General features: G+C 38.1%; 3 protein-coding genes across 3 annotated transcripts; 1 reads left to right on the forward strand and 2 right to left on the reverse strand.

The window, feature by feature from the left end:
• The first annotated feature begins 24,404 nt into the window (after positions 1-24,404).
• On the forward strand, positions 24,405-28,999 carry LOC132635894 (calcineurin B-like protein 10). The gene is made up of 9 exons (XM_060352490.1): positions 24,405-24,569; positions 24,664-24,838; positions 24,950-25,032; positions 25,874-25,933; positions 26,241-26,349; positions 26,438-26,490; positions 27,499-27,579; positions 27,661-27,773; positions 28,237-28,999. The coding sequence occupies exons 1-9, from the start codon at positions 24,408-24,410 to the stop codon at positions 28,310-28,312; spliced, it is 912 nt and encodes a 303-aa protein (XP_060208473.1). The 5' UTR covers positions 24,405-24,407; the 3' UTR covers positions 28,313-28,999.
• Positions 29,000-31,419: 2,420 nt separating this feature from the next.
• On the reverse strand, positions 31,420-38,480 carry LOC132635895 (protein REVERSION-TO-ETHYLENE SENSITIVITY1). Its single transcript, XM_060352491.1, has 3 exons — positions 38,284-38,480; positions 32,768-33,114; positions 31,420-31,997 (listed from the first exon to the last, which is right to left on the reverse strand). The coding sequence occupies exons 2-3, from the start codon at positions 33,074-33,076 to the stop codon at positions 31,575-31,577; spliced, it is 732 nt and encodes a 243-aa protein (XP_060208474.1). The 5' UTR covers positions 33,077-33,114; positions 38,284-38,480; the 3' UTR covers positions 31,420-31,574.
• Positions 38,481-42,389: 3,909 nt separating this feature from the next.
• LOC132635896 (uncharacterized protein ycf36) lies at positions 42,390-47,631 on the reverse strand. Its single transcript, XM_060352492.1, has 4 exons — positions 46,981-47,631; positions 46,720-46,748; positions 43,467-43,523; positions 42,390-42,757 (listed from the first exon to the last, which is right to left on the reverse strand). Exons 1-4 carry the CDS (start codon positions 47,462-47,464, stop codon positions 42,536-42,538), a joined length of 792 nt encoding a protein of 263 aa, XP_060208475.1. The 5' UTR covers positions 47,465-47,631; the 3' UTR covers positions 42,390-42,535.
• Between the last annotated feature and the right edge of the window lie 24,458 nt (positions 47,632-72,089).

A 72,089-nucleotide genomic window follows, 5' to 3' on the forward strand; every position in this document is an offset into this window, starting at 1 on the left:
GGATAGTTTCATCATCTGCATGTTGCCACAATTTGGTCAAGACTTATCCATATTCTTCATTCCTCCCCTTTATGCTTTTTAAAATTTTCTCAACTTTTTCTTTTTGAGAATTGGAGATTCTTCTTCAAGATTTTGCTCTTCTTCAAGTTGAGCCACTTCTTCACTTTCACAACTTTCGTTGTGGTCACAAGAATTGTCGGGCTCATCTTTCAAATTTGAAATCTCTTCTTGAACCAATTCATTTTGAGGAGTAGACACTTCCATGAAAATTGAGGGATTGGCATCCTCAAATGAATCATTCATTCTTTTCATAGCTTCTCTATTTTCTAAAATGGATTGTCGGATGAGTTTTCGCTCTTCCTCCATTTTAGCTTTCCGATCTAAGTATGTTTGGAGCATTGTCATGATGCCTTCATATCCGGCACTTTGCCCTTCACTTGCCATGTCATTGTTCTTATCAAACTCAAAAGCACAACTAACATTTTCGTTAGAACAACTTGGGGGGGGGGGGGGGCGGGGGGGGGGGGGGGGAAATAATTGGGAAAATCACCCCAATGTCCACCTTGACCACCACATATATTACAAATATTTCCATCATAGGATTGAGACGGTGCACACATCTCTCTCCCCGGAGCATTTTTCACAATATTGCCAAAAGCGGAGTCCTTCACAATATAGACATGGGTCATCAAAATATGAGTTGCAGCCATCAAACCCATTTTCATTCCAAGATGCCATAGTGACACAAGTAACAAAAATAAAAATACAAAGAAACACGAAAAATCACAAACACATATTCACAAGTTTGGACCAAAGCAAGAAAGCTTAAATCTCAAACTAACCCAAATACGCCAAATTGTTCCCCGACAATGGCGCCAAAATTGAAAACGTCCAAATCCACTCCTCAAAGAGAAAGTGTACGGTCGTCGTAATATAATTTATCAACTATGAGTCGGGGTCGAATCCACAGGGAACAATTTAAAGGTGATTAAGAACGTTAAGGATTTATCACCAACTAAGCTAAGCCAAACACTTTTTCAATATTTAGTTTTTTGATTTAAAAACTAACAAAGACAAAACTAACCTAGAAAGCAAGTAAAATGATCAACGGACACAAGCATGGATACAAGGGAAATTACTATCATGTAACGATCCAATGTATTTTATGATTTTACAACTAAGAGCGAGTTTTTGTTAATAGGCAATGATTTCTAAAATCTCATTGAAAGTCTTCCAACCAAATCAATGAATTTCACTCTAAGCTTTTCCAAGCCTTGGAGTGTGATATTAGGCACAATCAATTTAACCACAAGTTAAATATCCTATTCCTAGCTCAAGTTATTAGATTGAGCTTTAAAGCCTCAGATCCTTGCTATTTACTCTTTTCCTAACCCTTAACCCTATTTTCCAAGCAAAGTAAAGGTAAATAGGTACACTTAATGTTTGCAACCATTAAGAGACATGAAATCTTGAAGAATAAATCGAGAAACATTAACCCACTTCATTAGAAATAAAAATCATTCAATACATAAGCATAACAAGAGATATAATCCAACTTTGCAAATGAAGATGTCCAAAATCAAGATCAAAATGATAATGCTACACACTTAGATATACATTACAAAGCAAGAGTTGAAGAAATGGGCAAAGAATTTCTCATTGTATGCCTCCAAATCTTCAAACCCTAGTGTAGTTTCTCGCTCCAAGCTTGGAAGATGACCAAAGATGAAAAATGATGTCTTCAAGTCTTGCCTTTTATAGTTCCCCAGCTTGTTCACTCAAAATAAGACCAAAACAACCCCATATTTTCAGATTTTGCAAATCTGTCCCATTTTTGCATTTTTAGCCACTTTTTCAGTTTTCTTCAATTTGGTCTCTTTTTGACTTATTTTTCACTTGGTTTCTTCCAAGGCTCTTCTCAATCATATGAACCTATAAAAAGGAAGTAAACGACATTAAATGCACTATTTTCTCAATCAAAACATAGTAACAATCTAAGATTAAATAAGAAATAAATCGGTAAAATACCAACTTATCACGTACGCTACTATTTTGGATGGGTTGCCGACCTTTTGCAGGGCAGGGCAGGCTGTGTGGAGGTCGCGGTGTCCATTGATACACCTAGACATTGTTGAGGAGCACATACCCGAGTGCGTCTTACGACAGTTTGGGCATACACAGAGTATACCCCCTGACATTTGTCATCAGTTCCGACACTACCAGCGGGACGATCAAGCCATCGTTGATGATGCATTTCTGGCTTTCATGGGTGTCCAGCTCCAGCGTTGGCAAGACAGGTTGGGCACTTTAGCGGTGGTCGGCCATGTGACTACCATCATGGATTACATGTGCCGGTATCATGGCAGCACACGTCGATTGATCAACAACCCAGCTTTGTGTCCCGCAAGGGATGTAGGATATGTGTTATACCCCGTGTTTTGCATATTTGGAAAATTTGAAATAATTGTGACGAGTAGAGACAAGGCAATATTTTGATCCTATTCAATACATATGTTGTTCATGAAAAATATTGATGCGGAAATAGTGAGGAAGGCTAAGGGAAAAATTGGAAACTTGAAAAAAATTAGTGTCACGAACTATAAAAATTAGTCATGAACTAATTGGGCTTGGAATAAAAAGGAGAAAAAAAATATGTGGGCTTGGACCAAGGGCCAAGAGTGGCCGGCCCCTTAATGGGCCAAGGCCCATGTGGGGGGGTTTAAGTGATAAATTTAAAAAGATGACTAAGTCATCTTTGACCCATAAGAACCATCAAGAAGATTGGAGAAGAACCAAAAAGGAAAAGACCACCCCAATTTCGGCCATAACCATGGAAATTTAGCTCTTTGAAATCTTGCCCCAAAAATTATTTTCTTGTGGTATTCCTACTAATTCAAGGGTCCTCTACAACGTGGTGTAGTTGTTTCGGAAGATAGGTCGCTCGTTTCATCGATTTCGCACCTTAGTCAAGTGAAGAACTTAGGAAGAAAAGGTAAGATTTAAACCCTTTTTGTATGTTATGAAGGCTTTGTCTATGTTGTAGTGTGTGGAAAAGAATAAAAATCACGATAATAGGGGTATATGTGTGTGGCCAAATGGATATGTGTGTGTAGAAGGATGAACCAATTTTATTTATGATGTTAATTGTGTTGTTGTGGCCTTGTGGTGTAAATGGAAGAATACTAGCCAAAATTGGCATTGAAAGTTGGTTGTTAAGTTGTTGTAGGAAGTTTTGTGATTTTATTGTAAATTTATATAATTATGGAAATGGAATTGGAGGGTGCAAATTATGATTGTTGTTAATGAAATTGGGAGATAAAAATTAGTTGTGAATATTTATGTCGAAGGTTGGAGGTTTCGAGTGAATTATGGTTTTGGTGGAATTTTTGTATATTTTGTAGAATGATATGAAATGCTTCCGAATTGTATTTTAATGATCTTGAATTAGTAAATGAATATGAAAACGTAGATATTGGTTTGAAAGTGTGAAGTTGGAGTAGAAGTTGTTGTATTATGTAGAGAAGAAGATTACATATGTTAGAATGCGCTTTAAATTGATTGTTGATGTTGTTGGTATTGTTGTTGGTATGGTTGTTGTTGTTTTGGCCGAGTTAAATTCTCGGGGACGTTGAATTTACAGGGGAGATGCTGCCGAAATTTCTGTAGACAAGTGTCACTTTAAGATTCAACTTCTAAGGGCTTATAGTTAATGTTTGGTATTTATGACCAATTGTAGATTTTGTGAAGCGCGGAACTTGAGTATGGATTGGCGTAAGGAGCAAGTAAGGTATGTAAAGCTTTACCTTTCCTTCTTTTGGCATGTCCTAGACATAATAGGTCATGATACGAGCCTCGGGGGAAACTCTATTCTTAGAAATCCGAGCCTAATTTTGACCTTTATTCATTTAATGTAATTGAATTAGGTACTTTATGCTTTGATAGAAAAATAGTTTAAACATTCGTAACTTTCTCAAATAGAACCGGATTGCCCTAAGATTTTTTGTAGATGACTCCATAAAGTCTAATGTTCATAATTTATGCATACCACCTCAACTTGACCCGAGGTGGGCCCACAATTTCTGAGACCCTTTTGTATTGCTCTATTTGACATATTTCCATACGGTATTAAATGAAACTTTTGGCTATTGTCCCGGCTACTAAACGATAGATGTTTTAACTATTCCATTGAGTCCCATGATGAGTTTTGATATGTACAAACGATCTCAGAAGTTTTGTTTTAACATAATCCATCGTAACATCCGAAAGGTACGTATTATAACTATCGTCTGATTCTTTTCTAAATGACTTATCGATCGGACTATTCTATCGAGTCTTTGTAAATGTTTTGTGATGCATATAGTTTCTCACTACTCTACTCGTGGATGCCTCAATGCTTCCTTCACTGAGCCCGAGCCAGGATATGTTATCATGCGTATTCCACTGCATTGTTCTGTTACACCTCGGAAGTTTTCCCGTACTGGTATGATGAGTGTATGGTGTTTCACTAAGTCGGGAATGGCTAATTATGAAATCTCGGAAAAATAATAAAGTTGCAGAGAAATTCACTGCCAGTGGTCGTATATGGCACTATACGGACCGTATAGTGGTTTACGGACCGTATAGTGCCCTCGTCCTTCAACCTGCCAAAAATCTCAACTTTCTGGAAATTGTTGAATAGGGTTAAATACGACCCAGTTTACGGCCCGTAAACTGGTTTACGAACCGTAAACCAGGTCGTAAACTGCCCTGTCGACCAGCCAAACTCTCTGCTTTTGAGAGAATGCTTAAATACGTTCACTGGGACGGACCGTAAATCAAAATACGGTCAGTAAACTGCACTTTACGGTCACTGTTCATCCCGACAGAAATTCATTAAACATATCATTTGAGTTATTAAAAGGAACGTTTGGCCTTATTTCATTTCATTCTTCATTCATACAACTCAGGAAACCTCTAGAACTTTCCAAACACTCCATCCACAAGAACCCAAGAGAATCAAAGGGGATATCAAGTCCAACAACACAAAATCTATGAAACCAAGTGCAAGAACACATCAAGGCATCATCTAAGTCAAGAAATTCCTAAGAAGGTGGAACTAGGGTTTTGGCTAAGTGAAGAATTTCAACTCAAGGGTTGTTCAACCACTATCCAAGGTAAGTTTCATGATTATTCCGTGTTGTTTGAGGTATTGGAAAGCATAGACACTTGAAATGTAGAAGGACATAGAAATGGGTCATTGTTGAGTGAATAGTGACATAAATGAATGATAGTAGAATTGAACTATGAACATTGAAGTGTCATGAATACAAATACGTTATAAATGATTTTATATCATGAAACAAGCAATTAATGTATGAAAACGCAAGGATAAGCTAGAAGTAGAAATAAGGGGAAAATTTGAGGAAAATGGTGAATTTTGCCAATTGTATGTAAATGACGAATGTTGAGTACGATTTTGACGGTAGAATTATAAATGTTGGGAGTGATATGAAACATGAGAAAAATGGTACGAACGATGGAAGCGTTGTACGACTTTTCCTAGAATTTGCGATACGTTCTTGTAGTTAGTTTATTAATGGTGATACGGATTCTCTTATGAAGGTAACGACGTGATATCGACGAAGCATAAGTGAGCGACATCTTAGCTAAGCGACCAAGGTATGTGAGGCTAGTCTTTCTTTCTAATGGCATGAATCTTTGATGTAACTTCCTATTCCCTTCATGAGCTCTCACTTTCTAAGAAGTTAAAAGCCTACACTTATGAATGTCCATATGAGATAAGTTATACGATATGATGATGCTAGTATAATGATGATGTTAATTATCGCTTACACACACCTTATGTACTAGTTCCTTCAAGGTGAGGCATAGTATAAATAGTTGTTCCATAATGGAATCGGGGGATCACGACCTTACGTCACCCCGATAGAGTAAAGTTGATCTTGAGCTTTATGCATGTATTACAATGAGATAAGTATTTTATGATGAGTATATTATTATTATGAGCATTTTATGATAAGCATGACATGAGCATTTCACACCGTGCCTAGTTGGCCGAGCAGTCACCGCCAAGGCGGGCAGCTATACGGATACACCATGACCTTCGGGCATGGGCAGACACCACTAGTGGGCGGCATGAGATGGTACCCCGGACGCGGGAGGCCTGGACGCGGGATAATATTATTGATTATCACACCGTTCCGACATGGACGGGCAGCTTGCATATGATGCATATATGTTACGAGGATGAGTATGAGTAAGATGGCACGCATGATTTCCTTTATGATTATCAGACAGATGCAGATATTTCATGTTGATGTGCTTACTATATTGTTGATGTTTTCTTTCATTGTTTATGCTTCTCATACTCAGTACAACATTCGTACTGACGTCCTTTCTTCGGACGTTGTGTTCATGCCCACAGGTAGACAGAGAGGAGAGCTTGGCCCAGATCCTCAGTAGCAGTCAGCTGGTTGAAAGCACTCCATTGTCCGGAGGTGCTTAGGATTATCCTTTTGGTATATATATATATATATATATATATATATATATATATATATATATATATATATATGAAAGTGTCCGAGGCCATCCATTTATTGACACAATTGGTTGCCGCTCAGGCACAACGACAGGATGCGGGTCCAAGGGATCGTTCAGCTAGCACGAGAGCCCGTGACTTTATGGCCTTAAATCCTCCAAAATTCTTTGGGTCGAAGCCAGATGAAGATCCGCAAAATTTTATCGATGATATGTTGAGGACTTTAGAGATTATCCATGCTTCCGAGACCGAATCCGTGGAGTTGGCTTCCTATAGACTCCGCGATGTGGCGGTGTTATGGTATAAGAATTGGGTGATAACAAGAGGAGAAAATGTTCCACCTCCCGTGTGGCAAGAGTTTGTAGATGCCTTTATTCGTCACTACTTGCCACCCGAAGTCCGCCGAGTTAGAGCGGACAAGTTCCTGAATTTAAAGCAAAGGGGTATGAGTGCCCGAGAGTATAGCATGCAATTCAACTCATTGGCTCGATATGCTCCGACTATGGTGGCCGACATGGGAGACAGAATCTATAGATTTGTGAGTGGTCTGGGGCCACATTTGTACAGAGATTGTTTGACGGCCTCCTTGCAAGACGGGATGGATATTTCCCGGATACAGGCCCATGCTCAGAATCTCGAGGAACGACAACAACAGCAAAGAAGTGATCGTGATGGTGACAGAAGACAAGGTAAAAGGGCTAGGTCTATGGGCGATAACAGTGAGTATAGAGAGGGATCGAGACAGACACATCCCAGGCACTCAGGTCAGTCCGCGACTAGTGCGCCTCCCAGATTCTCAGACGGAAGGCTCGATCGCTCTTTCCAGTCAGGGTAGGGTCAGAGTTCGAGGGCCCCAAGTTCTCAGTATCAGGGAGATGTTAGTCAGAGGAGACCTCCGGTACCGCGGTGTAGCCAGTGTGGCAAATTACATTCCGGACGGTGCCGCCAGGGTTCGGATGCTTGTTATGCTTGCGGGCAAGTTGGTCACATGATGAGAAATTGCCCCTCAGCGAGGGATAGAGCTGGGACTCAGCCTACAGGTTCAGCAGCGGGTTCTTCTTCAGCACGCCCGACAGCACAGACTCCCCAGACTACAGCAGGTAGAGGCAGAGGTAGAGGGGGAGCATCTACTTCAGGTGTTGTTCAGCCCCGTGTGTATGCTTTAGCTGGGCGACAGGATCTCGAGTCTTCCCCAGATGTTGTCACAGGTACCCTGACTATATTTTCCCGTGACGTATATGCTCTGATTGATCCAGGTTCTACCTACTCATATATTACTCCGTATATTGCTGATTGTGTTGCGGTGAGACCCGAGCCAATTAAACCTTTCGAAGTATTCACTCCGGTTGGTGATCATGTAATAGCGAGGCAAGTATATAAGAACTGTGTAGTCATTATACGTGATCGTCAGACAAAGGCTGATTTGATTGAACTTGAGATGATAGATTTTGACGTAATTATGGGTATGGACTGGTTGGCGTCCTGCTATGCTAATGTTTGTTGCCGGACAAAGGTAGTTCGATTCAAATTTCCGGGAGAGCCCATACTCGAGTGGAAGGGTAATACAGTTTCCCCAAAGGGTAGGTTTATTTCCTACCTTAAGGCGAGAAAGATGATAGCCAAGGGTTATGTTTGTCATCTAGTTCGGGTTCATGACACGGAAGTGGAAGTGCCAGCTTTCCAGTCGGTTCCGGTAGTGAATGAATTCCTAGATGTGTTTCCCGACGAGTTACCAGGTCTTTCTCCAGAAAGGGAAATTGATTTTGCCATCGATGTATTGCCGGACACCGAGCTTATTTCTATTCTTCCCTATTGAATGGCTCCGGCAGAGTTGAAAGAGCTAAAGGCACAGTTGAAGGACTTACTCGAGAAGGGTTTTATTAGACCCAGTTCATCACCGTGGGGAGCACCGGTCTTGTTCGTGCGAAAGAAAGATGGGTCGCTACGAATGTGTATCGATTATAGACAGTTGAACAGGGTGACTGTGAAGAACAGATATCCCCTTCCTAGAATCGACGACTTGTTCGATCAATTACAAGGTGCTAAGTGGTTTTCTAAGATAGACCTAAGATCGGGTTATCATCAAGTGAGGATCAGAGAAGAAGACATTCCCAAGACAACCTTCAGAACGAGGTACGACCATTACGAGTTCCGAGTAATGTCGTTTGGGTTGACGAACGCCCCGGCGGTGTTCATGAATTTAATGAATAATGTGTTCAGGCCGTTCTTGGATCTTTTTGCGATAGTGTTTATCGACGATATCCTGGTATATTCTCGCACAGAGTCAGAACATGCAGATCATCTAAGAATTGTTCTTGGCGTTCTTCGAGATCGGGAATTGTATGCAAAGTTTTCGAAGTGCGAGTTTCGGCTAAAATCCGTGGGATTTCTAGGTCATGTTATTTCAGATGATGGTATCCGAGTCGACACTCAGAAAATAGAAGCTGTGAAGACTTGGCGAAGGCCTACGACACCTACAGAAGTTCGTAGTTTTCTTGGGTTAGCAGGGTATTACAGGAGATTTGTAGAGGGCTTCTCATCTATTTCAGCCCCATTGACGAAGTTAACTCAGAAGTTGGCTAAATTCCAGTGGAATGATGCCTGTGAGCGTAGTTTCCAAGAGTTGAAAAACAGGTTGACCTCAGCGCCAGTGCTAACACTTCTAGAAGGATCCGATGGCTATGTCGTATATTGTGATGCCTCAGGTGTGGGAATAGGATGTGTATTAATGCAGCATGGTAGAGTCATTGCATATGCCTCAAGACAGTTGCGAAAGCATGAACAGAATTATCCCACTCATGATCTTGAATTAGCCGCGGTCATTCATGCATTGAAAATATGGAGACACTACTTATACGGTGTGCACGTGGACATCTATACGGATCACAAAAGGCTTCAATATATTTTCAAACAGAAGGAGTTGAACCTGCGGCAAAGGCGATGGTTAGAATTACTGAAGGATTACGATGTGAACATTCTATATCACCCAGGAAAGGCGAATGTAGTGGCAGATGCACTTAGCCGCCGATCGATGGGTAGTTTATGTGGAGTTCCTTCGGAAATGCGAGAAATGGTTCGTGAGGTCCATCGGTTATCAAGTCTTGGCGTACGACCAATTGATTCAGGAGATGCAGGTATTAGCGTTAATAACCCCACAGTTTCATCATTGAATCTAGAAGTGAAGGAACGACAATATGAGGATTCCCAACTAAGTCATTATTGAGATCTAGCTCACGAAAAAGAAAAGTCTCCATTCGAAGTTTCCATAGAAGGGGTCCTTAGATATCAGGACAGGTTATGTGTACCGGATGTGGCAAACTTGCGCCAACGGATTTTAGAGGAAGCACATTATTCCCGGTATTCTATTCATCCAGGTGCAACCAAGATGTACCACGACCTTAAGTTGCTATATTGGTGGGATGGCATGAAGCGAGACATAGCAGGGTTTGTAGCCCAATGTCCAAATTGTCAGCAAGTGAAAGCCGAACATCAAAAACCAGGAGGTTTATTGCAAGCAATGGAAATTCCTACGTGGAAATGGGAAGAAATTAATATGGATTTTATGGTAGGATTACCCCGTGCGCGAGGGAAGTATGATTCTATATGGGTGATCGTGGATAGACTCACGAAATCAGCTCATTTTCTCCCCGTTAGAACCACATACTCAGCGGAAGATTATGCTAAACTGTATCTCAAGGAGATTGTACGGCTTCACGGTATTCCTTTGGCCATTATCATAGATAGAGGGGCACAGTTCACAGCCAAGTTCTGGAAGTCCTTTCAAAAAGGTCTAGGTACTCGGGTTAAGCTCAGCACGGCGTTCCACCCACAGACCGACGGGCAAGCCGAGCGCACTATTCAGACCTTAGAAGATATGCTACGAGCATGTGTGCTGGACTTTGGTGGTAGTTGGGACGAGCATTTGCCTCTTATTGAATTTGCCTATAATAACAGCTATCATTCCAGCATTCAAATGGCCCCGTATGAAGCCTTATATGGAAGAAAATGCAGATCTCCAATCGGATGGTTTGAAACCGGAGAAGTACAATTGATAGGCCCCGACTTAATCCAACAAGCGGTTGAAAAGGTTAAAGTGATTCGAGACCGACTATTAACAGCTCAAAGTCGCCAAAAGTCTTATGCGGACAACCGCTGACGGGATTTAGAATTTCAAGCTAATGATTGGGTATTCTTGAAAGTCTCGCCAATGAAGGGAGTAATGAGGTTCGGCAGAAAGGGGAAATTGAGTCCAAGATACATTGGACCTTATCGAATCATCCGTAAGGTGGGTAGAGCAGCCTACGAATTGGACTTGCCTTCAGAGCTCGAATCTGTACACCCAGTATTCCATGTTTCGATGCTCCGCAAGTGTATTGGAGACCCCACGAGGATTGTTCCGATTGATGATGTACAAGTGACAGAGAAGTTGACATACGAAGAAGTGCCCATTGCCATTTTGGATAGACAAGTGCGGAGGCTTCGGAATAAAAAGGTTGCTTCAGTCAAAGTTCTGTGGCGGAACGATAATCGGGAATAAATGACTTGGGAAGCGGAGGAGAAGATGAAATCTATGTACCCCCATTTGTTCCAATCCCCAGAAGAGATTCAAGATGAGACGTCGACGATATGAGGTATGAATGTTTTAATTTTATGTTTTGGTCGTGTGTGGCCGTAAATGTGTTGAGATTGTGATATAGCCCTGTGAGGCGATGATATTATGGGTCGTTGTGGTAAATTGGTAGTGCCAAATTACAAAGGAAACTCTGGCAAAAATTTTCTAGAATCCCCGAGTGTCGAACGTTCGAGGACGAATGTTCCAAAAGGGGGGAAGAATGTTACACCTCGGAAGTTTTTCCGTACTGGTATGATGAGTGTATGGTGTTTCACTAAGTCGGGAATGGCTAATTATGAAATCTCGGAAAAATAATAAAGTTGCAGAGAAATTCACTGCCAGTGGTCGTATATGGCACTATACGGACCGTATAGTGGTTTACGGACCGTATAGTGCACTCGTCCTTCAACCTGCCAAAAATCTCAACTTTCTGAAAATTGTTGAATAGGGTTAAATACGACCCAGTTTACGGCCCGTAAACTGGTTTACGGACCGTAAACCAGGTCGTAAACTGCCCTGTCCACCAGCCAAACTCTCTGCTTTTGATAGAATGCTTAAATACGTTCACTGGGACGGACCGTAAATCAAAATACGGTCCGTAAACTGCACTTTACGGTCACTGTTCATCCCGACAGAAATTCATTAAACATATCTTTTGAGTTATTAAAAGGAACGTTTGGCCTTATTTCATTTCATTCTTCATTCATACAACTCAGGAAACCTCTAGAAGTTTCCAAACACTCCATCCACAAGAACCCAAGAGAATCAAAGGGGATATCAAGTCCAACAACACAAAATCTATGAAACCAAGTGCAAGAACACATCAAGGCATCATCTAAGTCAAGAAATTCCTAAGAAGGTGGAACTAGGGTTTTGGCTAAGTGAAGAATTTCAACTCAAGGGTTGTTCAACCACTATCCAAGGTAAGTTTCATGATTATTCCGTGTTGTTTGAGGTATTGGACAGCATAGACACTTGAAATGTAGAAGGACATAGAAATGGGTCATTGTTGAGTTAATAGTGACATAAATGAATGATAGTAGAATTGAACTATGAACATTAAAGTGTCATGAATACAAATACGTTATAAATGATTTTATATCATGAAACAAGCAATTAATGTATGAAAACGCAAGGATAAGCTAGAAGTAGAAATAAGGGGAAAATTTGAGGAAAATGGTGATTTTTGCCAATTGTATGTAAATGACGAATGTTGAGTACGATTTTGACGGTAGAATTATAAATGTTGGGAGTGATATGAAACATGAGAAAAATGGTACGAACGATGGAAGCGTTGTACGACTTTTCCTAGAATTTGCGATACGTTCTTGTAGTTAGTTTATTAATGGTGATACGGATTCTCTTATGAAGGTAACGACGTGATATCGACGAAGCATAAGTGAGCGACATCTTAGCTAAGCGACCAAGGTATGTGAGGCTAGTCTTTCTTTCTAATGGCATGAATCTTTGATGTAACTTCCTATTCCCTTCATGAGCTCTCACTTTCTAAGAAGTTAAAAGCCTACACTTATGAATGTCCATATGAGATAAGTTATACGATATGATGATGCTAGTATAATGATGATGTTAATTATCGCTTACACTCACCTTATGTACTAGTTCCTTCAAGGTGAGGCAGAGTATAAATAGTTGTTCCATAATGGAATCGGGGGATCACGACCTTACGTCACCCCGATAGAGTAAAGTTGATCTTGAGCTTTATGCATGTATTACAATGAGATAAGTATTTTATGATGAGTATATTATTATTATGAGCATTTTATGATAAGCATGACATGAGCATTTCACACCGTGCCTAGTTGGCCGGGCAGTCACCGCCAAGGCGGGCAGCTATACGGATACACCATGACCTTCGGGCATGGGCAGACACCACTAGTGGGCGGCATGAGATGGTACCCCGGACGCGGGAGGCCTGGACGCGGGATAATATTATTGATTATCACACCGTTCCGACATGGACGGGCAGCTTGCATATGATGCATATATGTTACGAGGATGAGTATGAGTAAGATGGCACGCATGATTTCCCTTATGATTATCAGACAGATGCAGATATTTCATGTTGATGTGCTTACTATATTGTTGATGTTTTCTTTCATTGTTTATGCTTCTCATACTCAGTACAACATTCGTACTGACGTCCTTTCTTCGGACGTTGTGTTCATGCCCACAGGTAGACAGAGAGGAGAGCTTGGCCCAGATCCTCAGTAGCAGTCAGCTGGTTGAAAGCACTCCATTGTCCGGAGGTGCTTAGGATTATCCTTTTGGTATATATATATATATATATATGCATATTTTGGGCACGACGGAGTCTTGTTCCGTCCATGTATATACAGTATGTTAGTAGAGGCTCGTAGATACGCAGTGTGGGTTAGATGGTCTCACAAGACGTTTTCATATGCATGTATAGTATTTTGATGGCCGAAAGGCAATTGTATATAAAGTATTTATGTTTGTTTAATTATGATTTTCCTACAACTGGCATGTAAATTGACAAAAGAATATTAGATGGGCAAGATAAGTAGTAGAGTGAGCGGTGCTCGGTAACTAGCTCCGGGTACCCGTCGCGGCCCCTAGTTGGGTCGTGACAGAAGTGGTATCAGAGCAGTTCGTCCTAGGAAGTGTCTGCGAGCCGTGTCTAGTAGAGTCTTGTTTATGGTGTGTTGCGCGCCACGCTAATAAACAAGAGGCTACAGGGCATTTAGGAAAATGACCATCCTTCTTCTCATGAAATCGTGCGATAGAGCCATGCTTAGGATTATGTTATTCCTAAAAGTGCGTTATGATTTCAGAAAATGCCGCCAAAGGGAAAAGCTACAGCTTCCCAGAAGGGCAAAGCTACGACAAAGAGGCAGGCGGAAAGAGAGCCTCCGGCAAATGTAGAGGAAAGCGAATCGCAAAGTGAGGCCGCGCCCAATGTAGGAGAGCAGGGAGGAGCCTCAGCTCCGATTCCTCCACCGGGTGTTTCGGGTCAACAAGTGTCCGAGGCCATCCATTTATTGACACAATTGGTTACCGCTCAGGCACAACGACAGGATGCGGGTCCAAGGGATCGTTCAGCTAGCACGAGAGCCCGTGACTTTATGGCCATAAATCCTCCAAAATTCTTTGGGTCGAAGCCAGATGAAGATCCGCAAAATTTTATCGATGATATGTTGAGGACTTTAGAGATTATCCATGCTTCCGAGACCGAATCCGTGGAGTTGGCTTCCTATAGACTCCGCGATGTGGCGGTGTTATGGTATAAGAATTGGGTGATAACAAGAGGAGAAAATGTTCCACCTCCCGTGTGGCAAGAGTTTGTAGATGCCTTTATTCGTCACTACTTGCCACCCGAAGTCCGCCGAGCTAGAGCGGACAAGTTCCTGAATTTAAAGCAAAGGGGTATGAGTGCCCGAGAGTATAGCATGCAATTCAACTCATTGGCTCGATATGCTCCGACTATGGTGGCCGACATGGGAGACAGAATCTATAGATTTTTGAGTGGTCTGGGGCCACATTTGTACAGAGATTGTTTGACGGCCTCCTTGCAAGACGGGATGGATATTTCCCGGATACAGGCCCATGCTCAGAATCTCGAGGAACGACAACAACAGCAAAGAAGTGATCGTGATGGTGACAGAAGACAAGGTAAGAGGGCTAGGTCTATGGGAGAGAACAGTGAGTATAGAGAGGGATCGAGACAGACACATCCCAGGCACTCAGGTCAGTCCGCGACTAGTGCGCCTCCCAGATTCTCAGACGGAAGGCTCGATCGCTCTTTCCAGTCAGGGCAGGGTCAGAGTTCGAGGGCCCCAAGTTCTCAGTATCAGGGAGATGTTAGTCAGAGGAGACCTCCGGTACCGCGGTGTAGCCAGTGTGGCAAATTACATTCCGGACGGTGCCGCCAGGGTTCGGATGCTTGTTATGCTTGCGGGCAAGTTGGTCACATGATGAGAAATTGCCCCTCAGCGAGGGATAGAGCTGGGACTCAGCCTACAGGTTCAGCAGCGGGTTCTTCTTCAGCACGCCCGACAGCACAGACTCCCCAGACTACAGCAGGTAGAGGCAGAGGTAGAGGGGGAGCATCTACTTCAGGTGTTGTTCAGCCCCGTGTGTATGCTTTAGCTGGGCGACAGGATCTCGAGTCTTCCCCAGATGTTGTCACAGGTACCCTGACTATATTTTCCCGTGACGTATATGCTCTGATTGATCCAGGTTCTACCTACTCATATATTACTCCGTATATTGCTGATTGTGTTGGGGTGAGACCCGAGCCAATTAAACCTTTTGAAGTATTCACTCCGGTTGGTGATCCTGTAATAGCGAGGCAAGTATATAAGAACTGTGTAGTCATTATACGTGATCGTCAGACAAAGGCTGATTTGATTGAACTTGAGATGATAGATTTTGACGTAATTATGGGTATGGACTGGTTGGCGTCATGCTATGCTAATGTTTGTTGCCGGACAAAGGTAGTTCGATTCAAATTTCCGGGAGAGCCCATACTCGAGTGGAAGGGTAATACAGTTTCCCCAAAGGGTAGGTTTATTTCCTACCTTAAGGCGAGAAAGATGATAGCCAAGGGTTATGTTTGTCATCTAGTTCGGGTTCATGACACGGAAGTGGAAGTGCCAGCTTTCCAGTCGGTTCCGGTAGTGAATGAATTCCTAGATGTGTTTCCCGACGAGTTACCAGGTCTTTCTCCAGAAAGGGAAATTGATTTTGCCATCGATGTATTGCCGGACACCGAGCCTATTTCTATTCCTCCCTATCGAATGGCTCCGGCAGAGTTGAAAGAGCTAAAGGCACAGTTGAAGGACTTACTCGAGAAGGGTTTTATTAGACCCAGTTCATCACCGTGGGGAGCACCGGTCTTGTTCGTGCGAAAGAAAGATGGGTCGCTACGAATGTGTATCGATTATAGACAGTTGAACAGGGTGACTGTGAAGAACAGATATCCCCTTCCTAGAATCGACGACTTGTTCGATCAATTACAAGGTGCTAAGTGGTTTTCTAAGATAGACCTAAGATCGGGTTATCATCAAGTGAGGATCAGAGAAGAAGACATTCCCAAGACAACCTTCAGAACGAGGTACGACCATTACGAGTTCCGAGTAATGTCGTTTGGGTTGACGAACGCCCCGGCGGTGTTCATGAATTTAATGAATAATGTGTTCAGGCCGTTCTTGGATCTTTTTGTGATAGTGTTTATCGACGATATCCTGGTATATTCTCGCACAGAGTCAGAACATGCAGATCATCTAAGAATTGTTCTTGGCGTTCTTCGAGATCGGGAATTGTATGCAAAGTTTTCGAAGTGCGAGTTTTGGCTAAAATCCGTGGGATTTCTAGGTCATGTTATTTCAGATGATGGTATCCGAGTCGACACTCAGAAAATAGAAGCTGTGAAGACTTGGCCAAGGCCAACGACACCTACAGAAGTTCGTAGTTTTCTTGGGTTAGCAGGGTATTACAGGAGATTTGTAGAGGGCTTCTCATCTATTGCAGCCCCATTGACGAAGTTAACTGAGAAGTTGGCTAAATTCCAGTGGAATGATGCCTGTGAGCGTAGTTTCCAAGAGTTGAAAAACAGGTTGACCTCAGCGCCAGTGCTAACACTTCCAGAAGGGTCCGATGGCTATGTCGTATATTGTGATGCCTCAGGTGTGGGAATAGGATGTGTATTAATGCAGCATGGTAGAGTCATTGCATATGCCTCAAGACAGTTGCGAAAGCATGAACAGAATTATCCCACTCATGATCTTGAATTAGCCGCGGTCATTCATGCATTGAAAATATGGAGACACTACTTATACGGTGTGCACGTGGACATCTATACGGATCACAAAAGGCTTCAATATATTTTCAAACAGAAGGAGTTGAACCTGCGGCAAAGGCGATGGTTAGAATTACTGAAGGATTACGATGTGAACATTCTCTATCACCCAGGAAAGGCGAATGTAGTGGCAGATGCACTTAGCCGCCGATCGATCGGTAGTTTATGTGGAGTTCCTTCGGAAATGCGAGAAATGGTTCGTGAGGTCCATCGGTTATCAAGTCTTGGCGTACGACCAATTGATTCAGGAGATGCAGGTATTAGCGTTAATAACCCCACAGTTTCATCATTGAATCTAGAAGTGAAGGAACGACAATATGAGGATTCCCAACTAAGTCATTATCGAGATCTAGCTCACGAAAAAGAAAAGTCTCCATTCGAAGTTTCCATAGAAGGGGTCCTTAGATATCAGGACAGGTTATGTGTACCGGATGTGGCAAACTTGCGCCAACGGATTTTAGAGGAAGCACATTATTCCCGGTATTCTATTCATCCAGGTGCAACCAAGATGTACCACGACCTTAAGTTGCTATATTGGTGGGATGGCATGAAGCGAGACATAGCAGGGTTTGTAGCCCAATGTCCAAATTGTCAGCAAGTGAAAGCCGAACATCAAAAACCAGGAGGTTTATTGCAAGCAATGGAAATTCCTACGTGGAAATGGGAAGAAATTAATATGGATTTTATGGTAGGATTACCCCGTGCGCGAGGGAAGTATGATTCTATATGGGTGATCGTGGATAGACTCACGAAATCAGCTCATTTTCTCCCCGTTAGAACCACATACTCAGCGGAAGATTATGCTAAACTGTATCTCAAGGAGATTGTACGACTTCACGGTATTCCTTTGGCCATTATCATAGACAGAGGGGCACAGTTCACAGCCAAGTTCTGGAAGTCCTTTCAAGAAGGTCTTGGTACTCGGGTTAAGCTCAGCACGGCGTTCCACCCACAGACCGACGGGCAAGCCGAGCGCACTATTCAGACCTTAGAAGATATGCTACGAGCATGTGTGCTGGACTTTGGTGGTAGTTGGGACGAGCATTTGCCTCTTATTGAATTTGCCTATAATAACAGCTGTCATTCCAGCATTCAAATGGCCCCGTATGAAGCCTTATATGGAAGAAAATGCAGATCTCCAATCGGATGGTTTGAAACCGGAGAAGTACAATTGATAGGCCCCGACTTAATCCAACAAGCGGTTGAAAAGGTTAAAGTGATTCGAGACCGACTATTAACAGCTCAAAGTCGCCAAAAGTCAAATGCGGACAACCGCCGACGGGATTTAGAATTTCAAGCTAATGATTGGGTATTCTTGAAAGTCTCGCCAATGAAGGGAGTAATGAGGTTCGGCAGAAAGGGGAAATTGAGTCCAAGATACATTGGACCTTATCGAATCATCCGTAAGGTGGGTAGAGCAGCCTACGAATTGGACTTGCCTTCAGAGCTCGAATCTATACACCCAGTATTCCATGTTTCGATGCTCCGCGAGTGTATTGGAGACCCCACGAGGATTGTTCCGATTGATGATGTACAAGTGACAGAGAAGTTGACATACGAAGAAGTGCCCATTGCTATTTTGGATAGACAAGTGCGGAGGCTTCGGAATAAAAAGGTTGCTTCAGTCAAAGTTCTGTGGCGGAATGATAATCGGGAAGAAATGACTTGGGAAGCGGAGGAGAAGATGAAATCTATGTACCCCCATTTGTTCCAATCCCCAGAAGAGATTCAAGATGAGACGTCGACGATATGAGGTATGAATGTTTTAATTTTATGTTTTGGTCGTGTGTGGCCGTAAATGTGTTGAGATTGTGATACAGCCCTGTGAGGCGATGATATTATGGGTCGTTGTGGTAAATTGGTAGTGCCAAATTACAAAGGAAACTCTGGCAAAAATTTTCTAGAATCCCCGAGTGTCGAACGTTCGAGGACGAATGTTCCAAAAGGGGGGAAGAATGTTACACCTCGGAAGTTTTCCCGTACTGGTATGATGAGTGTATGGTGTTTCACTAAGTCGGGAATGGCTAATTATAAAATCTCGGAAAAATAATAAAGTTGCAGAGAAATTCACTGCCAGTGGTCGTATATGGCACTATACGGACCGTATAGTGGTTTACGGACCGTATAGTGCACTCATCCTTCAACCTGCCAAAAATCTCAACTTTCTGGAAATTGTTGAATAGGGTTAAATACGACCCAGTTTACGGCCCGTAAACTGGTTTACGGACCGTAAACCAGGTCGTAAACTGCCCTGTCCACCAGCCAAACTCTCTGCTTTTGAGAGAATGCTTAAATACGTTCACTGGGACGGACCGTAAATCAAAATACGGTCCGTAAACTGCACTTTACGGTCACTGTTCATCCCGACAGAAATTCATTAAACATATCTTTTGAGTTATTAAAAGGAACGTTTGGCCTTATTTCATTTCATTCTTCATTCATACAACTCAGGAAACCTCTAGAACTTTCCAAACACTCCATCCACAAGAACCCAAGAGAATCAAAGGGGATATCAAGTCCAACAACACAAAATCTATGAAACCAAGTGCAAGAACACATCAAGGCATCATCTAAGTCAAGAAATTCCTAAGAAGGTGGAACTAGGGTTTTGGCTAAGTGAAGAATTTCAACTCAAGGGTTGTTCAACCACTATCCAAGGTAAGTTTCATGATTATTCCGTGTTGTTTGAGGTATTGGAAAGCATAGACACTTGAAATGTAGAAGGACATAGAAATGGGTCATTGTTGAGTGAATAGTGACATAAATGAATGATAGTAGAATTGAACTATGAACATTAAAGTGTCATGAATACAAATACGTTATAAATGATTTTATATCATGAAACAAGCAATTAATGTATGAAAACGCAAGGATAAGCTAGAAGTAGAAATAAGGGGAAAATTTGAGGAAAATGGTGATTTTTGCCAATTGTATGTAAATGACGAATGTTGAGTACGATTTTGACGGTAGAATTATAAATGTTGGGAGTGATATGAAACATGAGAAAAATGGTACGAACGATGGAAGCGTTGTACGACTTTTCCTAGAATTTGCGATACGTTCTTGTAGTTAGTTTATTAATGGTGATACGGATTCTCTTATGAAGGTAACGACGTGATATCGACGAAGCATAAGTGAGCGACATCTTAGCTAAGCGACCAAGGTATGTGAGGCTAGTCTTTCTTTCTAATGGCATGAATCTTTGATGTAACTTCCTATTCCCTTCATGAGCTCTCACTTTCTAAGAAGTTAAAAGCCTACACTTATGAATGTCCATATGAGATAAGTTATACGATATGATGATGCTAGTATAATGATGATGTTAATTATCGCTTACACTCACCTTATGTACTAGTTCCTTCAAGGTGAGGCAGAGTATAAATAGTTGTTCCATAATGGAATCGGGGGATCACGACCTTACGTCACCCCGATAGAGTAAAGTTGATCTTGAGCTTTATGCATGTATTACAATGAGATAAGTATTTTATGATGAGTATATTATTATTATGAGCATTTTATGATAAGCATGACATGAGCATTTCACACCGTGCCTAGTTGGCCGGGCAGTCACCGCCAAGGCGGGCAGCTATACGGATACACCATGACCTTCGGGCATGGGCAGACACCACTAGTGGGCGGCATGAGATGGTACCCCGGACGCGGGAGGCCTGGACGCGGGATAATATTATTGATTATCACACCGTTCCGACATGGACGGGCAGCTTGCATATGATGCATATATGTTACGAGGATGAGTATGAGTAAGATGGCACGCATGATTTCCTTTATGATTATCAGACAGATGCAGATATTTCATGTTGATGTGCTTACTATATTGTTGATGTTTTCTTTCATTGTTTATGCTTCTCATACTCAGTACAACATTCGTACTGACGTCCTTTCTTCGGACGTTGTGTTCATGCCCACAGGTAGACAGAGAGGAGAGCTTGGCCCAGATCCTCAGTAGCAGTCAGCTGGTTGAAAGCACTCCATTGTCCGGAGGTGCTTAGGATTATCCTTTTGGTATATATATATATATATATATATATATATATATATATGCATATTTTGGGCACGACGGAGTCTTGTTCCGTCCATGTATATACAGTATGTTAGTAGAGGCTCATAGATACGCAGTGTGGGTTAGATGGTCTCACAAGACGTTTTCATATGCATGTATAGTATTTTGATGGCCGAAAGGCAATTGTATATAAAGTATTTATGTTTGTTTAATTATGATTTTCCTACAACTGGCATGTAAATTGACAAAAGAATATTAGATGGGCAAGATAAGCAGTAGAGTGAGCGGTGCTCGGTAACTAGCTCCGGGTACCCGTCGCGGCCCCTAGTTGGGTCGTGACATGTTCGCCGTGCCTCGATGTGAGGGGGCAGGTATGACATGTACATGGGTTCTGGAGTTATGCTGTGCCATGTACATATATTCTGATATTTGATGATATGATATGATATGATGTGATATGGCCATTTGATATGTTATGATATGTTACGGAGCTATTCCCTACTCTGGAGTTATGCTGTGTTGTGGCGCCAGTGACGGGGTGGCGACCACGTTCTGTTCACCGAGTCCCATAATGGGGCCGGATATGGCATATGTTTGATATTCATTATCTATGTTTTATGAGTAAGCATTTTTGATATTCTGGTTATTGCATTCATTTTATGTACCTCCTGTTCCGGTTGTGATTCCGTTTATTATACTTCATGCTTTACATACTCAGTACATATTCCGCACTGACCCCCTTTCTTCGGGGGATGCGTTTCATGCCGCGCAGGTACAGATACCAGCTTTGGAGATCCGCCCGCTTAGGACATCTGCCCTGCGGTTTTGGAGTGCTCCTTTGTCCGGAGCCCACGTTTTGGTATAGACTTTTCTGTTGTGTATGTATATGCTTATTCAGGGGTACGACGGGGCCCTGTCCCGTCTTATGATTCTGTTATTGTTCGTAGAGGTCTGTAGACATACATGTGGGTTGTGTATATGTTCTGGGTTGATATGTTCTGTGATAGCCTTATCGGCTTCCACGCGCTATATCTGTTTATCTATGATAGTTAGTAACGCCATTCGACTTCTATATCTGTATATTCTGCTTATATACTGGTTTGGGTTATTGGGTACGTACGGGTGTCCAGCACGGACACTAGTCGCGGCCTACGGGGTTGGGTCGTGACAATACGCAACACTCGCGGGGTTGTACGAGGCGTTTGTAAGTTTATCGTATTTAGATTTATTTAATTGTATTAGTTATTAAGTTTTAAAAATAACTATTTTTTTTACTGTTGAACACAAATGCAGCTGGTGGCCGTAGAGTGATTACGCATATTAGGGTTAGAGCATATATCTTACCCCGGGGTTACGGGGCTTGCGGCGGAGATGGTACGGATATCCGAGGACCGTATCCGGCAGGCAGTAGAGTTTAGGCGCATGGATGATCCTGTTCCAGAGGCTGAATATCAGGCGACACGATGAGGAGGACGCGATGCTCGTAAAGGACGCGGTGCTGCTAGAGGACCTAGTGGTGGAGGACACCATCTGGTAGATGAGGTCGCTCTCATTCCATAGGCCATTCCCATTCTAGTCCATCAGTAGTCATTCCAGGCCAGTGGTAGCTTAACTGGACAGTCACCCACGTTTATGCCGGCACGCCTATTTGCTGAGATACCTGGGTCTTCATCTCAGCCGAGCCAGAATGCGTACATGGAGGAGCGTGATGACATCGATTGGGCGGAGTTTCGCGCATCATTAGATGATGAGCGGCCTGTGAGAACTTTAGACGAACCCAGGATTCTTGACTTCGATGACTTTTTAATCCCGCTTAGTATTTAAAATACTTATTTGATCATTTAAATTGCTTATTATATATATATATATATATATATATATATATATATATATATATATTACTTATTATTTCGTAATTTTTTATATTTTAGGATTCGGCGCCAGTGGGTCCACTAGAGCGACCCACTAAGGCATTTTCTCATGGGCTTGCCTAGCCAGAGGTATCTTCCCATGTGACTGTCGAGCCACATGTAAAGTTTTTTATTAAAATTAACGGTGAATATTTAAAATACATATTTGATTATTTAAAATACTTATTATATATATATATATATATATTGTAATTTTAAATACTTATTATTTTGTAATTTTTCATATTTTAGGATTCGGCACCAGCGGGTCCACAAGAGCAATCCACTCAAGAGCCTACTCATGGGTCTGCCGAGTCAGAGGTGTCTTCTCATGAGACCATCGAGCCACATATAAGATTTTTACTTAAAATCAATTTTATTCAATATAAGGTGAATATTTATTTAATTTTTTTAACCTTTTATTTGGATCTCAAACAGCATCTCATCCATGAGACTACCTGATATTCTGCACCAGACCCATCTCAGGAGCCTACTTAGGCACCCATCATACACAGGTTTGATTATTCAACAAACGTTAATGTATTCAATATAAATAAGAAATGGTACTACTTTTTATATTTTTTTTTAGGTTCATCCTTCGGCGCCTGTGGTGACAACTCCCGATAAGGAAGAGGTCGCGTTTCCAGACCCAGCTTAGCCTGAGATTCTGAGTGTGCCAGCGGGACTAGATCCCAAGAAGAAGTACGTTATGCAGAAGGGCAGAAGGGCGAGGGATGATCATGGCTTAGAGCGCCCTCTTATTAAGAGGAAAAAGGGGGATGGAGTCGATGGCGAGGGCAGCGGGGATGGTAGGAGTCTTAGGTCTAAGGATAGTCTCAGGCATGCCACATGTGGGACCCACTAGTATATACAATAGTGTTGTACAGTTTAAGCAAATATTATATATTTTTTGCTTATCTATTTATATTTATAAATATTATCTTAGTCTTTATTATTATTTATAGTATCACATCCTAAATTGATAATAAAAAGAAATCGTGACACATTCGACATAACGTTACACATTAATTTAAAAATAACACAAAACCCTAAAACATAAATAACGTAAAGCTAATGACTACAATTCTTCAAACAAAAATGGACTTCAAGCACTTTTCAACCACTAAAACGACAATCTGAAGTTTTGCCTATCCTTGATGTATTGAGCCTAACTTATTAATCGCACAAAAATAAGTAGGGTTCTATATAAAATATTGAAGTTTCGAAGTCTCAAAGCATGATTAATATACGGCTAAAGTACGTAAAAAATGTGAAAATGTAAAAGAAAGAGAGTTTAACCAAAATAAATAGGTCCTATAATGTAATATTTTACTGCGCTAAAGGAGAGAGACAAAATCTTTTACTGTTAAATTTTTTAATTAGTTCAATTGATTTTTTATTGGGTCATTTTGGTTCGGACTCATGAAAAATAGGAGGATGAGAATGAATAAGTTGTCAGTAAGTAGTTAAATCGTATCACGACAATGTTCCATACACCACATAAACACATACTCCCGTATTTCTCTCTCCTCTCTCTCTTTTTTTTAATCTCTCTCAATTATTGGTTATCTGGTGTACAAGGAGCAAAGCAACCAAAAAAGAAGAATGTGACACAAACTCAAATGGATTCCACCCGCAATTCTCTGGTACCACTTTTCCATAATCTTTTTACATAAAAACTTCTCTTATCTATCTATGCATAGAATTGATTGTTTTGTTTTTGTTCTTCATTTTTTGCAGAGTTCAAGTTCTTTGACAATCTCAGAGAAATTATGTGCTGCATTTTTTCCAATAATTGCATTGATTGAAGTATTAATATATGCTACGTCTGGTTGCTTGGAATTACAACGTCCCAAGAAAAAAAAGTTGGGTTATGACTACACGGACCTTGCTAGACTTTCCAGAGACTCAAGATGTAACTAACATTCCTTTTTATTTTTTCTTTTTCTTTTTTAATTTCTTTTCTTGAAGTTTTTTGAAAGGTTGAAGCTTTTTTTTTTTTTTTTTGTGAATTTATGATTTTCAGTTAATGTAAATGAAGTGGAAGCGTTGCACGAGTTGTTTAAGAAGTTGAGTTGTTCAATTATTGATGATGGTTTGATACATAAGGTGAGTTTTCTTGTTTGTTTTTTCTTTTTTCTTTTTTCCTGCTTTTGCTTTTGTTTTATTTTTTTTCCGATGAAGTAAGGAAATTTGGTTAGATGGCATCAAGAAGATGCAAGGCGAAAATTTGCTATTGCTTTTGTTATTATTGATTTATTACTTAAATTTATACCCATCTGTCACAATTGATAATGTCTGACAAATTTTTGTATATTAGTGCACTTAGATTAATTCAGTATATTCAAGAACCTTACAAAAAGTACATAAAATTCCAATTCTCTGTCCAAAATGATGAAAAAGCGAACATTTTTCTCAGAATATTGCTTGATTCTTCTTGATGCTGCTCATTGTTGAAGTTACTTTTTTTGAAAAAAAAAAAACAATTCAAACTGAAATGATTTTGTGAAAGAGTACTATTAACATGTAGATTTGCAAGAGAAAGAGAAACCTTTTTGTCAGTTGATGGAATTGAAGTGTTGGAAGTAAAGGTGTGCCTCTTGCATTTGGCCTTTGGGTTTGATGTGAGGGTTAAGTTGGAAAAGAGATCTGGCTTTGAGCCTTTGAACTTAATTATGGGGTGTAGCTGAACTAAATAATTTTTCCACACTATGCACAATGTATTTGTGTGTATTTTATCCATTGACATAGTAATATATAGCTTATCCTGAAATTGAATGAGTCTGCATACAAAGAGAATGAGTCTGCGTACACAATGTGTGTGTTTTGCCAAGTTTTTAGATCCTTGACTGGTCTTTTCCTTTCCCTCTTTACTTTTTTCTGACTGAAGTATATGCAGAGTTTTGAAAATATTGTCATATTATATTAATCTCTTGCTTTCTTTTTTCAGGAAGAGCTTCAGCTAGCCTTATTTCAAACTCCATATGGTGAGAATCTCTTCTTGGACCGGGTAAATGCACTAAAACTTCTTTTCCTAGTTCATCTCATGTTCTCTCTCGGAAAATCTATTTCCATTGCATGAGAACAACGATAGCACATTATATGTGGATTTAGTGTTACATGTAGTATCTTGTTGAACTGTATTGAGGACATGCTCCTTTCTAACGGTTGAAATATATATTGGAGATAGCATACAAATGAGGCAAAGAGTTACTATAAGAAATCCGCCTTGTATCAACATTGGCTGACCTGAATTTCTTCATCAAGAAATCACCTTTAGTTTCATGTTGATGAACTTTCCAGTTCCTTTTCTGCAGGTTTTTGATCTTTTTGATGAAAAGCAGAATGGAGTCATTGAGTTTGAGGAATTTATCCATGCACTTAATATCTTCCATCCCTATGCTCCAATAGAAGACAAAATAGACTGTAAGGCATTCTTTTACGTAGTTAATAGTTGTTCCATTCAAGTCATCTGGTGTGTGTAATCACTTTTTGCTTTTTGGTTCTCTTGCAGTTGCGTTTAGATTGTATGATTTACGACAAACTGGGTACATTGAACGAGAAGAGGTGAGTAAACAGCTTTGAGAATTTCCTTTCAACAGCTTTGACTTTCTTTTCTACTCCAATGGATGTGATACTACCAGATGCTTTTTAAATAACTACCTTCAATTTGAATATAATTTTCTCTTACATAATTACAGGTTATAACCTAACTTCGATTAGTTTCCACCAATGTGAACCTAGAAAGTTGGTTGATTCTGAAATTGAAACTAGAATATAGATCTGATAATGTCTCGAAAACTACCCTGAATGCAAAGTGATGGATTTGTAAAGTCATATGGGAATGTTATTGCAAAATGATTGATTCATAAGCTCAGACTGGATTATATATCTGAGAATATCAAACTACTTCATGTGCAACAAAATGGGACAAAAGAGTGACACCACACAAGGGTTCATACAGGATATTTTCCCATAAGTTATTTACTTCAACTTATTAAAAGCTATTACAGCTGATATATATGAAGCACAAGCTTTGAGATTGATAATATTTTGGCCGCAGTGACCACTCCTTGATAGCATTATATGCTTAGAAAGCATGTTTAACTTGGAAGCTTCTAAACTCCCATTTAGGTGATCGATTCCATAGTTGATACAATGCTGATCCAAAACTTGATCAGAAGTCATCAGTTATCCTTCTATTAAGCCAGAATGCCCTTCTTTTTCTTCTAGTGTTGATTCAGTGATATTGAAATATAAGCATCCATCAGTGGTAAAAAGGAAAGCACATTTTTGGACCATTGTTGTAACTAATGAATGTTTGTCCATATGTTGACTGAACGTGGGAATATCCTTGGGGGTGGGGGGTTAGAGGCAGCTCCCAGAATAGTGCGACCAATCTTTCCTGAAATCAATATGTATGCTTTCAGCTATTTTAAGTTTCGGCTGAACCCTATGCATAGCTCAGGTCTACCTCTGGAATCTCCTTGGGGTGTTCTGTTTGTTAAAGTTGACATCTAATTTATTACTAGATGCATTTATCAAATGAATTGATTGGAAAGTTTCCTCATTTAGGTTAAGCAAATGGTAATTGCAATTCTGATGGAATCTGAAATGAAGCTATCTGATGAACTGGTCGAGCAAATTATTGATAAGGTATGCTTTAGTCAAGGTGGATCTTTTCTCTCAACCCATGTCTGCATATCATAATGATCTTTATGTCTATGTTGCTGACAGACATTTTCTGATGCTGACGCTGATGGAGATGGTAAGATTGATAAGAGGGACTGGAAAGAGTTTGTTGTTAGACACCCATCATTGCTGAAGAACATGACTCTTCCCTATTTGAAGTATGTTAAACTCTTCTTCTCTATCATGGCTTTTGTGCTTTAATTATTTTGGTTCAACAAAAGAATTGGTGAAGGTTAATTAGCAACAGAAAATTCTGGTGTTTTGAACCTCCATCAAAGAAAGAAGCTAGCTTGTGGAAAGAAGCTAGCTTGTGGTAGCTACTCATTATTATCTCATGAATAGTCAAAAATGTCTGGACACAAGATGTGAATATCCTTTATCATGTGTATTCCTTTTTCTTTGTCCTTTGCATTTACGGACTCTCTTTTGTTCGGTGGGTCATTTGCTAGGTCAAGTTCTCTCCTCTCACAGGAGTACCTTATATGCATGTGGCAAAAAGAAAATTGGTTTTCTACTATGTTGTTTTGCTTCCTCTCTTTGGTTGCAAACCAGAGAAGTCCAAACTTTTCTAGTCAGAAAGAAACCTCTAAAAATATTGATTTCTTGTACTTTATTTTACAGGGACATCACTACTGCATTCCCAAGTTTTGTATTCCACACACAGGTTGAAGACTCGGAGAAAAACCATTTGTTGTGACAGACTTGTGTAGTAGACCATAGCCTTGAGAAATGATTGGCGATGACAATTCCGTCAATCTGCCTAAGATGGTTTGAGCCATTGCAAGAAATGTCCTACATTATAGCAGGAGAGATGTTGGTCATCAAGTCTAAAGTAGCAGCCAGCAGCTTTTCTTCTTTTCTTCTACTAAAAGTCAAAATGGCTTAAGCTGCCATCGGCAGTCTCATTCATTTTCACAATCAATCTTTGAAGTCCATTGTATTAGATGGTGATATAAGAAGATTGATTGGTGAATCTTCAAAGGTATTTCTCTTTCCAAACCTAGGCATCTAGTTACAATACAAAAAACCAAAAAGGTGCAACAAGAGAAAAAGAAATTGTCATGTATATACATTTTTGCCATGAATTTGTTTCTTTAGGTTATTATTATTCTTTTAAATACAAATCCATCTCAAGTGAAATGCATACACCTTAATGCAATCACATAACTCCATGTTCTAAACAAGTACTTCAAATGCATTGAGAACACTCAATGCAACCTGTAGATAACTTGTTGCAAATCCATGTTTTCCTAAACTAATGACAACCAGCTAGTCTGTCAGCCTATCACTATGAAATGCCCTTTTTCTGTTCTACATAATTGTTGTATCTGGAGATCTCGTGCTATTTTTTCAATAAATTAGAAAGTCAGTTCTTTAATATCTAGTGGTTGTTTCTTTATTTTTCACATGCTTCCAGTTCAGAAATGGTCCCTTTTCATGGATTGGCAGTTAGATGGCTTCTACATATGGTACAACTGTACAAGTTTCTCTGGATTAGCCTGAGTCAGCATGTCCCACTCTTTAACTTCTTTTGAGACTTTGGTTAACACTTTACTATTCCCTAACCGTATTGTTGAAAAGCCCCCCATCTCAAAATACTTGTCTTACTTATTAAAAATATGTCTCTAAAATACTTATCTTCCTTACTTAAAATATCTGTCTCAAAATACTTATAATTTTATTTTATTTTTAAAATCAAGATAAAATTAAGTAGCTTTTTTCATTTTATCCTTTGTATTAATTCCATCATTTAAGAGGGAGGACATCATTGATGGAGTTGATATAGATATAAATTAAATATTTATTGAGGAAAGATAATATGGTGATATATTTTAAGAGTGTAAAATAGTTAAAATACTACCCTTATCAAACGACAACTATTTTGAGCCCAAGGAGCAAGGAGGTATCATACTGTGGAGTGGTTGGGGAGGTGGGGAACCACAATCCGTGCTGTTGAATTGCCAACACTAGTTGGCAATGAAATTGTTAACTACGAACTACTCGAACCTTTTAATTTACTTCGATAAAAATATTCAATGCTGTTGCGCCATAAATAGTTGATTGGTTGGTTTTGTAAAATAAGCTACAGGTCCGGCTCAATACACAAGCCACTAAGGCAAGTGCTTTATGTCCCTAAATTTTGGGGCTTATCTTTCGATAGTTACTAAAAGTAAGCTAGGTGTATAGATAGTTTTCTATGATCATGAACTATTCCAAGAAACAACCGTCCAGAGGTGTATTTAGGTTTTCAAGAATATGGGTGCACCACTATTTTTTTTGGTGAAATTGATATTACTGATATATTAATATCTACAGAAAAACTACATAATTGTTATGGCATTTCTGCCATCAAATTGTTCCGGGAAAACATCCCGTCCTGGATCATTACTTACAAAAACTTGTCTTTAATGCAAAACGCCGTACATATCGGCCAAAACAGTACTATTAACAAAAACATGAGGCGTAGGCAAAATTAGAGGTCCATCAAAAAGCTGTTGCTTTCCACCCTCCTTTGCTAGCATATCTACTACTTGATCTTGCTCGCGATATTAATGTTTCAGTTCAGGAAGACCAAGTGCCATGAGTAAGAACCGTGCACCACTATTCTTAAGATAGACATTCATTAAAATTATATAAAATTTTACGGTCACAACAATTTAACGAGCAAAGCATAATGAATACTATATCCACAAAAGAAACGTCATTCATTTAAATTTGCTAAAAAGGAAGCGACCTGGTTGCAATGGTCTTTTGGAGACGAGGGGTAAGAGTGAGGTGTGAAATTATGGTAATTGAAGGTTTTAAAATGAGATAAAGTACACCAAAAATCATCACATAAAAGGAAGCTGTCTCAAAAGATTTTAATCTTATAAAATCCTTGTAAACATAAGCACAGTGGAATTAAAAATTCCAAATGTAGGCGATAATACAATAAGTTGGGATTAACGTTAGTCATGCTGGCATAATTATTTTAGGTCCAATGTTAGAAATCTTAAATCTTGTTAAAGATTTGTATAATTTCTAGTACTAAAGAACCTAAAACTTAAAATATTGAATTGAGGCATATTTAGATAAAATGATACAGATGATGGAAATTTGCATAACCACAATTAGTTCGAGATTATGATGTATTTGTTGTTTGTTCGTGTTCCTAAATGGAAATGGCCTAGCATCTAAGAGGCATAATTTGACTGAAGCATATATAACACATATTGACCAGGTTGAGTCGACCTTTTTGGCCTCTGAATTGTTCGTGTCGCCTCGCTCTTCAAGAAGGCAAGACTTGAGATTCAAGTCAATTTGATATATAGTGTTCTTCATGATAGAAAGCTTGGATTGCTGACTTAGTGCAAATAGCACAACTTGGAACAGAAATTGGTTTTGATACGAGGCATCAATATATTTTAATTTGTCGTAGCAGATAATCGTCCTATTTTCCAGGTTATACTAATCCCGCTTATCATGGATGACAACATACTGTTATCTCTCAAGTGACTTTATAGCCTACAAATTCTTCTACACTGACACTGTTTAGATATTAAACTCTATTCTAATAAGTCCTATTTTATTTGCAGGTTTCTTGTTTTAAAGGGGTCATTGGCACTTATGCCCTATTTTGTGCCATTCGCATAGTAATTTTCACAAGTTATGCCCTGCGCCCTTAAAGAACTAATATCCAGCTAGACATAAGTTCAATTTTGAAGGACAAAAATTAAAAACCAGCCCATTTGAAGGGCCAACCATGCAATTTCTTCTTTTAAAAGGTTTACATCATGCGTAGAATCGTTAATAACAAAAGCATAATAATCAGCAATGAACATTACTATATCATCTCTTTTCTTATTTTCATTTTGTACTGGAGTTTTGGGTACCAAATCTACACTTTCTGGTCTACCTGGAGCTGTTCGCATATTAAGGATTAACAAATTTTAATCTTGTAGCAGCGTGATACAAGAAACCTAGGAATCCAACAGATTTTTGAGACAGTAAGTACCAAAAATAAACCATGCTAAAAGAAGTAGTGCGAAAGCCAATAATGCTACCAAAAAAGGCCATCCCACCATGAAAATGCCAAAGCATGCAACTAGAATAAAAGGTGAAAATGATCTCAAGATTGAGATGTTGTCAACCCAATGTCCGTTGAACAATAACAGAGCCCCAACATTGATCATGTTCCAATCCATTGATCCACCATAGCAGAGCCTGTTCAGGCAATTAGCAAGAAACGAATAGCTGTTGCATGTGAATAAATTGTACGATTTGTGCTCAAAATGACGAACGCTTGATTGAATGGCGTCATCCCAAGTAAGTGCAGACCCAAACTCTGTGTGTTTATAGCCATGCTTACATGTGTGCGCAGCAAGGTTTCGTGGAAAACAGCACTGTCCAATAATTCAACATTCAGAAATTCTTGTCAATACTTTGCTGGTAAGATCAAATTGGCCTATTTCTTTATCTGTGGTAAATAAGAATAGAACTAAAGCATAGAGTTTCAGGTGGAAATGCTGGAAGTTATGCTTGACGTTATCAAAATCCAGCGTGTGAATACAAATACTAGGGGCGATGCATTAAGGGGTCGTTTGGTGCTGGTTAGGAAGTGATTTATTCATATATTAAAAGTAGTACAGCTAATACCATGTTTAGTACTCCCTCTATTGGCACAGTTCGGATTTCGAGAGTCAAAACATTTTAATTTTGACTGTGAATTCGGGCATTGAATCTTAAGTTTTTTAAAATAAAATTTACATATTTAGAAACTGCGTAAAAAAAATTCAAAACGTTTAAAAGATACGTGAACAAATTACGATCGAAGAAAGACTTGTTTGAATCTCGAAATTCGAAAGATGCCACAATAATTGGGACGCAGGGAGTAGCATTTTAGTTGCTATGCATAAAATTCAGCACACCATGTACATTTGGTTACCAGCTTACAATCCCACACAACTAATACATGTACCAAGTTATGAGGGAATCTATGTATTATTTTATGCAGGTGGAAGAATACATGAATAGCTAAACCCTGCATTACTAATACCTGCATAACTTTAACCAGCAACCAAACAACCTCTAAGGGAGATGGAAGGAGAGGTTAGTGAGTGGCATAATGCTACTAATAACTGAAAGGCTAAGAGCATGCCGCGACAAGGTGTACCTGCTTTCTGTCTAGTTGAAGGTATTTGGCTGCAGAACCAAATGCAAAACCATCAACATTAATAAAGTTGGAGCCAGAAAAGGCCACGGCAGAACCATCCTCTGTGCATATTCCGACATGTCCAATGAAAGGTGTCAACCATGAGACTACTGGTAAAGGAGTCCAAACTAAACAACAGGGGAACTTAGCGTTCTCTGGATCTATTTCACGAAGAGGCCAAAATTCATGCTGAATCTCTTGGACTGTTCTTATGCTCTCCATTTTGTAGGCAGGTTCAAAATCCATTATAGAAAGTCCTCCTGATGGCATATGGCGATATACAATTTTCTAGTCATGAAAAAAGGTTTCTGTGACAAGAAAAGGAGTAAAACAAAAATCAGTGACTGCACTAATCGAAGATGTAGCATAAACATCCATGACTGCTGATGGTTAAAGAAGTTCAAAAATTGAGTTGAGCCATCATAAAAATAACAAGATATTTCATTAGATGCAACTCAAATTCAACAATCTCCAGAAGTGGAAAAGTTGTTGTGGGTTTCCATATAAAAGGTAGTAACTGATCCCATTTATGCAAGAACACAGTTAAAAAGATGGTTTCAGCAAAACTTCAATCAGAGCTTAGAATATTTTACTCTCTTTCCAGAGTTTCAAATGCCAGATTTCAGTGCCCCAACTTAACGTGGAATGTTAACAATGATTATATCTTCATAATGATCTGCTCTACATCTCTACTGCAACAAAAGTTTATGTCAGTTCTCTCTCTTCCATGCTATTCCTTTGCACTCATATGTAGTATTTTGGTACTTCTTGTGAATGATTAAGATTTTCAGGAGTTCTCTGAGTTGTTTCACAACTTCAACGACCAAAGTATTTCTCTGGTGATTCTAAACCTGAACTATTAGGTTTCATTTTGTAGATGGTAAAAGATGCTCCTCTAGGGGTAAAGAATTGAAGAAGCACTTGGATCTGCCTATTTCCTTGAGGAACTAACAAACAAATGACAGGAACTGCTAAAACGTATGTTTTATAGTTCGAACACACCGGATGATTTCATATTATTAAGCTTTTTCATTTATAGGCAGCAGATAATTTTATTACTAACACAATATCAAGAAAGTACCTGAAAAGTGACAAAAGAATGCATGGTATCCTGTCCGTAAGAAGTGCAAGGAATCCAGGAATTCCAACTTTTTATCTGAATCATATACAGCCTGTCTACTAGACCAAAATATAAGTTTTAAAGACATTCGAACTTTACAAAAGGTGAAGATGACTGATGTTAGGTGTATTTATACGCCTACCGCCGTGTTTACCCATGTTTCTACCTTGTTTTGAGGACTACAGGCATTAAATACACCTAACTAATGTTGATTTACGACATCGAACTAATATGTGCATTATTATTGAATTTAGGTACTTAACGTGGAAAATGCGTCATTTCGGAGAAGAAGAGCAAGAAAATACTAAGTGTTAGATGACTAAAGGAGCTCGCCGAGTGAGGCCAAAGGCAAGAGCAACCTTCGCCCTGAGGCTCGCCCAGCGAGCAGAAGATGAAGCAACAAAGAAAGTGGGAAATTTCACTAAGTCTGGGAAGCACCAAGACCTTGCTCAACAAGGGCCAACGAGAGGCTCAGCCTCCCCCTCAAGCTCGCTCAGCGAGCAGCGTCCGAGAAGTGGAAAATTTCACCAAGTCTAGGGTGGAGCAATCCTTCGCTCAGCGAGGGCCAAAGCAAGGCCCAACCTCGCCCTCCAGCTCGCTCAGCGAGCAGTGTTCAGCGATGTGAATATTTTCTAAGTCCTAAACCATTTTGGACGGGCCTTGGAGGATTATTTCCCAACATTATAAATAGACCCCTAGGTCGTTTTGAAAGGTGTTCGAATGTTTTAGCACGCAAGAGCAAAGAGTAAATCTATTCTTCGTAGGGTTATCTGTTTTACCTTCATTATTTCATCTTATCTTGGATTTGAACATGAAAACTATTTGTTGTAATCCATTATGAGTGGCTAAACTCTATAGTTCTGGGGTTGTGGTGTAACCATGAGTATTGACGTTTGAATCGAACTTTCATCTCAGTGGTTTATTCATATACGATAGATTGTTTACTTCTGTTCTTAATTGTTTGATTGCTTGCGGAACAGTCGAGTTCTATCTACTATTTAATATAGATACTTGGGAAAGATGTTAGATTAGAAGAAGTAAAGAGAGCGTGATCAGATTATACCTAAAGTTGGGCTAGGATTTGTGGCTAGGATAGGAATATACTTAGTCGCCACATTCAATTAAACACCGTAAATGAATTGCGTTCTTAACGGGTCAAGTCCATAGGAATATAGGCGGCCAACTGTTTTGAATATATGAGTAGTGGTTCGGGAGAATACTACGACAGTTAATAATCCGGTTAATTAGCAATTGTGAATAAAACTGCTAGGGTGAAGTACTTGCATGACTCAATACGATTGGTAAACTAACCACGACCCTGGAATACTAATATCTCTGTGTTAAAACCAAGTTTGAACCAACGTTTGTGACGAATTGTTACACATTCAATTAGTCTTTTACTTTCTGCATTAGATTACAAAACAACCAATCCTTTCAGAAAATACTTGCGTAAGTAATAGTAATAGTGCATTCTAGTCCAATCGTTGATCATATGTCTCTAGGGGTACAATATCCGACTTTAACACGTCACTCTATTACTTGACGACGATGTGCGCTTGTGTGTGCATTTGGGAGCAACAAGTTTTTGGTGCCGTTGTTGGAGACTTAATACGAGTTATTGATTTTGGTTGTTTCTTTAATGTGTGCATAGCGGGAGCTTAGTGCACCGGGCTGCCCTTTAATGTGTGCATAATTGCTTGATTGATTGGCCAACAGTGAAGTTCTATCGACTCTCTAATATACATACTTGGGAAAGATGTTGTTAGATTAGAGAAGAAGTAAAGAGAGTGTGATCTCAAAGCACCTATCATTTCTCTCTAGCCATACTATCCAAAATACATATAGGAGGATGATTTCACAGTAGTTAACCCTAATAAAAGTGTCCTAGTGGGGCAGTGAAATAATCATGTAGGTAGGTCCAATATTCCTCTTAACAGGTCGCTATCAAGCAAAAGATATTCTGCAAAAACTACACAATACCTCCATATTTGAGGTCAATATGACCCACATGAAGTTGCGCTCGGAACACACAGAAGAAGCATTTTTAACATTATATCGGGCATGTTTAATAGTCCATGACATTGTAGATCTGAAGTAGCAAGAAACCAAACAGATATAGTTAATCTCAAGGGGTTTTGACCTTTCTAGACCCGATATGTTCTCACACATGTCATAAACATTTCTTATTATTGAAGTTTCAATACTAGTGTTATTATATGTCGGGTGCCCAAACATTTAAAATTTTCCCAAGCCCCGACCGAGGGGGGGGGGGGTGTGGAGGATGATAGCTCCGCAGGACACGAGGTTGTGAGCTCATTGGGTCCCGAGATTCAGGAAAAACTACTAGATTGGGAGGTAGCTTAACTACAAAGTTCGATTGAACTTCTTTACAAACAGCATACAACACTCAACGGACAACTAAGGACACATCGAGATGGGGAGAGAATAAGTGTATGCTCTCTTTTTTTGGTAAAGTGAGAATAAGTGTATGTTCTCAGTTACATCATACTACAAATTACTGGCGATCGCTAGTTGGGCTTCCTATACCTATTGATCTGGACTCCTAAGGCACCAAGGAACATGTGCTGTTTTGCATGGTTGGCAGTAAAGGGGGTGATCTCGACTGCTGAGAACCTTAGGAAAAAGGAAGATCATACACGCCAGTTGGTGCTTCATGTAAATGCGCAAATATGTAGACAACCTACTATTGCATTTTTATGTTGTTACCAGGTTGTGGTGGACGGAAACTAGTCCTGAGCACAGCGGATAATGTTGAGCACAATAAAGGACCTGTTACCCAGCTGGAACTTAGAAGAAGGAAAGAAGATGTAGGGCATGGGAAGCAGCCCCTTTAGCCCTTATGTGGATTCTTTGGGAGGAGAGGAGCATGGAGAGCTTTTGAAAGGGTTGAAAATTGTTGAAGACATAATTAAATAATAAAAAGTGTGCTCTCTATGACAATTTAAGTTTTCAGATGAGACGGTATTAGAGCTGACAGAGGTCCTAGGTTCGAGTCTCACCGCCACTCATTACCAAAAAGTATTTTCACGTGCTTGGCCCATAAAAAAGAATCACACAAGACGTGAGGGTTGTGTCAAATAACAAAAAGTGTTAATCTAATAGCTTAAACTTTTAGTTGAAAGGGTGACACACTTCAACAACAATAACTTTGAATATTTGAGGAATAACCTCCCTTTTTTAGTTAATCTTCAACCATGAGGTCTCGGTCACTATGGAAGATTGGGGATTTTCATAGAGAACTATATTTTTTGTAGGTTTCTCTACTTCTTTGGTACTCCTATAATGTTTCTATACGGGAGTTTACCCATATTAATAAAATTTATCGGTCTAACAAACAAAAAAAAAAGGAAAAAGCAAGTGCAAACAATAAGATGTAACTTCCTTTTTTTTTTTTATTAAGCACCGGGTGTCCAGGTCTCTTTCAGCCCCGACTAATCCCGGGGGTGCACAGGCCCTCGGCAAGGAGTTTCCCGCAAGTGCACCACGGGTAATTCAGGGTTTTACCCCAGTCCGATAGCCCTCAGAAATTGTTTGCACCCAGTGGGTTTCGAACTTGAGACCTTGAAAGGGAGCACCCCAAGGCTCAAGCCAATTACCACCAGGCCAACCCCTGAGGGTTTAAGATGTAACTTCCTTTTAATCAGGAAAAGTAATGTTTTAAGACCTCCCCAACCCCCACGCAATTAACTTTTATGGTGTTATATCTTTCCTTAAAGCAGCTGATGAGAGAATCATTAACTTCATAGTAGTTAGTAAGAGTTGAGACTGCATTACACTCCCTCCCAAAAATCTCTCACATTTCCAAACTATCTAGCTAAATTAAAAAGAAAAAAATGTATATAAAGTTGATCAACGATTTATTTGAAAATTGAACAAGCTTATTTCACTTGGTCAATACAATGCTTTGTCATCTTCCTCTATCAAGGAAACACCACAAAAGTTTTCCAAGATGAAAGCCAAGCTGCTTTTGAATCACCAGCAACATTGCTAATACGGAAAAGGTTAAAAAATGCCCTTAACGTATTCGAAATGGCTCAAACATGCCCTCCTTCTACCTATTGGATCAAATTTGCCCTTCCTTCCACCTATTGGGGTCAAGACTTTTAATTAATCTGTATAAATAATTTATTTGGGGGAGTGCAAAGAGTTGGGGAAGAATTACTAAAGCTGCTAAGACAACCACATAATGCTTCAAAACTTTAACCCCTTTCTCTTACGTAAAAATGAAATCTAGATGTATTCTAAGTTAAACATGTACAAAAACTAAAAAGCAAGATGGAAGAGTCAACAAATTAAACAAATTTCAAGAATTAATAAACAAGAGGAAAAATGGTACCTGCAAAAGTAGGCAAATGAGGCAAGGAATCAAAGTGATGAAAACAGCAGAGCTGGTGGTTGACTATTAAGAAGATGAAGAAGCTCACAAGAAGAATAGGAAAAGTGTGGGAACAAACATTATAATATAAAACTATTTACTACTTTGCTTCTTTTCACATAAATATTTTTGAAAAAAATCTTCTTCTTTCAGAAATGAGGGAAGACAGAATTTGGGTTAGATACATGAACCAGACACCCAAAGAGAAGCAAACATTCGCTTCCTAACCTCCTGTGGGACCCACTTTATCTGTTTTAATTTTGTTAAATTAAAATGATTTACAATTTGTATAGAATAAATGACTTTTTCAGATCTCTATAAAAATGAGCAACTCTCATAAAAGAGTCATAAAATTAAAAAAAAATTAAAAAGTTCCAAATAAACATTTTGATCTGAATTTTGTTTTTACATTAAAGATCTTTAATTAATCTGTATAAATAATTTATTTCAAACCTAATAAATAGCATATTAAAGAGTTTCATAAACATAAAATCATGAATCTACCTCTAATCTTTTCTATTTTAATACATATGAAAATATTTGATACCATACTCATAAATATATTCTTTCACAGCTTTGAAGAAATTAAATTGAACTACAAGATCTTTCTGTCAAACTATTGCACAAGTTGTGCTTGAAAAAATGTTTAAATAGTTACTCATTTCTCAATAATTATTTTGATGTTTTTTCGTACATATACTCATTAGTGTAATAAAAATTGACATCTTAATCTCGAGAAAATAAGATCTTTTGGTCTCTTATAATTTTAATAGAAGAAAAATATTTTTTTCAGATTTCTTATATATTTTTTTTCAAATCTCTCATGTATAAAAAGTGAAGAACTCTCATAAAAAGGTCATAAAACTAAAAAAAAAAATATAAAGAGAAAAAAATCCTTAATCTCTGTGTCAAGTTAACTAGTAATAAAATGGAATTGAAAGGGTACTCTTATTAATCTGAAATCGAAATTCGAAAAATAGCATGGCTACAAAGAGCAGTTTTTCTTATCATGTTATCCTTATCTATGATACAATTCCTCCTTTTTTTTGTCATTAATACATTCATGGAAAACAAATTAGGAATTCTGTTTTGTTAAAATTATCTCAGACTGCAATAGTTATTTTAGAATTCAACTCTATTTACTCCTCCTCTATGGTCCGCCGACACCCAACAATAAAATCTGGTCTCAGGAAAAAAAATCCTACTCCCCACCGCCTATCCCCACGCCACTATAAAAAATTTAAAAAAAAAAAAAAGATAGAGAAAAAGAAAAGGAGAAAGAAAAAGAAAGAGAGAAGACATAGTTAACAATAAAAAGTGGAAAAAGGTAAATCAAATGGTGTGAAGATTCAACGGCTGATATATCCAATTGCAATTTTGCAACCACAGAAGGTGTGATTTGACTATTTGGCCGTTAGAAAGGTATCAAACATGTTGGTTGAAACGTTAGAATTAGAAAATACTCACTCTATTCACTTTTAATTATCCAGTATTTTAAAAATAAATTTATATTTTTATTTATCACTTTTAACATCTCAAGAAAAAATAATATCTTTTTTCTTATTTTACTCATAGAATTAAATAAGCACTTCAAATCATTTTTCAAATCCAATAAAAATATGCATCAATTAATATGAATACATTGATAAATTATGCATTTTATTTATTATTTTTTAAAGGGTGTGCAAAGTAAAAAATAAACAAGTAAAAACGAACGACTAAAAGTGAACGAATGGAGTAGTAATAAAGGAACATAGACATAATAGAAGCTTCCAGAAAATAAGCTTTGGTCCCTTGTGAAATTTCTAGTGCTACAAGATTATTAGATCCTTCCGGACGGGGGCGGACCTACCTTCAAGGGTGTGTTGGGCACGTGTCCACGGTAATTTAACAAAAAAACCTATGTATATATTTCATAGATTTTGAAAAACTATGATATATTTTAGGACCCTAAATATAATTGCTAAAGTAGTTCAGTTAGTCAGTGTGCTCCTAAGCTGGTGTTACCCGAGTTCTAGCCTCAGCTGCTACAAAATTTTATTTTATTTTGTGGAGTACAATTGTACTGATATGGGTCTTTACAAATTAGTCAGATAATATGTTTTATTTTATTTTTTTACCTTTTTTTTCCACTTTACTTTTTTCCAACGTAACAAAAGAAAAAACCCCTTCTTCAGCTCTCCCCTCTCAAAGACTCAAACTCTTCTTCCATTGTCAAATTTCTCACAAATCACTAAGGGAAAGTCACCTACAGTCGAATCCATTATCGATATTCATTAACTTTGCCGGTAATCGAATTCGAGCCAACAATCGGACTTCTCTCACGGAAGCTTTCCCTTCTTTTTCAATGACTAACATAAATTACTTATTATTTAACTATATAATAGTATTTAATTATTGGGGATTGAGGAAGGCATAACTTAACAGATTTAATTTAATTAAAAATTGTATTATCTTGTACTAAGCCGTAAAATCTTATCATATTATTAAATTTGGGATTTTTAATTAACAAAGTGGCAAGTAAATAATATTCATCATTTATATAACAAATACAAATGTACAATTAACTTAAGGTCTTTAATTATTGATTTGGCAAAGGCGTTGGTTGATGCAAATCTTGTGGAGACTTATTTACTTGTTCATTTACTTGTGAAGTTGACTCTGATTTTACCTGTCGTAATTGCAACCGTTGAAAAAGCGTTCTCATCCATGAAGTACATTAAAGATGAATTACGTAGAACTATTAGTGATGTATTTTTAAATAATTGTTTAGTTTGTTACTTTGAGAAGAAAGTACTTGCAACTGTAAGCAATGATGCAACGCGCCGAGTTCAAGTATGAGTTGATGATCTACTTTTGTTATATTAGTACCAAATTAATGATATTTGATAATATTGAAGTTTCTACTTTGCTGTCATAATTATTAAGTTTTTTAAAAGTTGCACGCTTAACTTTGTCGTTAATAATTGGCATACTAAAGACAGTGATGTCTCCGTTACACTCAAATTCTGAGTGCGCCTCTGCGTCCGGAGCTTCATATATTGAATAAAATGCTGAATTACCCATCTTCTTGAAATTGATGTCAATTAGTGTTTGTCATTACTCCAACATATATGCTTGAGAGATGATGGAGAGTCTCATTTCTTTTTTTCTTTTTTTTTCTTTTTAATACTTGTCAAATAAAGCAGTGTTGCCAGACATGGGAGGATGTCAACCACACGAGTAGCAACTATGCATTAATCATCATCATCATATATTGACTAATTTTATGTAGATTATCAACCTATCACAATTCTCCTTGGTATTTTTAAAAGCAAAAAAAAAAAAAAAAAAAAAAAAAAAGGGGGTGTCAAGTTTCATGTAACTTGAAGTCGAAAGGGAAAAGTAAAGCACATACTCCTTGAAGCCATAATCCACCAAAATATTAAAATGTATCCAACATATATGAATTTACTACTCCCTCTGTCCCAATTTAACTTTTACTTTAGTTTAAAAAATTGTTTAAAAATAAGAGTAACTTCAGAAATTCAAGACTATAGTTGACAATTATTTTCAACTATATCCTTAACATTAAAGAAGTAGTCATTTTTAATATTACTCAACTCTCAAAAGTATCTAATAAATAGAGGTAGCTTAGTATCTAATAAATAGAGATAACTTAGTAATCTTGTATTTTTTTTTTTAATGAATATAAAAAGAGCTAAAACAACAATTAAAATGAAACGGACGGATGGAGTAGTACAAAAATTAAACTCAATGGAGGGCAAATTTTTCTACCGAAGACTTACAGGACAATGCGGCAGCTTTCTTTTTCTTCGTTGCAAACCACAAACCCCCAACTCATTTTGACACTATATTTAGGTTGATAATGTCTCCATGGACAATTAACATATATTTTTTGAAACATTTTTTAAGTGTATAATTTAATATAAAAATAACACATGAAAACCGCAAGGTGGAGAACAAGATAAATATATAGTGGTTTTTGATATTTTTGAGTTAAAAGGTTGAAAACAATGTTAAGCACAAGTAACATGAACTACAAATTAGAAGCCTTAAAAGAAAAATAGCATGAAAATTGACTATATTAATGCATAATGGAGATAGAAGAATATTCATTAAATCTATTACTGTACAGTGTACACATGAGGCTGATATAATACATGGTAGCATATACAGAACTACATGAAGAATGCCTAGCAGTTATTATGAATTAAGGATCAGCAGGTTCACCACCACAAAATGCATCTGGTTCAAATGATCTTGCAGACTCATCATTGTAGACTCCTGGTACTGATCTACCACCAGATTCTTCAGGTGGTATATAAGCATCCTTTTGGCCATTCTCAATATTGATAAAAACGACGACACACACAAGCAATGATGTTGCAAGAACTACCAAGGTGTTCTTTAATCTACTCAGGACAGGCTTGACCTGCATGGGAAGCCAGAAAAAATAATCACTTCACAATTCAATCAGTTTGCACTCAGAAACCTTTCCACCCAACTGGAGCAGATTTTACGCTGGAAACTTTTCCCATATTAGGTGGTTATCACTTGTCAGCTTACAAGCATCTTTCTTTCATTCAAAGGTTTAGAGTCACTTGATTACAATTAGGAATTATGAGTAATTGAGTCTTTTTGTATTGAGCTGTGATGAATCGAATAGGGTATAAAAGTTCCATAGCATGGGCTTGACAATGCATTGAACAAGATCTACTGATTCAATTACTAATATTTGCCAAAAGAAGATGCCATAATCTAAGTCCATTAGAGAAGTTTACCTGAATAGCTATTCCTACATAACTAATGCATCATATTTCAAGCAACAACCTTGGTCAGTAAATAAAAGCAGTAGACCATCTTACTCAGACTTAGAATACCTTTTATTTAGAAAAGAAAATACGGAAAAGGGCCAAAAATGCCCCCGACTATCTCAAAAGGTCTAAATATACCCGTCATCCACCTATTTTGCAGAAAATACCCCTCTGCTCACCTTTCTGGCTCACTTTTGCCCTTGAAAAACTATCAGACCTCTAATTTATTTAATTTTTAATTATTATTCTTAATTTTTTAATATGTCACAATGTTGTTGCACAATGAGATAGTCTATCCAATAACTTGAGCAAGTTTGAGTTACTTACTGAGAAAGAACCCAAAAGGCGGTCCCGTGCCAAAACTTCAGGAGTCTTCACCCATATCTGCAATGAAAACTTTCCTTCATTACCAAAGGATGTGGAAATATACTCATCAGAAATTAGCTAAAGACTAGCCTATTAATACTAGCAAATTACAGGCATGAATTCAGCATTTAGCCTAAGCTATATTCTTCCATTCAATTCAAGTTAACAGACTTCATGGGAAGTTTGACAACATATATACGACAGATCTGCAATGTCGGCTTCACTATAATTTGAAGATGAAAAAGAGTGCTCAGTCGCCTTACATGTTGCTCATAGAAAATTATTATCACTGACCATCTAGGCAATAATAGCTCCAATGTAAGTGTTGTACCGTAAAATATGGAAAAAGCTATTAGACTAACACTTTCCTGCTAATTTTGGGTGTGTTCAGTATGAAGGAAAATGTTTTCCATGGAAAATGTTTTCTAGGAAAATAAGTTTCTTACTTATTTTCTTGTGTTAAGTACATAGCAAAAAATATTATCCAAAAATCATTGGTATATAATCTAGACAAATGTGATGGGAGGTGGGAGGGCGGGGTAGGGGTGTGAGGTGGTGGGGATGGAGGCTATGAGGGTAGCACTGAAGATGAAGTGTGATGGGGTGTGGGGAGGGCACAATTAATGTGAAATGCCACTTGTAGAACTTGTTTTCCCTACTTCCACTAGGGAAGACATTTTCCTCATTGTTAAGCAACTTGTTTTCCTAGAGAAAATGTTTTCCAAAAATTTTTGTCCAACCGAACATGGGAAAGTTAGAAAACATGTTTTGGAGAATGTTTTCCTTCATACCGAACAGACACTTTATTCATCTATATTAGTTGATTGCCACCTTAGACTTCTGGAATATTTCTTTCTTCTTACTGATCATGATGTCCTTAAATTTCCAAAGTACTCTTCCAGTCAAGCGGTGCTGTTTCCTTTTAATAACACTTTTAAAATGTCTGAGCACACTTTTCAAAATCACATAATCCGTAATTCTATGCCATGGTTAATTTATCATGACAAGATAAAGTTGAAGATGTTATCTTTTATAGTTGGCAAAGGTACATTAATTGAAGATTTAGACAGTTATCCCTAGGAAAATTAATAAGTTAAAGAACGCAAAGACAGCTACAAAAGGAAAAAAGAAGTGAAAAAAGAGGTGGACACAAATAGTTTTGTTTTTCTTTCAAGGATAGAAATGTTCTAACAAAAACAGATATGCTTCCCATTTCCAACCAACCACATATAAATGTATGTTGAGAATTCACGTCTACATATAACCTTCTTGTCAACTACACATGTCCATATCACCTCCACAATTAGAAGTGATAGTCCTATATACATTTTCCTCGTTCACAACTTTCACATCCATTTTCTTTTCCATTCTCCCAAGAGTGCATGTTTAAAAGACTAAAGACCATAACTGACAAACTCCAAATCCACCCATTTATGTTAGAGCTTCTTTCGTCTTCCATCCAAATAAGTCTTCTCCACTCTTTTCTTTCCCATAGGACATCTTTCATCAACTTCTTCGATCTCGCAGCAACAGTAGAAAGGATTCAGGGCAATGGCATATAATTTGTGGAAAATTAGATAGGATAGTTCTGATAGTTATTTTGCATCCCTTACAAAATCACGTGTTTCTACCTTTCCAACCTTTTCTCTCATCTTTCAATCACAAGCCTCTAAAGATCTACATCTTTAACCTTCCCTCCAACTGAAAATCCCAATTATTCTGTGGGTAGTGAGACCACCCCACAACCCCACTGCTAGGGAAAATGCTAAGCATTCTGGACTGCTCCCACAGAAATCAATTCTGACTTCCTTAAGTTGATTTCCAGGCCTGAAAGTTCAACTCATTCTAAAGTTCTGAATAGATACCGGATCTCGTACATATACGGATAACCAAAAAACAAAACATCATTTGAGAACAGGAGGTGAGGCACAGTTATACACTCTCCACTGTAACCATTGACCTAAAAGCCTTGCATATATTCTCCTGCCTTTCATATTAAAATAAATAAATATATATTCTCCTGCCTTTACTTGTCAACATCCTACTGAGGGCTTTCATAACTAGAAGAAATAACAGAGGGAAGAGGGATCCCCTATCTCAAAGCTTCTAGTACTTCCAAAGAAGCGCCCTGTTAATCATGATAGAAATCTCGCCTTAGAGATATGCAAGATCCAATATCTCCACTTCAATCGAAATCCAATTCTCAACAAGGGGTATATTAGATTATTTCTGATTGACCTGATCATAGACCTTCTCTATGTCCAGCTTACATAGGTTCTCCAACATCCATATCTAAAGTCTTGAATTCACTAACTTGTCAGCTATGAGGGTTGCATCTAAAATCCGCCTTCTTCCTATAAAAGCATTGCGCTATTTGGAGACAAGTTTATCTAAAACCTGAGGTGTTGTGAAGGAAACGAGAGCCCTGTACAGATGTCTATGGTTTTGGCTTTCTGGTAATGTACAAACTTGTCCAAATGGACATATTCATGTAGATATCACATCACGGTATACTGAAGACGATTTTATAATCATAAAACAGATTATTGTTCAGGGAAAGAACAAGATCAGTCATTGCAATATCAGTAAAGCAAAACAATTTTGGACACAAACAAGAGTTGTAGTTCTAGCTCTACATTAAACATGTGTTTCACAGCATCTTTCCAATCCTATTTGAATTAGATTATAGGGATCAAGAGTAGTTAATTTTTTTGATTCATGATTTAATGCTGTAATGCTGCATTTTTCTTAATAGGATAACAAAACTATACTAATAATGAATTTGAGAGGTACTTACCAATATGTCAGCAAATAGAAATTCATTAGACATTGAAGTCAGTTTATCCAGTAATTGATTACATTTTACCATCTCCAACTGGTACTACTAACACATACAATAACAACATACCCAGTACTACTACCACATCAATTCCAAAAGAGTTGGGGTCAAATATACGAATCTTCTACATCCATTTTGTTCCATTTGGGCACATTTTATTCCAACTAGTACAACTAGTCCAAATAAAAATCAGAACTTTTAACAAAGGAAAAAAAAGTAAAATACTCTCTGCAGAATGAAGGTGCTGGCAAAAAGCCAAGTAGCATTGCATTAGAGAGTTAATTCATACTCCAATAACATTAGCTAAAGGTATTAACTTTCCAAATAAATAACAAAACAAATGCATAAATTCAGAAAAACATAAGAAATTAGTACCTGGCCATCATACCATCCTGTCTCTTCATCTATCACCAAGATAACCCCAAAAATAAAGTCATTAATTAATTGGCAAAATTACCCAAAAATTACTCTCTCCATCCCAATTAGTCTTAGTTTAACTGGGCACAAAGTTTAAGGAATGGGACACTTTTTTTTTTTTACAGACCAAAAAAGAAAGTAAGATATTTAAATTGGGGCAGAGAGAGTATATAATTCAATCCACAAAAAGAAAAAGAAAAAGGAAGGAAAGAAAATTACATTCAACAGTAGCACTGAGCAATCTGTTACCAACATAAGCCCAACCAAGATACATCCTTACAACAGCCAAAGTAACAACAATAAGTCCACCAGAAACAGCACCCAAGAAAGGTTTAAGTGGTTCGGGTACGGGTCCAACCGACCCGAATAAGTTAACAGGCAGGCCCACAAAGAGTGCAAAAACAAGTCCAGTAGCGAATAAACGGGAACAGTACTCAACTAAGTCACCTGAAGCCCATGAAAATGGGAAAGAATCACAAAGGGACTTGAATTCATTAACGGGTTGCTGTTCTAGTGGCACTGGGCATTCAGTTTCTGGTAAAGGGTTGTTGTTGTTGTTATTTCTGAAAGATGAAAAGGGTATTCTTGGAATAAACTTTTGGTTATGAAAATGGTGGAATTTAAGATGATGGGAAGTAGTAAAACTGAAAGGTTGGTTTGGTGAGAATGGTTTTGCAGAGTGAATAACCAGTGTTGTGGCCATTTGCTAAGTCCACTCCACTCCCAGTTTTCTTTTTGAAGCTTTAAGTTTGTACATTTCTTTTTCATTTTTTACTTGAAATGTTGGACTTGTCTTGCTTCATCATGGAAAAAATCTATGGTGATAGTGAATGGGAAAAAAATCAAGAGTTGAGCGTACGCGGAGAACTAGAAGTATTAAGTTTTCTATTTTCGAACATATTGTTTTAGAGGCCGTTTGGATTGGCTTATAAGTTGTTTATAAATTGCTTATAAGCTGTTTTCAGTTTTTTTGAGTATTTAGCTGGCCAACTTAAAGTCATTTTGTGCTTATAATAAGCTCAAAAAAATAATTGAGTCCATTTGACTTAGCTTATCTAAAGCAGCTTATAAGCTGAAAATAGCTTATAAGCCAAACAAAAAGTTAGACTACCCCCAACTTATTTTTTTTAGCTTATAAGTTGTTCACAGCTTATAGGCATAAGCCCATCCAAACAGGCTCTTAATAGATTTAGACCGTGTTCGCCAAGCTTACTTTTCGACTTATTTTTCTGTTTGGTAAAAATAAAAGTGCTTATCTATATATATATATATATAAAAAAGGAGAGGTACACGCAATATGGTTAAGCCACGTGACAAGCTAATAACAAGCCACTTGGCAATTTTAAGACAAAGTTAATGAGAATTAGGACAAAGTTAATAAGAATAAGAATTGTAATAAAAAAATAAAATTGAAATAAAAGATAAAAATATTTGAATTTAAATATGAATTGAAAGATAAAAGTATTTGAATTGAGATGAAAGAACTTGGAATTAAAATATTAAAATATTCGAATTTGAGATAATCGTATAGTGTGGTTAACACTATTTAATTGGAAAAATAAAAGAGTAAAGCTCAAATCTGCATGGTTTTCTTTTTCTAAATCACCGTTTGAAAATACATAAAACGATTTTTAGTTGATAAATAGGTCACTTAAAATATTTGTTTAATAAAGTATTTAATAATAGCAATTCACAGGAAGTGAAAAGATGATTATCTACCCATAAGATGTAATTTGACAGGTCCGATTATATTAATGTCATATATATGAATTTTTAGATTCTAATTACTCTTATCCCAGTTTTTTTTTTTTTTTTTTTTTGGTGGGATTGCTTATATAGCCATATCGGCTTAGGTTTAACTTTTTGAATTTGAAAAAAATATTGAATTATCTATATATATAAAATAATAGAACTGAGACTAAAAATATTTGAATTGGTAATAAAGATTTTTCAAATTGAGATAAAAACATGTAACATATTTTGTTAAAATTAAATTGAAAAGATAAAGTTTTTTTATTTGGATCCGGATTTTAAAAATTTTTAAAGTTGAATTTCAAGATAAACGTTTTGTTTTAGAAATACAAGGAAGATTTATATATATATATATATATATATATATATGAAATTGAAGAAAAACACTGTTGTACTTATATGTATTCTATATTTCTTTTAATAAAAAGTAAAGAAGAAAATTAAACAAGGTTGGTAAGACTTAGGAGTCTTTACAACTAGAAAATACACACACACAATATATATATATATATATATACTAGATGGCTTATGCTCGTGCTGCGCACGGGCCCAACACTTCGGATTATAGTGTATCTATGTATATGCAGTTGTGCTCCGTATCTAAAACTTTATTTTATTCGTGTTTGCTACGAAAATTTATTAATATTTTTTAAAAGAGAAGGCTTGTTTAAAAAAAAACTATTTTCCTCTCTTTAAGATAAAATAATAGCAATATTTAAGCATCAGTTGATACTTTCAATTTTAATTCGATTAATTTAAAAGTGTAAAATACTTATTATTTTTTATCAAATTTTGATTTGGATAATTGTAATTCAAATTATTAAATTAATTTTACATGTTTGAAACGAAACAAAGTAGAAATTAATTTTCTATTTAAACGAAGAAATGCTATTTTTTAATTTTTGGTAAATATTTTCGGTTTAACTCATTTTACTTGTCATGTTGTCTTTTGCATGATTTTTAAGGAAACGTGAATTAGAATTATAATTTGACTAATTTACCTTATTCATTATTTGATCTTCATTTAATATTAATCTCTTTTCACATTTATTAGAGTAAGAATAAAAATAAAAAAGTAATTAAATTGTATCTTATTTTTTAAATATATATATTTTAAGTATATTTATTAGTAAACATAACAAATAAATGACATGGCGAAATAGCAAATACATCAATTAAATATTTTGAAGAAAAGTAATAATATGAGGTCCATATTTTTTGCTGTGCAATAATTTCATTTGCTCTTACTAATGAGTTAATATGCATGTGGCAATGAATCCACTATTATTGACTTGATGGGGATACTTTGAGAATTACATGAATATTGTTTGATTTTTTAGTATATGGGGTGCATGTTTTTTTTTTTTTTTTACGTTGCCTTTTTTCTTTTCTTTTTTTAATATTGGGTCCATGTTTTTTTTTCATGAGTTTGGGGAGGGTGGGGTCCAATTTTTTTTTTTTTTTTTTAAGAGTGACTGTCGACGAAGCATGGGTAAACCGATGCTTCTATATAGTAGAAAAATAGAAATATAATAAAGTATTTCTATCTACCTTTTAGAAGAGTTGATAATATAAAGTATAAAACGACATTTTTTTGCCCTTAAAATAAAAAAGTGGATGGGACCACAAAGGATTTTTTACTCTTAAATAAAAAAGTAGGACCGAACAGGGACGACGATCTTACCACTATAAACCGACTCTTCTATATAGTAGTAATAGTGAAGTAATACATATAATTTTTTTATCAATTGATTTGGATAATTCTAATTCAAATTATTATATTAATTTTACATGTTTAAGATGAAACAAAGTAGAAATTTGATTTTTTATCTAAATGAAGAACTTCTATTTTTTATTTTTTAGTAAATTTTTTTGTTTAACTCATTTTACTTGTCATGTTGTTTTTTTACACGGTTTTTTAAGGAAACGTCAATTAGAATTAGAATTTCACTAATTTACCTTTTTAATTATTTGATCTACATTTAATATTATTTTTTATTTTATGACATTAATCTCTATTCACATTTATTAGAGTAAGGAAAAAATGAAAAAGTAATTAAATTTATCTTATTTTAATATAAGTATTTTAAGTATGTTGTTGTACAATAATTTCATTTGCTCCCACTAATGGGTTGATATTCATGTGGCAATGAATTCATCATTATTGATTTAATTGTTTGATTTTCTAAGCATTTTTTTTAACATTGTTTATTTTTTTAATATGGGATTTTTTTTTTAATACTGGTTGGTGTTTAATATGGGGCCATGAAGAACTTCTATTTTTTAATTTTTAGTAAATATTTTTTGTTTAACTCATTTTACTTGTCATGTTGTTTTTTACACGGTTTTTTAAGGAAACGTTAATTAGAATTATAATTTCACTAATTTAGCTTATTAGTTATTTGATATCCATTTAATATTATTTTTTATTTTATGACATTAATCTCTTTTCACATTTATTTGAGTAAGGAAAAAAATGAAAAGTAATTAAATTCTATCTTATTTTAATATATAAGTATTTTAAGTATGTTGCTGTACAATAATTTCATTTGCTCCCACTAATGGGTTGATACACATGTGGCAATGAGTCCATCATTATTGATTTAATTGTTTGATTTTCTAAGCATTTATTTTTTAACATTGTTTGTTTTATTAATATGGTATTCAGTTTTTTTTTGTTTTAATATTGCTTGCTTCTGTTAATATGGGATCCACTTTTTTTTCCCGTGAGTTTGGATGTGGTGGGTTCTACTTTTTTTTTCTTCTCTCTGTTTTTTTTTAATACTGGTTGGTGTTTAATATGGGGCCCACAATTTTTTTTAATATGAGATTCACTTTTTTTTTAATATTGCTTGATTTTGTTAATATGGGGTCCACTTTTTTTTCCCCGTGAGTTTGGATGTAGTGGGTTCCACTTTTTTTTTTTTTTTTAATACTGGTTGGTGTTTAATATGGGGCCCACATTTTTTTTTTAAATATTAGTTGTTGTTTAATACGATATTACCGAATACCATATCAAACTGAAGTTTTATTTACCGATTACCGAACCGAAAGAGTTCGGTTCGGTATTTGATATCTACTTTCAACTACTGATTACCAAACCCAAACTTCATAAATACCGAATCGAATACCGAATGCCCACCCCTAGTTGCGTGGTTAATTGACCTTTAAGGTCGAGAGCATGATATTGGTCTTGAGAGGCCCGGACTTGATATGATCTCGAGGATCTCAAATTGGGTGTGGACTTAGCGGTCCCTTATGAGTCACATCTTCCGTAAAGTCTCGGAAGCTCTATATGTACATACAGCATACTACATTGCATTGCATTTCATTACTCTTTCCTTAACTGATTACTTGGTGACTCTTTTATCTTATTCTCTGACTATCTGATTATCTGTTTACCGGAGTACTTGTGTTACACCTCGTAGTTTCGTCCGTTGAGATTCGTTAGGTGTTAGTTGTCCTAATCGTGGAAACTGTAGTTACCTTATGGGATATATGAGATTATATGTCCCCATATTATGGTTATGGGGGTTTAAGCCCATGAAACAAGCTATGGAAGGATTTGAGAACAAGCAAACTAAGGATTGGAGTTTGTCGGAACTTTGTGAAAACTTGGAAAATTTGTTGGATGGGATTTTGGTCCAACTTGGAAGAGGTATATGCTAGAATATGAGGCGTTTTGGTGTGTTTCTTTTATCCAAATTGAATTTCATCGAGTCTAGTTTCCAACGCAACAAACCGTTCGTCAATGTGACATCGGAGTAAAAGTTATGGGTGTTTTAAGACAGACTGTCCGAGCAAAACATTTTGACGGACCAGTTTGACGGTCGCAGAACATTTTGACGGACCGCAGAAATTTCTGCGGCCCATCAAATTGCACCTTCCCAGCGTAAAACAGTCACAGTGAGCCATGTTTGACTGGGCAGTTCTACGGAGCATTTTGACGGCCCGTCAAAGTGGGAGCAGGATTGCCCGACGGGATTTTAAGTTACGCTTTATATATTTCATTCCATTTCATTTGGGCATTTTATTTTCTCAAATTAAATCCAAGAGCTCCCCAAAAACCCTCTCTTCAACTCCATAAACTAATCCAAGCCAAAATCCAAGGGAGATTAAAGATCAAGAGGCAAGAATCAAGATGTCCATGTGTTAGAAGTTTTGCAAGGGTTAGTAGACTTCAAGCATTCTTTGGGTATTGAAGCTAGGGTTTCCATATAAGTGAATAGCTTGCTTCAAAGCTCATTCTTGTGAGATAAAAGGTTAGTTTTCATGCTTATTTCATGTTATCAAGAATTCTTAGTTGTTGAACAACTTGGGTAGAAGGAGAAAGTAGAAGATGGGTTCTAAATATAGTTTTTATGATGTTTTTGAGTAGTAATCTAACTTGAGTTATGATTCTTAGTATGATATGGATATAATCTTGTTATAGAAGGTAATAATGATGATGAGAAAGAGTTCTATGAAAAATGTGCAAAGGGTTGGTGTGAAGTTGTTAGTGTAAGTTGAATGTGAGAATGAATATGGAAGACTTAATGGAATGTGACTACGTGATTATGATATTGTAGATGTTATTATGGTTATTTGGGAGTTGTTTTGTAATATGGTGGAAGTCGATGAAATAGGGGAAATGCTGCCCAATTTTCGTTAACTCATGAATTGTTCTAGTTTGGATTTAAGAGTATCTTTAAGGCTTAACCAAAGTATGAATCCTTTTAAATGTAGATTTTCCAAGCTTCGACGGTGAACGTTAAGTAGTTAAGAAGACAACGAGGTATGTAAGGCTAACCCTTCTTTCATTAAGGTATGGTCCCATTGCTAAATACCTTCATACGAGTTCTATAGCGTATTCCAAATGACTTCATTCCTAGAATCGCTAAGGCTCATGATTCTTGGTAAATCTCATGATACCATTGGTCCCATCCTATGATAGTTGATTTTCTAAGGAAGGATATAATGAAAATGATGATGACGATGATAATGTTGAGAACGTGTATGTGCTCCTATATATATATATATATATATATATATATATATATATATATATATATATATATATATATATATATATATATTAAAGTATGACTACTAAGAACACCGTGCTTATATGGCCGGGTATGATATCTATCGCGCGCGCACCACTGCAGTTGGGTACGGATAACACTGAGCCTTGGTAGGGCCAGGTACGTATAACACCGAACCTTATCATGGACGGGTATGTGATACGCTCAAATTACACCTATTAATGGTATAACGCGGACGTTGTCAAATATAGTAATCCAACAAGGTTGGGGTCGAATCCCACAGGGAATATTGTGTGAAAAGGTTACTAAAGTCGTAGGATGATAAGTTCTAGGTCTAATGTCTTAATCCGATGATTTTGGTAAAAGTTGGTTTTTCTATAACTAATTGCTATCTACTTGCTTTGGTGGAATTTATGGTAAAAGAAACTAAGGTTGTGTCCCCGTTAGATAGGATATATGATTATGGGTATTGATCTTAATATACTTCTAATGGATCATTATATGAATGCACTTAATCTCTATATGAATCTCTACTATTTTCCAATAAATAAAGATTATTTCTTTCTATGATTTTTCCAAATATAAGAAAGTAACTATGAAGAACGATTAATCTTGCCAAGTAAATTCTTCTTATTCCTAAGTGAATTTATTAAACAAATTTTAAAGCTTTGAGTCCTTGTTAGTTATTCTTACCAACCCTAATTATTTTCCCAAATAAATCAAGGTTTATGGCTTTAATCAATGTTTGCAACCATTAATTATGAATGAAGAATGAAGAATAACTAAACCCTAATAATCCATTATGTGTATATCAACACAAACCCAATCACAAAACACCCATCATTGGGTTCACAACCCTAGTAAGGGAATTTATCTACTCATGACAAAGAACAAGAAATAAGAAATTGAAGAATTCATAATTGCTTACTTTGGAAGAAAAGAGGAATTGATAATACTTGAATTGATGTTTGAACCTTTAAAAACTAGAGAGCATTTTATGTTCTAAGTCAAGAGACAAAAATATAATAACTGATAACTATTAAAACCCTACAATGACTATTTATAGGTTCTGAAAACGTGAAAGTTGCAGATTTGCACTTTGGTCTCGGCGATACGAAATACGGTCCGTAAAGTGAAATACGGACCGTAAAGTGGTTTACGAGCAAGTCGTCCTTCCAGTTGTGAGCAACTTCGATCTTTTGAAATACGGACCGTAAAGTGGTTTACGGCCGGTAAACTGCCCAGTCGTCTTTCAACTTCCAAAACTCCGACTTTCTGCCAAATGCTTGAATGGTTAAATACGCTTTGAAATACGAACCGTAAACTGAAATACGGTCCGTAAACTGAAATACGGTCCGTAAACTGAGTTCGTAAATCACCATGTCCTCAGCCTGTCTTTCTGGTTCTGTTATTCTTTAATACGCCCATGGAATACGGCCCGTATTTGAGAATACGGATCGTAAACTGACTTTACGGCCATTTCTGCACTTTCAACTGTTTCCATTCCGAATCTGTTCCGTTTCCTGAAAAACACTAAAAACCACGTAAAATCACATAGACTTGCTTAAAAACAAGTAAAACTTATAGCATAAAAGCATCGATTTGTGGCGTAAAATCACGCCACATCAACACCCCTAACTTAAAGTATTTGCTTGTCCTCAAGCAAGCCATACAAAACGACGACTCAATCTATACCTAGATATCATAGAATAACAATGTCTACATTGGTTTTGACTCTGAACTACCGGCATGCATGTTTTTCTTCAAAGGACCACCCTAATTTTCTATTTCAAAGCAATATACACAACTCAAGAACGCTATGACTAACAATGAAGCTTCAATGCATGACATTACATTATCGAACATATTATGATGCACACAAATGCTACTTTAGGCGGTCACTTTGTTTTGCTCAATTCTCATCCTTATGCCCTCACATAGACCAAACAATGTCCCAACACACATATATACAACAAGGATGGGACGAAGATGAAAGAGAAGAGAAAAACACTCACACTCACAAAGAAATTCATATCTACACATGCAAATACCATAGGCTTGCCCTTATTTTCTATGTTTTCATCCTAGGCTCGTTCGGTTGTGATCACATTAGGACTTGTTTTGGCTTGTAATGTAGGCTTAGGGACGGGTAGGATACTTTTTGGATATTAGTGACTTACCCTCCTTGAACAGTACAACATCTCTTCACCTTGATTCGCCTCTTTTCTTTCCAACCCCTTTATTTTCTTTCAAGTTTTCGACCTCGATGTGGTTTTATTCCTATCCAACATGCAAATCCTTTTGTGTTAAATTTTGTCTGATTTATATATATATATATATATATATATATATATATATATATATATATATATATATATATATATATATATATATATATTTATTTATTTATTTATATATATATGCAACTACCACATCGACTCTTTACTAGCAAACTCCATCACCCCAACTTATGTTTTTAACATCTACTTCACATTTAATTCACCCCCAACTTAGGCGCTTTGCCTCATCTATCTAGTAGCATCAAGGAGGGAACGGGTGCGAAGATGGATAAAATTCACAACGGGTGAGGTTTCATTCGGCTAGCCAAGAAAAAGGTCAAAAGGCTCAAAAAGGGGAACTAGTGGTATTTTCAGCTTTTGGTAAGGCTTATTTAGGCAAAGTGACTATTTACACAAAGAAAGCCTAAGATCATTTCACAACCAAACTAACTTTTGGATTTCAAACAAGACCAACCAGGCAAGTTCTAGATTATACATGCTTAAACAGAATTAAACTAACAACTCACACACACATTGGCATAAGGACAATTATTTTTACACTTGTGACCTCTTCAGTAGTCATTTATCACACACAATACCCCAATAATTACAATGTCATATAAAGAATCAATCATGTCAATCAATAACTATTCTAAGTATGCATTTTTCAAATTTTCGAGGGGTCCCAAAATTTCCAACAAACCATAACACATGCTATCAGTTACAAAGTAACACCAAATAAGTCACAACTACTTTATTCAACCTAAGTAACATCCTAAACATGCCAGTTTCAACAAAAAATATAAAACCCCTCAGGAAAAGAACTCTGGCAAAGAAAAGCCGGGGGGGGGGGGGGGGGGGGTCCTAAACACATATTTACAATACAACAATACCAGATAGCCACCCCCAACTAAAAAAATTTCAATGTCCTCACTGCATCACATAAGCATACAAAACATCTTAGGCATACCTGCTAGCACTGAGTGCTATATTCATCTCTGCTCACCATAACAACAATCTTCCTTTTCTTCTGCACATTACCACCCCAATTTCCTTTTTTTTTTTTAATATTAGTAAAAAAAGAAAAAATAATAAATTATTCTAAAAATTTATAAACGATGGGTTGTCTCCCACCAAGCGCTTGATTTAACGTCGCGGCACGATGGTTACCAACTTTGCCGCTTTTCTCGCCATTTGGAGCTTATGAATTGAGCACCCAACTTGGATTCAAGTTTGTGACCACGAGCAGCGGGGGGTGGTAAATAGATGACCACGCCAAGTAAAATATTTTTTGTCTTACACTTCTTGGCTTTCAAGTGAGGAATGTCGTTCTGCCTTCTTGAATTTTCGAATTGCAAAATATAAGGCTTTTGAACTTCCTGAATTACGACATCCTCTTTTTCCCCCGGATTGGAGTCAACACCAACAAGATTTTTCAGAACAATGGTTGACTCCAATTTATTTCTTTCTTTGGCATTCCCAATAAGCTCATCTTCGTGATTTATCCTTTCATCTTGAGCATTTGGGAGTTCATAATGATTTGCCCATGGAGGATTTTCTTCGTCTATCATTAAACCAAGTTGGAGACTAGTTTCCAAGTATTCTTCTAAGGCTTTTGGATTTTCGTTACCCTCACCTAGCAGGCACTCCATCATGAGTTTTAACTCACTAATTTGGCCATGCTCATAATAAAAATCACTACTAAACAAGTTTTGATGGAAAGATGCCATTTAAAAAAAAAAAAAAAAAAATAACACACAGAAAACAACTATACAAATATTCACAAGGTGTGATGGAATAAGCAAAATAATTCAATAAAGCAAACACTATTTAGTAATTTCAAAACCGTATTCCCCGGCAACGGCGCCAAAATTTGATACGCTCAATTACACCTATTAATGGTATAACGCGGACGTTGTCAAATATAGTAACCCAACAAGGTTGGGGTCGAATCCCACAGGGAATATGGTGTGAAAAGGTTACTAAAGTCGTAGGATGCTAAGTACTAAGGTTGTGTCCCCGTTAGATAGGATGTATGATTATGGGTATTGATCTTGATATACTTCTAATGGATCATTATATGAATGTACTTAATCTCTATATGAATCTCTACTATTTCCCAATAAATAAAGATTATTTCTTTCTATGATTTTTCCAAATATAAGAAAGTAACTATGAAGAACGATTAATCATGCCAAGTAAATTCTTCTTATTCGTAAGTGAATTTATTAACAAAGTTTAAAGCGTTGAGTCCTTGTTAGTTATTCTTACCAACCCTAATTATTTTCCTAAATAAATCAAGGTTTATGGCTTTAATCAATATTTGCAACCATTAATTATGAATGAAGAATGAAGAATAACTAAACCCTAATAATCCATTATGTGTATATCAACACAAACCCAATCACAAAACACCCATCATTGGGTTCACAACCCTAGTAAGGGAATTTAGCTACTCATGACAAAGAACAAGAAATAAGAAATTGAAGAATTCATAATTGCTTACTTTGGAAGAAAAGAGGAATTGATAATACTTGAATTGATGTTTGAACCTTCAGAAACTAGAGAGCATTTTATGTTCTAAGGCAAGAGACAAAAGTATAATAACTGATAACTATTAAAACCCTACAATGACTATTTATAGGTTCTTAAAACGTGAAAGTTGCAGATTTGCACTTTGGTCCCGTCGATACGAAATACGGTTCGTAAAGTGAAATACAGACCGTAAAGTAGTTTACGAGCAAGTCGTCCTTCCAGTTGTGAGCAACTTCGATCTTTTGAAATACGGACCGTAAAGTGGTTTACGGCCGGTAAACTGCCCAGTCGTCTTTCAACTTCCAAAACTCTGACTTTCTGCCAAATGCTCGAATGGTTAAATACGCTTTGAAATACGGACCGTAAACTGAAATACGGTCCGTAAACTGAGTTCGTAAATCACCATGTCCTCAGCCTGCCTTTCTGGTTCTGTTATTCTTTAATACGCCCATGGAATACGGCCCGTATTTGAGAATACGGACCGTAAACTGACTTTACGGCCACTTCTGCACTTTACACTGTTTCCATTTCGAATCTGTTCCGTTTCCTAAAAACCACTAAAAACCACGTAAAATCACATAGACTTGCTTAAAAACAAGTAAAACATATAGCAGAAAAGCATCGATTTGTGGCGTGAAATCACGCCACATCAGTATGTAAGACACCAAACCTCTATGGTCGGGTATGATACTACTACAAGTATAAATGAATGAAATGGAAGGTTCCCATTAGAAAGGGGATAAGTAAATACGATGAGCAACGCTAGAGGTATAAATGGTTTCATTATTTCATGACCTCTCTATCTTATGCCATTTCTTACGTTTCTATTATGATGATTGATCATGCTTTACATACTCAGTACATTATTCGTACTGACGTCCTTTTGTTTATGGACGCTGTGTCATGCCCGCAGGTGGACAGGGAGATAGACTTGACCCATAGACTGCTTGTTCAGAGACTGCATAGAGGAGCTCCATTTGATTCGGAGCTGCAGCTTTTGGTTATTATTCTTTTGTGTATATATGGGCATGGCGGGGTCTTGTCCCGTCCTTATGATGAAGTTTCATACTCTTCTTAGAGACTCGTAGACAATCATGTATAGTAGATGTCTTTTGCCTTGTCGGCTCATGTTTTGGTATATTATTTAGTTAGCCTCGTGGACTTGTGTATATGTGTATGGCATAGTTGTTGACGTTAGTATATAAAAGTGTTTAGCCATTGGAGATGGTATTATTGAGGCATATAATTGTTAATAGGCCATGTAGCTCACCTAGATATGAATGTGAATGTACGATGAGAGATGCCTGGTGGGTTAGCTCCGGGTGCTGGTCATGGCTCTCCAGTTGGGTGGTGACAAAAGTGGTATCAGAGCGGTTCCGTCGTAGGGTGTGTCTACAAGCCGTGTGCAGTAGAGTCTTGTTTATGGGTGTGTTACGCGCCACACTTATAAACAGGTGGCTGCGGGCATTTTAGGAATGAATGACCTTCTTTCTTCATAGATCGTGCGATAGAGCTATGATATATGGATTTATCTTTCCTTAACTGTGTGCTATGTATTTTAGAAATGCCTGTAAAGAGGAAAGCTACAGCAGCCCAAAAGGGCAAGACAGTGGCAGAAAAGCGGGCCGAAAGAATACCGCCACCAGTTATAGAGGGGGATGAATCCCGGAATGAGGTTCCGTCTAGATCCTCCCACTCATTACCCACTTCACAGGAGCATGAGGGAGCCTCAGCCCCAGCTCCTCCACCGGATGCTTCAGGACAAGATGTGAAAGAGGCCATTCATTTGCTCACTCAGTTGGTTGCCGCTCAGACCCAGTGGCAAGGTACGGGTCAAGGTGATAGGGTTGTTAGTGCAAGAGCCCGTGACTTTATTTGCTTGAACCCTCCGAAATTCTTCGGGTCAAAGCCGGATGAAGACCCTCAGAACTTTATTGATGGGATGTTGAGGACACTTCGGTTAATGCATGCTTCGGACATTGAATCGGTATAGTTAGCATCCTATAGGTTGTGCGATGTCGCAGTTCATTGGTATACTGTTTGGATGGCTTCAAGGGGAGTTAATGCACCTCCCCCGGTATGGCAAGAATTTGTTGATGCCTTCCTACGACAGTAATTGCCCCCTGAGGTTCGACAGGCTAGAGCCGATAAGTTCTTGAATCTTGAGCAAGGAAGCATGAGTGCATTAGAGTATAGTCTCTACTTCAATTCTTCTGCTAGGTATGCTCCAGCCATGGTGACAGATATGGGTGATCGAGTGCACCGATTTGTGAGTGGCTTAGGGCCACATTTGATGGATAAATGCTTGATTGCGTCCCTCCAAGACAACATGGATATTTCGCGCATTCAGGCCCATGCCCAGAATTTGGAGGAAAGTCAACAACAACAAAGAGGTGAGCGTTAGCTTGGCAGAGGTTATAGCAAGGGGGATAGATCTTCGGGTCAGACTAGTGAGTTTAGAGGAGGGCAAAGACAGTAGTTTTCTAGTCATTCGGGCCATTCCATGACTAGTGCGCCTCCACGGTTTACAGGCCAGAGATTTGATAGGTCTACTCACTCCGGGCCGAGTCAGAGTTTTAGAGCTTCAGGCTCTCACTACAGAGGCAACTCGGGTCAGACAAGGCCACCCATGCCATGATGTTCTCAGTGCGGGAAGTTACATTGGGTCCAGTGTCGATTAGGCTCAGATGTTTGCTATGCATGCGGCCGGCCAGGCTATATCATGCGTGACTGCCCCTCGATTGGTGGTAGAGGGAGGATCCAGCCTTCAGGGTCGGCAGCCAGGTCTTCATCAACTATACGCCTTCCGGGGCAAGGCTTTCAGACACCAGTTAGTCGCGACAGAGGTAGAGGAGGAGCTCCCAGTTCTAGTGGTCCCCAGCACCGTATTTATGCTTTGGCTGGACGACAGGATCTTGAGTCCTCCCCTGATGTTGTTACAGGTATATTTTAGTGGTATTTTCTCTTGATGTATATGCATTGATAGATCTGGGCTCCACATTGTCATATGTTACTCCTTATATTGCTGGTCGATTTGGGTTGTAACCGGAGTCAATTAAACCTTGTGAAGTATCTACACCTGTTGGTGAACCAGTAATAGCTAGCCGAGTATATAAAAATTTTATAGTTGTGATTTGTAATCATGGTACTATGGCTGATTTACATGAGTTGAAAATGGTGTGCTTTGATGTTATTATGGGCATGGATTGGTTGGCTTCTTGCTATGCCAATGTCGATTGTTTAAACGAAGATGGTTCGCTTTCAGTTTTCGGGAGAACCAGTTTGGAATGGAAGGGAAATACGGCATCTCCGAGAGGTAAGTTTATTTCCTATCTCAAGGCAAAGAAAATTATTGCAAAAGGCTGTATTTACCATTTAGTCCGGGTTCAAGATATAAAAGTCGAATCGCCGACTCTTCAGTCTGTTCCCGTGGTGAATGAGTTTTCAAATGTATTCCCGGATGAGCTTCCAGGCCTTCCTCCAGAGCGGGAGATTGATTTTCCTATTGATGTGTTACCGGATACTAAAACCATATCTATTCCTCTTTATAGAATGGCTCCCGCAGAGTTGAGAGAATTGAAGGAGCAGTTGAAGGACTTGCTTGAGAAAGGCTTTATTCGGCCTAGTTCGTCCTCGTGGGGAGCACCCGTGTTGTTTGTGAGTAAGAAAGATGGCTCCTTGCGAATGTGCATTGACTACAGGCAACTGAATAAGGTGACGGTCAAGAACAAATATCCGCTTCCAAGGATTGATGACTTATTCGACCAATTATAGGGTGCCAAATAGTTTTCAAAAATAGATTTGAGATCCGGGTATCATCAGGTGAGAGTTAGGGAGGAAGATATTCCTACGACAGCCTTCAGAACCAGATATGTTCATTTCGAGTTCCGGGTAATGTCGTTCGGGCTAGCTAATGCACCGGCAGTGTTCATGGACTTGATGAACAATGTCTTCAGGCCTTTCCTAGATTTATTTGTGATTGTGTTCATTGACGATATCCTTGTATATTCTCGGTCCGAGGCAGAACATACAGATCATCTACTCACCGTTCTTAGAGTTCTTCAGACTCGAGAGTTATTTGCAAAATTTTCAAAATGTGAGTTTTGGTTAAATTCGGTGACCTTTTTGGGGCATGTTATTTCAACCGAAGGTATTCGGGTGGATACCCAGAAGATTGAAGTCGTGAAGACTTGGCCAAGGCCTACGACACCTACGGAGGTTCGTAGTTTTCTGGGCTTAGCAGGTTACTACAGAAGATTTGTAGAAGGCTTTTCTTCTATTTCTGCATCATTGACCAAGCTAACTCAGAAATCAACTAAATTTCAATGGACGGATGCATGTGAATGTAGTTTTCAAGAGTTAAAGAATTGGTTAACTTCGGCCCCGGTCCTAACACTTCCTGAGGGATCGGAAGGCTATGTTGTCTATTGCGATGCTTCAGGCGTTGGGTTAGGATGTGTGTTGATGCAGCATGGTAAGGTGGTTGCTTATGCTTCAAGGCAGTTGCGAAAACATGAGAAAAATTATCCAACCCATGATCTTGAGTTAGCTGCGGTGATTCATGCATTGAAGATGTGGAGACATTATTTGTATGGTGTCCATGTGGATATCTACACGGATCACAAGAGCCTTCAGTATATTTTCAAGCAAAAAGAATTGAATTTACGACAACGGCGATGGCTGGAGTTATTGAAAGACTATGATGCTAACATCCTATACCATCCTGGGAAGGCAAACCGTGTGGATGATGCTCTTAGCTGTAGATCTATGGCAAGTTTATGTGATGTTCAGCCAGAGAAAAGAGAGTTAGCTCATGAGCTCCAGCAATTAGCTAGCCTAGGAGTTCGGGTAGTGGACTTAGGCAATGTGGGAGCTACCATTCCGAATTCAATGGTCTCGTCACTAGTGGTTGAAGTGAAAGAGCGCCAGTACGAGGATCCTATGCTAGTCCATTACAGAAATACAGTTCCTCAGAAGAAGAAATCATCATTTGAGATTTTTGGAGATGGAGTTCTCCGATGCCGAGGCTGGTTATGTGTTCCAGATGTTGCAGGATTAATCAACCAAATATTGAGAGAAGCCCATTGTTCCCATTATTCTGTTCACCCCAGAGCAACGAAAATGTATCATGATCTTAAATCCATATATTGGTGGAATGGAATGAAGAAAGACATAAGGGAGTTTGTGGCGCAATGTCCTAACTGTCAGCAAGTGAAAATTGAGCATCAAAAGCCCGGTGAATTGTTGCAAGCTATGGAAATTCCAACTTGGAAATGGGAAGTGATTAATATGGACTTCATTGCAGGCTTGCCTCGTTCTAGGTATAAATATGATTCTATATGGGTGATTGTGGATAGACTCACGAAGTCAGCTCATTTCTTACCGGTCAGAACTATATATGTAGCAAAAGATTATGCAAAGTTTTATGTTAAAGAGATAGTGCGACTTCACGGTGTTCCAGTATCTATTATCTCCGATAAAGGGACTCAGTATACAACTAATTTTTTAAAATCTTTCCAAGAAGGTTTGGGGACTCAGGTGAATCTTAGCACAACATTTCATCCACAGACTGATGGGCAAGCTGAGTGTACGATTCACACTCTTGAGGATATGCTACGGGTATGTGTATTGGATTTTGGAGGCAGTTGGGATGATCACTTACCGCTTATTGAATTTTCTTATAATAATAGTTATCATTCTAGCATCCAAATGGCCCCGTACGAGGCTTTGTATAGGCGAAAGTGCAGATCGCCAATCGGGTGGTTTGAAGTAGGGGAGACTAAATTGATAGGGCCAAACTTGGTCCAGCAAGATATAGAGAAAGTCAAGCTTATACATGACCGGTTATTAACAGCTCAGAGTCGTTAGAAATCCTATGTAGATAATCGTCGACGGAACTTAGAGTTCCAAATGAAAGATTGGGTATTCTTGAAGGTGTCGCCAATGACGGGTGTCATGAGATTTGGCAAAAAAGGCAAGCTTAGTCCTCGGTACATTGGACCTTATGATATTGTGCGCAAGGTAGGCCAAGTGGCTTATGAATTAGACCTACCTTTGGATTTGGAGTCAGTCCATCCGATTTTTCATGTTTCGATTCTTCGTAAGTGCATTGGAGATCCTTCTAGAGTTGTACCGGTAGATGATGTTCAAGTCACCGAGAAATTATCCTACGAAGAAGTTCCTATTGCCATTCTAGATAGGGAAGTACGGAGACTCAGAACCAAAGATGTAGCCTCAGTTAAAGTCTTATGGAGAAATAATAACAGAGAGGAAATGACATGGGAAGCGGAAGAAGACATGAAGTTCAGGTACCCGTATTTATTTCCACCTTCAGAGGAGACTCAGGCAGAGACGCCATTGCCCCCAGGTATGTAATGCTTTGTTCGATGTTTTCTTGGTCGTGTGTGGCCATGGTTGTTGATGTTGTTGTTGAAGCCCTGTGAGGCGATATGTATTTTGGGTTGCAGTGATAGGATGGTAGTGCCATATTACAGGGGAAACTCTGGCGAAATATTTGTAGAATCCCCAAGAGTCTATCATTCGAGGACGAATGTTCTTAAGAGGGGGAGAATGTTACACCTCGTAGTTTCGTCCGTTGAGATTCGTTAGGTGTTAGTTGTCCTAATCGTGGAAACCATAGTAACCTTCTAGGATATATGAGATTATATGTTCCCATATTATGGTTCTGGGGGTTTAAGCCTATGAAATATGCTATGGAAGGATTTGAGAACAAGTAAACTAAGGAATGGAGTTTGTCGGAACTTTGTGAAAACTTGGCAAAATTTTTGGACGGGATTTTGGTCCAAATTGGAAGAGGTATATCTCCTAGAATATGAGGAGTTTTAGTGTGTTTCTTTTATCCAAATTGAAGTTCATCGAGTCTAGTTTCCAACGCAACAAACCGTTCGTCAATATGACATCAGAGTAAAAAGTTATGGGTGTTTTAAGACAGACTGTCCGAGCAGAACATTTTGACGGACCAGTTTGACGGCCGCAGAACATTTTGTCGGACCGCAGAAATTTCTGCGGCCCGTCAAATTGCACCTTCCCAGCGTAAAACAGTCACAGTGAGCCATGTTTGACTGGGCAATTCTACGGAGCATTTTGACGGCCCGTCAAAGTGGGCGCACGATTGCCCGACGGGATTTTAAGTTACGCTTTATATATTTCATTCCACTTCATTTGGGCATTTTATTTTCTCAAATGAGATTCAAGATCTTTCCAAAAACCCTATCTTCAATTCCATAAACTAATCCAAGCCAAAATCCAAGGGAGATTAAAGATCAAGAGGCAAGAATCAAGATGTCCATGTGTTAGAAGTCTTGCTAGGGTTAGTAGACTTCAAGCATTCTTTGGGTATTGAAGCTAGGGTTTCCATATAAGTTGATAGCTTTCTCCAATGCTCATTCTTGTGAGATAAAAGGTTAGTTTTCATGCTTATTTCATGTTATCAAGAATTCTTAGTTGTTGAACAACTTGGGTAGAAGGAGAAAGTAGAAGATGGGTTCTAAATGTAGTTTTTATGATGTTTTTGAGTAGTAAGCTAACTTGAGTTATGATTCATAGTATGATATGGATATAATCTTGTTATAGAAGGTAATAATGATGATGAGAAAACGTTCTATGAAAAATGTGCAAAGGGTTGGTGTGAAGTTGTTAGTGTAAGTTGAATGTGAGAATGAATATGGAATACTTAATGGAATGTGACTACGTGATTATGATATTGTAGATGTTATTATGGTTATTTGGGAGTTGTTTTGTAATATGGTGGAAGTCGATAAAATAGGGGAAATGCTGCCCAATTTTCGTTAACTTATGAATTGTTCTAGTTTGGATTTAAGAGTATCTTTAAGGCTTAACCAAAGTATGAATCCTTTTAAATGTAGATTTTCCAAGCTTCGACGGTTAACGTTAAGTAGTTAAGAAGACAACGAGGTATGTAAGGCTAACCCTTCTTTCATTAAGGTATGGTCCCATTGCTAAATACCTTCATACGAGTTCTATAGCGTCTTCCAAATGATTTCATTCCTAGAATTGCTAAGGCTCATGATCCTTGATAAATCTCATGATACCATTGGTCCCATCCTATGATAGTTTATTTTATAAGGAAGGATATAATGAAAATGATGATGACGATGATAATGTTGAGAACGTGTATGTTCTCCTATGTATATATATATATATTTATATATTAAAGTATGACTACTAAGAACACTGAGCTTATATGGCCGGGTATGATATCTATCGCGCGCACACCACTACAGTTGGGTACGAATAACACTGAGCCTTGGTAGGGCCAGGTACGTATAACACCGAACCTTATCATGGACGGGTATGTAAGACACCGAACCTCTATGGTCGGGTATGATACTACTACAAGTATAAATGTATAAAATGGAAGGTTCCCATTAGAAAAGGGATAAGTAAATACGATGAACGACGCTAGAGGTATAAATGGCTTCATTATTTCAAGACCTCTCTATCTTATGCCGTTTCTTATGTTTCTATTATGATAATTGATCATGCTTTACATACTCAGTACATTATTCGTACTGACGTCCTTTTGTTTGTGAACGTTGTGTGATGCCCGCAGGTGGATAGGGAGATAGACTTGACCCATAGACTGCTTGTTCAGAGACTGCATAGAGGATCTCCATTTGATTAGGAGCTGCAGCTTTTGGGTATCTTTCTTTTGTGTATATATGGGCATGGCGGGGTCCTGTCCCGTCCTTATGATGAAGTTTCATACTCTTCTTAGAGGCTCATAGATAGTCATGTATAGTAGATGTCTTTTGGCTTGTCAGCTCATGTTTTGGTATATTATTTTGTTAGCCTCGTCGGCTTGTGTATATGTGTATGGGCATAGTTGTTGACGTTGTTATATAAAAGTGTTTAGCTGTTGGATATGGTATTATTGAGGCATAGAATTGTTAATAGGCCATGTGGCTCACCTAGATATGAATGCGAATGTACGATGAGAGGTGCCCAGTGGGTTAGCTCTGGGTGCCCGTCATGGCTCTCCGGTTGGGTCGTGAAAACTTGGCTTAACTGGTACTTTTGTATTCTGTACTTGGTAAATGGTTCTGTTATAAGATAAAGTATTTAGTAAGGTATAAAAGGGACTCTTCTATTTAATTCGTCACTACTTCTTCGTTGTCGGTCTATGAGATATATACTAAGTACACATGCTTTCCGTCAGACTCCACTTGCACCACTTTTTGTGGTGCAGATTCGACTCTGAGTAATAGTGGATATCACTGAGCGTAATGAGTCAGAGTTGATTCTATCTAGGAGATTGTGGTGAGTTGTCTGGCAGTCCCACAACACCCTTCTCCCTATATCATTTTATTATCTTATCTTCCCCTTAACATTCAGACAGTGTTTTAGCAGATTCAGACTTGTATTTTCTATTATTATAGCTCTGATACTTATGACATCAATCTTGGGTGGATTTTTTGTTGTTTTGCATTATTAGTTTATTAAGACTTAGTATTATGGATATTCGACATTTCTCTTTACTTTTCCGCTTATTTACTTTATTGTATTGTAATTGGTTGGGTTGGCTTGCCTATCGGGTGAAAATAAGCGCCATCATGACTTATGATTTTGGGATATCACAGTTTGGTATCATAACCCTAGGTTCATGGGTCTCATGAGTACAAGAGCAATGTCTAGTAGAGTCTTGAAATCGGTACGAAGAGCTCCGTACTTATCTTTGAGAGGCTATAAGATATTTAGGAAACTTCTATTCTTTAATTCCTTATCGTGTGTACTTGACTCTATTTGAATTCTAAACATAATTGTTTCATTCTCTCACAGATGGTGAGGACTCGTTCGTCTGCAGATGGAGATCAGGAGCTCGCTCCCGTACCTGTACCCACTGCAGGGCTGTTGCACGAGTTGGAGGTAGGGGACGTGGTTGGGGGAGAGGCAGGGGTAGAGCCCTCGTTGCAACACCCACTAGAGGCCGAGCACTAGAAACAGCTCAGGGCCATGCTAGGGTAGTGTCTCTTGATCCAGAGGTGGTTTCGGAGGATGAGTTGAATTTGGCTTATGAGTATGGACTAGCATATGCACCGGCTGGTTTCATTGCACACCAGTTCTACAGGACACATTGGTTTAGATTCTAGGGATTCTTGAGGGGATGATTTAGTCGGGCATTTTATCTGTCACTCTAGACGGCTCACAAACTAGAGCCACGGGTCAGACTCCACACTAGAGGCTTGCACCTGGGTTTCAGACTCCAGGGGTGCAGCCTAGCCAGCTACTACTGTTGCTCCTTGATTTGATGATGTGATTTTTCCTGGTATTACTCCCCATCCGGCCAATAGGCCTACTATGTCTGTGGATGAGCAAATTATGTTCGATAGATTGGTACGCCCAAATTACACCTTTAATATTAGGAGTAAGCGGTCGTTGTCAAATATAGAACCCAACAAGGTTGGGGTCGAATCCCACAGAGAATACAATGAAGAAATATACTTGCTAAGTATAACGCTCGACTGTTAGTCTATATTTCAGGTGAGAGGAATATAATAATAATTGGTTTGAAGTTTGATCATTAATGTCTAAGATTTTTTGTTATAAAATGTAAACTATTGGTAAAGGGACTAAGGTTGCAGTTCCAATGGAAAGTAATGCGAATGGGTATAAATTCAACTCCTTTATACTTGTCAATGTAATTTAAATATGGGTTACTCGAGTCTATCAAACGTTTCTCAACCAAATTGATAAATATCATTACTAAGCTTTCTCAAGCCTTAGAATGTGGAAAATACGAACACCTATTTTATTTCAAGTAACTTTCCTAGCTCTAGCTCAAGTTATTAGATGAGGTTTATAAGCCTCAAATTCTTGCTATTTACTCTTTTCCTAACTTTCCCTTTCTCTCTCAAGCAAAGGAAAAGTAACTAGGCACAAATAATATTGTACACCATTCAATGACATTGAAGGTTGAAGAGTAAATAGAAAAACATCTTTACACATAAATGGAGGGTGAATACAAAACTCATTCACATAACTAACACATTTGGTCTCACAACCTTAGCTAAATGGTTTAGCTACTCATATTCATTAAATAGAAATTAGTAGCAAAGAGAGTATTCATAAAGCTTACAAAAGTGTTAATGGAGAAGATGACAAAAAGATTAAGAATCTTCTTAAAATCTTCCACAATAAATAGTATTCAATGCTCTCTCAATGTTAAAAGACAACTAGAAAGTAAAAGTAGGGAATATTCTATAATGTTGCACAAAGCACTAGGTAAAAGTATTTATAGAGGGAGGACAAAAAGCCAAATTTCGGACAATATGACTCCTTGTGGCCAAAGTTTGCGGTCGAAACATGAGTTTGCGACTGCAAGTCACTCAGCGTTCCTTCCTAGTCCTCCTGAAGATGCAACCGCAAACTGAGTTTGCGGTGCTGCATTTGCTTCGTATATTAGTGCATTTTGCTTGGCTCACAGGATGTTCAGGCCTAGAAAATGCGGTCGCATCTCTGAAGTTGCGGTGCCGCATTTGTACCACAAGTTGATGTATTTTGTTCAGTTCACTTTCATTTTTCTGGGCAAAAGATATGGCCGCAAGTCCAACTTGAGGTGCTTCATATTTGCCGTAACTTTTTGTTCTTTTGCTCCTTTTGTTCCTTTTTGTCCTTCTTTTTTCCTCGACTCACCAAATCTGAAAACACACGAAAACACTATGAAAACACGAACAAACACTTGAAAAGACTACTCAAAAAGTATAAATAGTGGATGTAAAAAGCCTTAAAATCCACGACTTATCATAGATTCAACAGGATGGATCCTCCTAAGTTTTATGGGAAGACGAGTGAGGATGCGTATGAGTTCTTGATTATTTGTCATAAGATACTATACAACTTGGGATAGGTGGAGTCCCATGGAGTTGACTACACAACGTTTTAGATGATTGGTGAAGCCAAGTAGTGCTGGGAAGGTTACATTAGTAGCAGGCCAGTCGGGTGACCTCCACTTACTTAGGCTCAGCTCTCTCAGATTTTTCTAAACAAGTATGTCCCCCCGCAGTATTAAAAAGATTAAGAGGGATCAGGTTGAGGGTTGGAGGCAGGATAGAATATCAGTTACTGAGTATGAGATGTGGTTTCATGCCTTGACTCGACATGCAATGATGATACATCCCACCTAGGCAAAGAGGCTGAGGAGGTTTGTCAAAGGGTTGATTATCCTAATAGGGGTTTTCACATTGCTGCTACAAGGGTTTCATTTTACGCTGTAGTGGATACCGCTAAGGATATAGAGATAATTCGGCATCAGGGGCTTAAGAAGCGTGAGGAAAAGAGGGCTCGTTATGTTAATAGCTATAGTGGTCCTCCTCCCGGGAGACGAGGTTACTCAGGGAGGGACTATCATCGTCCCCAGTCTAGCAAGGCTATTTATTCAGCTATGCTAGCTTCAGATGGTGGTTATTCAGAGCGTGGTATGACCAGTTTGGGATAGAGCTCCAGGGTTCATATTCTATGTCTTCAGGCCATGGATGACAGTCAAGTTATTCGGGTTCTTCCTAGCTGCCCATGGTTCGTGAGGGATGTTATGAGTGTGGCGACCCTGGGCATTTCAAGAGGGAGTGCGCTAGACTTCGATGATGTAGTTCATTTAAAGGTTCTACACCTAGATCAGCGCAACCACCGGCTAGAGGAGGTGCTTAGAGTGGCATAGGTGGTGCTCAAACCGACTGAGGTGGTGGTAGTTGGGTTTCTCAGTTTGGGAACGGTCATTTCTAGTTATGCCTTTCTAGCAGGCCAGAGGCAGGGGCTTCGATGCATTGTTACATGTATTACTTTGGGTTGTCATCGGTCGGCTACAATATTTTTTGACCCAGACTCTACTTATTCTTATTTGTGTACATACTTTGCCTCAAGTATGGATATGATATATGAGTCACTTATTTTGCCAGTATATATTTTGACTCCTGTTCTAGATTCCGCAATGGTAGATCAGGTCTATCAGTCTTGTGTAGTTACTTTGGCAGGGTACAACACCCTGGTAGATTTGAAGGTCCTCGAGATGGTAGACTTTGATATTCTTGGTATGGATTGCTTATCTCCTTACACACAATCTTGGGTTGTCATGTCAAGATGGTTATGTTAGCTATGCCATGAATCCATTGAGTAGAGTGAAGATGTGCTCTTAGTCACGTTCTGAAGAAGGTAATATAATTTATTAGGGCACGACGGATGGTAATGAAGAGATGTTTGTCTTACTTGGCGCATATTCATACCGGTAGTAAGTGAGTTCTCTGAGGTCTTTTTGATAGACCTACCAGGTATTCCATCCGTGATATTGATTTCTACATTGACTTGGAACCGGACACTCAACCCATTTATATTCTGCCATATCAGATGGCATCGACCGAGTTGAAGGAGCAATTACTGGATTTGTTGAGTAAGAGGTTCATTAGACGTAGTATTTCCCCTTGGGTTGCTTCTGTGCTTTTCATGAACAAGAAGGATGGATCTATACACATGTGTATCGACTATCGATAATTGAACAAGGTTACAATCAGGAACAAGTATCTGATACCTCGCATTGGTGACTTGTTTGATCGACTTCGATCTTCTCTAAGATCAAGTTGAGGTTCGGTTATTATCAGTTGAAGATTAGGGCGGAGGATCTTCCTATGACAGCTTTCCTGGGCCATTATGAGTTCTTGATGATGTCCTTTGGGCTAACCAAATCCCCAATAACTTTCATGGACTTGAT

This window comes from Lycium barbarum, chromosome 4 (genome assembly GCF_019175385.1).
Source record: "Lycium barbarum isolate Lr01 chromosome 4, ASM1917538v2, whole genome shotgun sequence".
Taxonomy (NCBI): domain Eukaryota; kingdom Viridiplantae; phylum Streptophyta; class Magnoliopsida; order Solanales; family Solanaceae; genus Lycium; species Lycium barbarum.

What these genes read in the sequence shown, in the direction of transcription:
- LOC132635894 (XM_060352490.1), top strand. Translation starts at nt 24,408, where the DNA reads ATGTTCCATACACCACATAAACACATACTCCCGTATTTCTCTCTCCTC. An exon ending in ACTTTCCAGAGACTCAAGAT is followed by an intron (nt 24,839 to 24,949) that starts GTAACTAACATT and finishes TATGATTTTCAG; the next exon opens with TTAATGTAAATGAAGTGGAA. An exon ending in GGTACATTGAACGAGAAGAG is followed by an intron (nt 26,491 to 27,498) that starts GTGAGTAAACAG and finishes TTCCTCATTTAG; the next exon opens with GTTAAGCAAATGGTAATTGC.
- LOC132635896 (XM_060352492.1), bottom strand. Translation starts at nt 47,464, where the DNA reads ATGGCCACAACACTGGTTATTCACTCTGCAAAACCATTCTCACCAAAC. An exon ending in GCTCAGTGCTACTGTTGAAT is followed by an intron (nt 46,749 to 46,980) that starts GTAATTTTCTTT and finishes TCTTGGTGATAG; the next exon opens with ATGAAGAGACAGGATGGTAT. An exon ending in CAGGATGGTATGATGGCCAG is followed by an intron (nt 43,524 to 46,719) that starts GTACTAATTTCT and finishes TTTTCATTGCAG; the next exon opens with ATATGGGTGAAGACTCCTGA.
- LOC132635895 (XM_060352491.1), bottom strand. Translation starts at nt 33,076, where the DNA reads ATGCCATCAGGAGGACTTTCTATAATGGATTTTGAACCTGCCTACAAA. An exon ending in TTCAACTAGACAGAAAGCAG is followed by an intron (nt 31,998 to 32,767) that starts GTACACCTTGTC and finishes ATTATTGGACAG; the next exon opens with TGCTGTTTTCCACGAAACCT.